We start from the raw sequence: 72,089 nt of genomic DNA, 5'->3' as shown, positions 1-72,089 counted from the left end.
TCTGTCTAGATGTTGGTCATTTATAGACCTATGCAGGTGACCACAGCTGCTGTGAGCTCAAGATTGCAGCAGCCATGTCATGTCCTGAAGGAAGCAAACCACAGCCCTTCTCCCCACCCTCTGATTCTTACACTCTTCCTACCTCCTTGTCCAAGATGTTTCCCGAGTCCCAGGTGTTAAAAGATACTGAGTGCTCATCCATAAATGGGGCATCTTTATTGCTTCCCACGCTAAACTGCTCTCTTAAGAAACTTTATTTTAGGGCTGGAGAGATGGCTCAGTGGTTAAGAGCACTGACTGTTCTTCCAGAGGGCCTGAGTTCAATTCCCAGCAACCACATGGTGGCTCACAACCATCTGTAATGTGATCTGATGCCCTCTTTTGGTGGTGTGTCTGAAGACAGTGACAGTGTTCTCACATACATGGAATAAATAAATAAAACTTTAAAAAAAAGAACTTTATTTTAAATTTTTACTGGAACAAGAAACTTTTTCTTTTTTTAACCTTTATAGCATTTACACACACACACACACACACACACACAGAGAGAGAGAGAGAGAGAGAGAGAGAGAGAGAGAGAGAGAGAGAGATCTAAAGGACTAATATATACTCCTAAGTCAAAGATAAAGGCCAGACACTTGTCAACAGGATGGTGGAGAGTTAAGTGTGGAATGACCAAAGAGCCTCCAGAAGGCAGGGACAGAGAGAGTGGCTCTACCAGGTAGGATGTCTACTGTTTTTCAATGCCTTCATGACCAGGATTGGTGAACTGCAGTCTAGCCATGTGGGTGTTAGCCTGCAAAGTGCACTTTGTATGGAGACTGAAGTGTGCTGCCCATGTTGCCTTGGTTCCCTCTCACTTCTATGATTACTAGGGGAGTAGGAAATGTTTCACCAGGTTCAGTGGTATTATACAAACTGCAGTCATGGGTCACTTTCTATGCTCTTAACTGTCTGTGGAGTTTGTTTCCAAAATTCTTCAATAGCCTTGAAAGGGTTTCTGTTTAACTCATTCTAGGCTGATCTGTCTTTGTTTTCCATAAAGGTTCTGTGAGATAGATAGTGATCTTCTCCTAGGAGTAAACCAATGTCTTGAGCTTCAGAATCTTCTGAATGGAGTCCTTGGCTGAAGTTTGTTAGAACGTCAACCTCCTCCCAACAGATATCTGTACCTAGAAATATATCCTTTATGTAGGTCTATTCTTCTGGTGTGTGTGTGTGTGTGTTTGTGTGTGTGTGTGTGTGTGTGTGTTTGTGTGTGTGTTTTTGTGTGTGTGTGTGTGTGTGTGTGTGTGTACATTATGGTATTGCAGAGAAGGCTGTTGAATCTGCTATTTAGTCATTTATTTATTTTTTTTACTGTGTGTGCTTTCCTATTTAAAATTGTTCTTAAGTTTTATAAGAGTTTCCATACAAGGTTCATTTTTAGTGAGAGGATCTTCCAAATGCTTCTTCCTCTGGTCTCAAGAGATGAGAATGAATCATTAGCAATGAGGGCTGAATGGGAGCTGCTGGTTGGTTCCCAGTGATGCTGTGGGCCCTAACTTTGTAAGCTTAGCTCTGTGCACAAGCCAGAGCCTCTGTATTCTTTGAGTCCCTCCTTTGGAGGTGAAGTATGCATTGTTTGTACTGTTTGCCCTAGCACTAAACCTCTTTTGAAATAGTTTTCCCTGCCTCCCTCGACACAGTGCATTGTGAAGTCTTTCCAAGTGGGAAACTGCTGGGCACATTGAACAGGGGAGAAGGGAGATTCACAGTAAAATACAAATGAAGAAAGCAGGAGGTGACAGCTATGTATGTGATACCCCCACAGCTAAGGGGGTGCGGAAACATGCACGTGGCTGTAGAACTTACAAAATTTGGTTGGCACTCATTTCTACACAAAGCTCACATAATTTAGCACCAAATATTCGGGTCCTTTGATAGCTATCTTTCTGTAAATCTTCAAATGGGCTCTGTGTGTCTTTGTGCATATCTCTGCATGTGTGTGTCTGTGTGTATATCTCTATGTCTGTCTGTCTTTCTGTGTCTGTCTCTGTCTCTCTCTCCCCCTTCCCCTCCCCACCCCTTGTCTCTTCCCCTCCCCTTCTCTCTCTCTCTCTCTCTCTCTCTCTCTCTCTGTGTGTGTGTGTGTGTGTGTGTGTGTGTGTGTGTGTGGACGTTCAGAGATTGTCCACAGGGACAAGTGGCAATTTTGCTACCAGCCTTTGTTAATTTACTGTTATAAACTCTGAAAACGAGGATGATCTTCCGAGCCATTCCCTGTTGCTGGCCTTTCTTGTACAAGGCTTTTGAATTCTCCTTTCTTGGTTTTACAGATTTCCTCTAGTTCGTTTTACAACACCCCACCTCCATGCTTTTCTTATTTTGCTGTCATGTAGAGGGAATCTCAGAAGTTTCAAACTCAACTTCTTGTGCGGCGTTTTTCCGTCTGAGAAACCACATAATCTGGAAACTTGTGCTAAAACTGGATACTTAAGAGTTACTAGTTATTAGAAAATGTGTTTAAATTTAAAAATCATTTCCTCATTTGTGTGGGCTCACCCGAGACCTGTTGGCAGTGCTTACTGATTGATCATGGCGCCGTACACTTCCGACCTCACACAGACCCTGACAAGGATTACTTCCGGTGCTGTGTGACTTATTTTTTCTCCTTCCAATAAAGGTGCAGACTTGAGCCATTTCCGGTGTCAGCATTTAAATGACCTAGTTCGGGTTCTCACAGGCTTCCATCATCTAGGATTAGTCCTTGACATGGGACATCCGCGGCACGACACAGCGTTCCGTTGGGTTGAGCAAGAGGGATCTCTGGTTTGGATTATTTCTCTGCCCAAAGTACATGGGATTAAATTCGCAGACCCCATGAGTCTATAGTGGCTTCTGTGAACTCTGTGTTGTTATTATATTTTCAAATCCTCTTAGTTCTTGGCCGAGTCGCTGACAGCTGCCTCGCTCTGTGAACTGGCTGCCGTCCTTCTATTACAGCGATTTGATCGATATGTCACCTTCATTTTTAGCTCTCCGAGCTCCATTTTCTGAGAAAGGCTACTTCCCTTTGTGGGCATGGCCTAAGTTGTTGGACGCTACCTCTTAGGAGGTCTCAGGCCCTTCCTTTGAGGCCCTGCATTCCTGCAGACAAGGAGCTAATTTCTTTGAAACAAAATTCAGTAACCCCACGGTGGCTTTTCATGCCTTTTGAGAAATCCAACGACAAGTCTTTTCACTGGCAGCTATTCACACATGTTAAACTCTTAAGTTGAGAAATCCAACTTGTGTTTTAATCCTAATACCAACAAACACATGAATTACCAGTAGATTTAGTGAAAGTATCAAGTATGAGTTTGGACACTCCTTTGTCTCTCTCTGGAACACAATTTTTCCCCTTTGAAAGCTAAAATTTCTAATTTTATTCAAGTCCATTAAAAATCCACATTATTCTTAATTTTTTGTAGGGAATGACTTTAGTTGTCTGCAGACTGACCTGCTCAACACCCCTCTTTCCATGACTAAAAGGAAGGCTATTTTAAAAACAGTTCTGCCTAATGAAAACCTAGTTTTTCTCTTGTCAAATATTATTTCTTGACTTCAGGAATTTTTTTTAATACCAATAAGATATCAACTGTTCTCTAGATGTCTCCCCTGCCCCCATATTACATTATTCTTTGGTAAACATGGGGTGAGTCCCTCTATGCTCATTATAAAATGGTTCTGATTCGATTTGTGGACCAAAGCAACCTACCGTCTGTCTTTTTCTAGTTGTATTCCTTTTAAGGGAAAGAGAAATAGCTAAGCCTGCCTGAGAATTAGGATTTTTCAAAAGTCTCATCTAAGTGTGGATTCCAATTTCCAAAGTTGACCTTCATTAAGCAGAACGGATATGAACTTCCGATCACGGTTTGGATATGTATTATTATTTCTTGTTATATTTATTTTCCCTTTGTGACTTGAGATTTAAGCTACCCACAGAGAAAAAGAGCTATCTAACCAAGTTCCCATCTTCCCCTCTCTGTAAGTTGAGATTTCTAAGGCTGAAGAGGAGAATAAAGCAAAATTAATCGAGTCTGCAGATGTTGTCCACATACTTCCTAGAACAAGAAACAGAGAGACACATGTTCCATGAACACGTGTATCAGATGGACCAATGAAACTTTCAGGACCCTGGCTAGATCTAAAATCTCTTTAAATTGTGTGTGTGTGTGTGTGTGTGTTTGTGTGTTAACATATATATATATATATATATATATATATATATATATATATATGTGTGTGTGTGTGTGTGTGTGTGTGTGTGTGTGTGTGTGTGTGTGTGTGTGTGTATACATGTATATATGTATGTATTTCTTAGGGTTTTATTGCTATGAAAAGAAACCATGAGCAATGCAATTCTTACAAGGACATTTAGTTGGGGTTGGCTTATAGGTTCATAGGTTCAGTCTATTATCATCAAGGCAGGAGCATGGTAGCATCTAGGCAGGCATGGTGCAGGAGGAGCTGAGCGTTCTACATCTTCCTCTGAAGGCTGCTACAAGACTGGCTTCCAGATAGCTAGGGTTAGGGTCTTAAAGCCCATGACAACAGTGACACACCTAATCCAACAAGGCCACAGCCACTCGAAAAAGGCCAAACCTCCTAGTAGTGCCACTCCTATTTGGCATTATTTGTCTTTAAACTTGAAAATTATTCATAAAACTGTTCAATGGACAACAGGTAACTTTAATGAAATAAAAACAGAAGTATTAGTAAAATGAACAGGAAGATGTGTGCCTTAGTTACTGTTTTTCTGCTGTGTAGAGACACCATGACCAAACCAATTTATGAAAGGAAACATTGAAATTCAATCTTAAAATTTCAGAGGGTGACTCCATGGACCATCGAGGTAGACATCATGGCAGCAGGCTGGCAGGCAGGCATGGCTGGAGTAGTTCCTGAGAGGTCACATCCTGCTCCCTAGATGAGAGAGAGAGAGAGAGAGAGAGAGAGAGAGAGAGAGAGGGATGGAGGGAGGGAGAGAGAGAGCGAGAGAGAGAGAGGGACGGAGGGAGGGAGAGAGAGAGCGAGAGAAAGAGAGAGAGAGAGAGAGAGAGAGAGAGAGAGAGAGAGAGAGGGAAGGAGAGAGGGAGGGAGTGAGGAAGAGGGGTTGGGGGGGGAGAGGGAGAGGGAGTGATGGAGAGAGAGAGAAGCCTGGTGGTCTTTTGAAATCTCAAGGCCCCCACCTCCCATTGACACATCTCTTTAAAAAAAAACACACCTCCCAATCCTTTCAAAACAATCCACCAACTGCAAACCAAACACATTCAAATATTTGAAATTCTGAGGATCACACTTATTCAAAATCTTAAAGAATGTTTTTTTTTCTTTCTTTTAAAAGAAATCAAGTAGTAAGTGTCCATCCCATTTGGTAGTATATTTTATAGTTATATTTCATTTCTCAGAGGTTAGGGTTATTTGCATAACATGTATCCAGTCCATCACTGTCACATAAGCCAAAGGCATCATACCTACCCCCTTTCTACTTGATTAACCACATTGGCGTTACTTATCTGTACAGAAACATATCCCTTCATCCTGATTTAGTTCAAAGCATGGGGAGCTATTGATGTGCAATTAATTGCTATTCATAATGGGATAAAACAGAAGCCAACATGATTAAGTCTATTGTTGCTGGGAGCTGAAGATTTCCCTTCCATTTAATAAAATGTGATAAATATGATTTTAACGCAAGCCTAGAAACCCCAACAAAGCCTTTAGTTTATATTTTTTCAGTATTTCCAGATCATTCTCTGTGATACAGAGGAACCTAGAGGAGGAGAACTGTGTGGAGTCATTGACACACTCAACAAAGGATTCATTTGCACAATAAGGAGATAAATTCTGTCCTCTGAGTGTTAGCCCAGGACTACCAATGATCTAAAAGTCCATAGGTTCTTGGCTAAAAGGACACTGCATTTGCATATAACCTATGCAAGCCTCTTGTATACTCTAGTCATATTTATATGTGTGTGTCTGTACCTTTGTGCATACAGACATGTAAGTTCAGAGGCTGGGGGACTGTAGAGCGTGTTCTGCTCCTTCACTACCTACTTTATTCCCTTGTGACAGGGTCCCCTGCTGAATCTGAGGTGAGGCTCACTGTCAGGAAGGCCCGGTCATCCTCCTGTTCCCATAACAAGCACTGGTGTTTGCATATGTGAACACACTCTTGGCTTTACCCCTCTGCCAGCACCCCAGATCCTCCTACATTTTAAATAATCTCTGCATTACTTTTCTACTTAACGAAATGAAATCATGAGGGACTGTTATTTTTGAGATGACAAGAAAAATGGTTTGTATGTGTTCAGTACAGATATGGTATTTAGATAAACCACTTTTATTAGTTCCTTGATAACTTCGTGCATTATATATTGATAGAATTTAATCTCACTTCACTTCCTAACTCCTCCCAGATCCATCCCCACCTAATCCCTTCTCCCAACTTCAAGCTCTCTTTCTGCCCTCTGTAATAACCCACTCAAGTCAATTATGCTGCCCATAAATTCAAGGGCATTGAGCAAGCCACTGGAGCCTGGCCACCTAATCACCAGCTATATCTTTGTAGAAAACTGACTCTCCCTTTCCTATCAGCTAGGGCTGAGGGATAGTGGTCCTGTCGTGTATAGAAGACACTGCTTTGTTCTACTTCTCGCTGACATCTGTATCTTATATTTCCACTCCCTCTTGATGAAAATAGACTGAACTTCTGAACTTGTAAGCCAGCCCTAATTAAATGTTGTCCCTAATAAGTTGCCTTGGTCATGGTGTCTTTTCGCAGCAATGAAACTGTCAGAAAACCAACCAGTATAAAAAAACCTCAAATAGGGGTTGGGGATTTAGCTCAGTGGTAGAGCGCTTGCCTAACAAGCGCAAGGCCCTGGGTTCAGTCCCCAGCTCCAAAAAAGAAAAAAAATACCCAAATAGCAGAATTAATCAACGATAGAAAGTATTTTCAAATCCTGCACTGAGAAAATTATTCTTGAGAGAAGAAACAGCAATGAATGAGTCCATAATAAGGTTGCCCCCAAAGACACTTTTGGAGTGTAGATGTGGCTCAGGGAGACCCCACGGAGTACAAGGGGCTCTCAGGAGGAGATAGCTACATGGTCAGGAACCGCAAAGCATTTTAAAGTCACGGCCACTGGTATAGGAAAGATCTCAGCATCTCTGCATTGGAAGCACGCTCAAGAGTTTTCTGAGGATAAACTTACATGTGAGTAAAAGACAGGAACTTTCTGAGGCTAGATAGGGTAAAAGGGCCCACAGGTGTGTAGGAAGCCATCCAGTCGAAGGACAGCCAGGCAAGACAAGTAAGTGAAGCAGCACTTTGTGGTCATCTAGGGGCATTGAGCAGAGACCTCAAAAAATATTACAGGATGGAAGAGAGTCTAACAGTGCTCAGGGAATCTAAACAGAGGATCTACGTAACACCAGACAGAAGCTCACGGCATCCTCATCTTCTGTTTTAAATTACTTTTTACTGATCATACAAAATAATGGGCTTCATGATACTTTCAGGAATCGATAGATATAAACGTAGTTGGGCATTCACTACTCTTGAGTTATCCTTGTCAAAATGCCCTCCAGGGAAGCCTCCACCTCACAATCACCTTCTGTAGTGATTGCTTGGCTGTTCCTTAAGGACCCAAAGAGACCAATATGGATGCAGCCCAAGTTTAACTAATTCTAGACCCTTTCTCTTTTCCTGGGTCTCCTGCTTCACTTTTTGAGAACTCCATCTTGGATTTCCTTTGTCCCTCAGTGTCCTCTACTCCCTCATGTGTTCTTTAGTCTTTCTTCCACATCACCATCAATTTAATCTTTCTTAGCCTCATCCTGGTCTGTTCTCTGCATGTGAAGGTTGGATTTATTTAAGACGATGACTTTAGGGGCCTAGAGAGATGACCCTTGGATCAAAAGCTCATCTGCTTTGAAAGAGGACCTTGATTTGGTTTTTGTAGCTCATATCCAATGGCTCCCAACCACCTTTAATTCCAGCTCAAGGGGACCTTACTATTCCTGTCTCTGTGGTCTCCTGTATTCATGCCCTGCCCCTACCCACATAATTAAAAATAATACATCTACAGATGAGAAACAGGTTTCATTAGGTTTCGTTAGTCAAACAAACCCTGATCTTCTCTGATTCTGAGTCTGCTTGGATCAGTTTATTGGGTTTCCCCTTGAGTTCCAAGACCACCTCCCTGTTACCTGCCACTCTTTCCCCAACTGTCTGTTTTTCCCTCAAACTTCACCTCAGAGTGTCTTTCTATCTCTGGTCCCTCTCCATTGCGGCCTAAACATCCATCTTTTTTTTTCCTGTGCCATCCCTGCTCCTCTAAGCCTCATCTCCAGTACTTTTCTCTTCCTAAAGACCAGACCAGCTCAGTCCTATTTGTTTTAGCCTATGTGACATTATCTTACTGTTCTCAGCATTGAACTTTCCAGCTTCCTCTCAATGTTCCATCCACCACTGCCCATCTCCTCCACCAAAGTGTTCACACACAACATGTCACATCGCACATTTTAATTTTTAGAGCAAAAACAAATTCCACTGGAAAAGATACTGGTGTTGTCAAAGGCCCTTGGGTATCTAAAACACAGATAAAAAAAAACATTTTACCCCCAATCCTATAAATTACACTTCTACGTCCCCCGCACTTTGTGAATTTCACCTTAACGGATCTTTTGCACCAGATTATAGACATAGATGTGGACGTCACCATCAAACTTGCTGAAGTACAAGAAAGGCTTGGCTAGAACTTGGTAAATGACCTTGCCCATCTTTTTGGACCCATCACCTCTAGTGTACTGCACACATTGACCTATTAAGATGTCACTGTCATCTTCTGACTTCACCTCTGCTGGAGGAGTCTCTGGAATGATACGGAGGTTACCTTCTGTGTAATCGTCCAGGAGCTGGTAGATGTATAGTACTGGACCTTTCTCGTAGGTGATGTAAAACCAGGCCTTCATGATTGGCACCTGGGCTAGGACCACCCCCCTCCAGTTGTCCTTAAGGCCATGTTTGCCCTCAAATTTATGCTCCACAGCTCGGCCAACCATGGAACTTGCGAGATGGGCGTGTTTCACTTGAGGAAACACTATTTTGTGAGGCAAGACCTTAATCTTTAAAATCCTCTCATTGCTGTGACGTTTCAGTCTGTAGACACAGACAATTCTGTCATACTTGACCAGATGGAGAGAGGGATTTGTTGGCAGTTGATTTAGAATGATGGCCTTCCATTGGGTGATGGGCTTATCCTATCCGTGAGAAATTCTGCAGCCCACAATATTCCCCAGGGACTGGGTAGAAGGCCTCCTCCTCCTCTGTTTCTGGAAGGATGGTGTGCTCATCCTCCTCAGAGGCATCCTCTTCTTCATGGCTGTAGATCTAGTGTCGTAGGCCACGGCACAATTGGCCCACTGTCTTGAGGCTATCGTTCTGTGTTCAGGCTTCATACTTGCCCATGCCCTGGGTTTGCAGCGTTCACCTGCTTAAACCAGACAGAATGCTGGTGCTCTGTCATATGATTCCCAGAAAGTACTATGGTCGAGGGGTGGGGGAAGGCACTGCACCAAGGCTCTTATCTAAGAGAACTTTGGAGCAGGTAAGGAAGGCGATGGTAAACATCTAATTTGAATCTAATTCTGTCATAATCAGAAGTTCATAGAGGGGTGGGCAATGATGGAGCACACCTTTAATTCCAGCACTCAAGAGGCAGAGGGAGGCAGACCTCTGTGAGATCAAGGCCAGCCTGGTCTACATAGTTAGTTCCAGGATAGCCAAAGCTACCCACAGAAAAACCCTGTCTCAAAAATCAAAATCTAAAGTTCAAAGGGAACTGAGCAAATGCTTCTCTACTGCTCAGAATAACATATTCAGACACATTTATTTAGCCTGAGGCACTTTGCCTCTTCTGAGTAACCTCTCCTTGAATGGCTAGGTCAGTGTGGGTTTAAGTATCTCTGTCCCCCACTTTAAGCAAGCAGAACAGAGAAAGGATAGGAAAGGAGCCAGAAGGGCAGCCACATCCCTCTTCTACCGTCTAAATATGAGCTATGTGGCAACATCCACAAGTATCTGCCCAGAGACAAAGTACACCAGTCCACTGTCTTTCTGTATTGTGCATCCTGATCCAGCTCCAGGTTTATTCCACGAACCTGATGCACCTTCGACTGCAACAAGAGTCTTTTGTCAAGGAAACAACAACCATTTAGAAAGAATATCTCCTGGGGTTGGGATTTAGCTCAGTGTTAGAGCACTTGCCTAACAAGCCCAAGGCCCTGCGCTCGGTCCTCAAATCCGAGAAAACAACAACAACAACAACAAAAAAAAAAAAAAAAAACCCAAAACAACAAAACAGAACAACAAGAACAAAAAAAAAAGGAAAACCAACAACAAAAAAGACATATCTCCTAAAATGCACAGGCACAGAGAGGAGCTTTGTCATTTTAGTATAATTATGAATTAGATATTGTTAGTAAAGCATAATAAACTTCGGAGACTGACTAGCCTAGACTATCTGCCCAGTTCTCAAAGGTGGAAGACATTAGAACATACGGTTACGATGGAAAACTTTTAGCATTCTGGGCTAACGGATCCTAGTTATCTTCATAAACGTATTTAGCGAAAGAAAATGTCCTAGTCGTCCAGATTCTGTCTTCTCAAACCGGTCAGGCACCAAAATCCTGTTGAACAATTGTAGGGTTCAGGAGCTGAACTGGCTTTCACACACCGCTGGGAAGATAGTCAACCCAACTTCAAGGAGTCAAGCGCCCCCAAGTGGAAGAGATGTGTACACTCCACCCAGTGTTCTGTGACATCATCCAGGCCCTGCTTATGTCATAGAAGCCCTCTCAGGCCAGTTCCTTCCCTAGTTAGGCTTAGAAACTTACAGCATCTAGGATTTAGCTTCTCATGTAGCCTCCTGGAGACCCAAAGTAAAGTCCCCACCCAAATATTCTGATGACTCGAGTCATAATCTGCCCAAGTAGCTCTTTTCATGCATTTTTTTTTTCTGAAAAAGTCTTTGGTTTCTTAGTCACCAACATCCTTGGTGGTTATTTTCCCAGCTCCTATCTTTCCTTTGGTTATCTTTAAGCCATACTCCGTATCATTAATATTGCTAGCCTCTCTCTCCGAGGCAGCCCACTGGATAGCACACCAAAATTAGCTTTATCAAAACGCACAATTAGAGGAGGGCCATTTTTATTCAAACAAAGCTGGAATTTGACAGGATTAAATACCTTGTATTGAAGTCAATGGCAATCATGAATTACATGAATTATGGATTCTTTGCAAAGAGCGAATAAAAATTAGCTGCTGGACCTGCTTCCAAAGTCGGGATAAACATGACAAACCCAATATCGACTAGTCATATTTTAAAAGTCTTTAAAATTTACCAGCACTTCTGGTTACACGAAATTTATTAGATCAAATGCAGTAAAAGAGGATGAAATACATGAGGTAATTTTATTTTTGAAATATGGGTAGACAGAATCCTGGATGAAGGTAATTATGGAATTTACCTCTAAATTACAGGGCACTTTAATTGTTTGTGTCACATAGTTCTTCAGATCTTCAAAAGGATTTTTTTCAAAACCTTCCCCTGTATCCACTACACTCTGAACATCCCTTCCCTCTTCCCAATAATTCCCTTTCACTTTAACATTATATTTTTTTAAATGTACAAAGAGCTTAACAAGTTATGGCTGCTTTTTAAAAATCTGTCCACTTCTCTAAATGCACCGTCTTCTTTTTCTCACTTCTATCTTAGTTTTAAGCACATTTTCCTTCACACTTTGAGTTTCACTCTCTCTCTGGTCTTATGAGTCCTCTGCCATTATTTGGCTCTTGGTCCACTATGTGGGGATAACTAAAATGACATGATTTTTCCCCCTTTTCTCCCCTTCATCTTCCTTCTCTAGGCACCTGCTGAGATTTACAGCCTTGGGGATATTTTTAAGCCTGGAAACCACACACACAAACACACACACACACACACACACACACACACATACACGCATACAAACACACACACACATACACACATACACACAGAAACATTCATACATACAAAAACACACAAACACACACATACATACACACACAAACACACACACATGCACACAAAAACAAACACACAAACATACACATATACACAAGCAAACCCACAAATACAGAGAGGGATTCAGAGACAGAGAGACAGAGACAGAGAGAGATATGGAGAGAGACATCGAGCCCATTAGAAAATTTGTAATATCATCTTTCTAAGAACAATAAACAGAGACAAATTTCAAAAAAGTGAAAAACAAGCAGGCAACAAGAAGAATAATCTCATAATAACCATCAACTTGAGGAGGAAAGAGTTTGTCTCACTCTAGGCTTTTAGGTACCAGTCTGTTACTGAGCGAAGTTGGGGCGGAAACTCATGCAGGACTCTAGAGGCAGGGAAGGAATCAGAGACAATTTAGAAATGCTGAGTACTAGATTGCTATCCATGACCTTCTCAGCTTTCTCTCCTTCTCATACAACCCAGGGCCACCTTCATCGGGGATTACACTGTGCATAGTGGGCTCGACCCTTTGACATCAACCATCAAAAAAAAAAAAAAATTCCTTACAGATGTGGCCAAAGGCCAATCTGATGGAGTCAATTCTTCAGCTGAGGATCCATCTTCACAGGTTGAGTCAAACTGAGAATAAATACTAACCAGGACCCCTGCACACACTTTCTGATTGCCACACTGTGTGCAACAGAGAAGCCATTGGAATAACCTTAGCTGTTGATCACTGGATGAATGGCCTAAAAAATGTGATATACTTTGATGTTATTCTCATCTATGTGTAAGAGCAAAGGGTTTTGTTCTCAGAAAAATGGATGGAAGTGTAAAATACAATATGTTAACTGAAACAAGCCAGACTCAAACAGACGATTGCAAAATTTAGATTTTAATAAGGGATATTAAGTGAAAGGGGGCATTTAGGAAGAGGAAGGGGGGCAGCAGGGTGTGTGTGTGTGTTTGTGTGTGTGTGTGTGTGTGTGTGTGTGTGTGTGTGTGTGCAGGTAGAAATGGAGGTGACTTGTGAGAATGAAGATGGCTAATGTACAGTATAAACCTATACATGCAATCACAAGCAAGACCATTGACTTGTACATTTAAACCACATCAATATAAGAGAACTGAGTCTAAAACAATGTTTTGATTAAATTGTGGGTTTATAGTTTAGAGATACCATAAAGTTTATTCATATTTTCTGTCCCACAGGTGGCTCTTGCTTTTTCAAGCTTGATACGGGTGACAGGATATGGCAATGAGCTATGGTGTCTGTACCTCATCAATCACCCGGAAATCACATCAGTGAGGCTACCGTAGAGAAGGAGGTAGTTAGAGATCTTAAGGGTACACGACATGGGAAGAATATTGCCCACCCCCACTACAGATATCCAAATATTCACCCTCATCTCTGTTATGAATGTGTTCTCCAAAAAGTAATTTTCTGAAGATTAATCCCTGGTAGGAATGTAGTTGTGAAGAATTGATTAGGTCAAGAGGGATGTGACCTATAAATAAAGATGAATTAATGATGCTATTGAGGAAAAAGGTTAAATTATAAAAGGGAGTTTGGCTCCTTCTCTTGTCTTCCGAGACCATTGGATTCCTTCTGTGATGACAAGATCCCACAAGAACTCCTTCCTCTACTGACGGTCTCTTAATCTTGGATTTACAAGCTTCTGAAGCAGAATCATACAGAATCTGCGTCATTATAGACTAGGCAATCGGTGCCATCTGTTTGTCCATACAAGTGAGAACATGCCTCAGAAAGTGAAGCTGGCAGAGAGGACAAGGTTGTTAGTGCTGACAGAAGACAAGATGAGTTCAGGGTTAGCATGTGTGCTCTTCCAGAAGGAAACAGAACAGAGAAAGAGTGTAGATTGGAAAGGTGCAGCTTGGGAGGCTCTCAGACATCTACTGATGGCCTTGTGGGGACAAGGAGCCATTAGGTAAAGGGAAAGATCGCTAGGGATAATTTCAGCCACTGCTTTTGGCTAGCAGACCCTTTTTAGAATCCTCATCTTCGAGGATGTAAAAGAAAACTGTCTGGAGTCAGTTGATACATCAGTAACCATCAAGAGTTTCTCCACTATTATAGAGGGACCCAGGAAAAAGCCTGATCTTGGAAGATCCTTTGCCTTCAAGAGATGGAGACTTCTCTCTAGCAACACGGGGCAACACATTTATGTCGGTAAGGGCATTCCACTGAGTCCAGATCAGGGCTGCTTAACCCTTAGATTGAGATGCCTTTGGTAGCTTAAATGGCCCTTGCAGAGGAGTCACATATCATATATCAGACATTTACATTACAATTCATAACTATAGCAAAATTATAATTATGAAGTAGCAATGAAATAATTTTGTAGTTGGTGGAGCTGTATTGAAAGGTTACGTTAGGAAGGTTGAGAACCACTCTACCTGACCCCTCTAAAATATGCCTGTGGGTATGGACTGGAGGTATAATCCCTTTTATTCAATCAGGCACATCCAGAAAAAACAAAACACCACCAAAAGTTTATAAAGGATAAACAGCCACTGTACCCACAGTGTCAGGACTGCTGAAATCTTAGACAATTGATGTCAAATGGAAATCACGTCACACAATGACCATTAAACTAAATGAAAAGCAGTGGAGAAAAACCACTTCCCTGGTGATGGCACCAAGTGAAAACCATTATCAGAATTATAAGTAAGGATTTTAAAGCAATGATTCAAGCGTCGTCAATGAGAAACTTGCAAAACAAAAGTATACACTTAATCTTGTTGAGGAAATAGAAGAAACAAGAGAAAATTGAATAGGAACTCACTGAATTAAAACAAACACTAAGAATAGGAATTAAACACATGTCTGGGCAAGATGAACAATGAAGTGGAGTTTAGAGCAGGCAGAAGGGGCTGGGAGATGGCTCACTGCTTAGGAACACTGGTTACTCTTGCAGAGGATCAGGGATCAGAGGATCTGATGGACTCTTTGGTCAAAACACACACACACACAAACACACACACACACACACACACACACACACACACACACACACACACACCATAGAGATAAATTCAAAAAAAGATTAAAAAAAAGAAGGAGCCAGGTATGCCCCTTTAATCCCAGCACTCAGAAGCAAGCTAATTGCTCTGACTTCAAGGCCTACATGGTTTATACAGTTATACAGTGAGTTTCAGGCCAGCACTACCTACATAATGAAACCCAGTGTCAAAATAAAACAGAAAAATGTGTTATATTTATTTCTGATAATGTAGGCAACAGAGAAACTATTTCTACAGAGAAAGAACTTATTGTTGAGAGAATCAATGGACTGGAAGGAGACCCCAATTCTTTGTGTCACTACTCCATAACAGCCTCAGCAGGAAGGAAGAATAGGTACAGCTAATAAGGAAGCAGGGCAATTATGAGTAAAGCTGTGGACACGGATCAGCCAATAAGCAACAGAAGCAGGCAGAAAACCAGGTCGGATGAGATGGCTTCACCACCCAATGTCTCTGACTGACAGTCCCTAGTAGCACCAGGATGTTCTTTTCCTTCAAGTACCCCTGGACTTTTCAGATACTCAAAAAACACAGAACAAAGTTTGGCAAATGCCTAAGAAAAGATGTCTTGTGGGGCATATTTGTTTTTACAGGTTTCATGTAGCCCAGGCTGTCCTCAAACACACTATGCACCCAAGGATGATATTGGACACCTAGTTCTCCTCCTAGTAATGGGACTATGGGCATGTACCACCACACCAGGCTTATGAGGTACTGTAGGTGGAGCCCAGAGCTGTGTGAGAGCCCAGTGAGCACTCTGTCCACTATGCTGCATCTCCAGCCCCTCGGGATGTGTTCTGCTAATACATCAAAACTAAAATAGAAGTCTTCAATGAGAGACAACAGGAGTCTCCCAGTCCACAAACATTAAATTACACATTCACAAGTAATACATAAATTATGAAACAATGTAATAATAAGAAAAAAAGAAGAAGATAGAAAACATATTATCAAAATGTGTGAGACATAACTATGAAAGTGCTAAGAGGAAACTTAATTTACAACACTAATTCTTAGATTAGAAACAAAGACCAGCAACCTAAATTTTTATCTACACTAGAAAATAAGAAAATAATTAATTCAATGAAAAAATAATTGTTAAAATTAACCCCAAAACACTAAAAATAAGAAATTAACAAAAAAAAAGCCAATGAAAAACAATTAGTTTTCTTTTTTAAAGCAAAGAATGGTATTTTGTCGTCTCGATTAAACCTAGATAGGAAAATATAAGGTCCATTCTGTTTGGCGATTTAAAAAAAAGAAATTGCCGTGTTTTAGAGTTTATGCATAACACTGAACCTGGTACCACAGTCAAAAATTAAAAAAAAAATTATTCATCGTTTAAACACTTTTCAAAGACACTGTTTATACACAACTTGTCTCTCCTATAATCTGTTTAATATCAAACAAGATTTCCAGGGTTGCCATATGGAGATTATGCAGTGTTGAAATGGAAGCACAGCATTGTATTCCCAACACACACTCTGGTTGAGAACACCATTGTTTTTATTATGAGGAAACTAACACAAGATCCAAGCCCAGTCTCCCGAGGCATTGTCCCATCTTAGAGACATTTCTTCAGACAGCACTTCAGCTGTGTCATATTTTTCTGCAACAATCAAAACAGACTTGTTTGCTGCACTGTTTGGTTAGCCTTACTGCTGGGGAGAGCCTGGACCATCAGACGGGATGGAAGTTCTCCTCCACGCGCCCAAACTATAGCACTGGTATCAGTGTAGAGGAAATATGAGAGACAGAAACCAAAAAGGAAAAAAAAAGGTTGTTTTTTGGAGAAGAGTCATGTAAGTAGGCCAAGCTGACCTTGGACTTTCTACGTAGCTCAGCTTGGCCTTGGACTTACTATGTAGCCCAGGCTGTCTTTGGACTTATTATGTAGCCCAGGCTAGATTTGAACATGAGATCTTCGTGAGTTTTGAGAATATATGTATGCACTACCACACTCAGCATTTTATCTGTTATTATAAGTGACTCAGCTATGGCCCCTCATTTGCCAGCCTCCCTCAACATCAACAACAGCATCCGCAATCACCCACTAGGATAATACCATCCTTTAACTCATCTGTTAAGATAAGACTTAACAGGACAGAGAGTCATCAGGGTCCTCCTCCTTAGTAGAACACATTTGTCTAGAGTGATTTGAGTGATTGTTTGAGTGAGCTAGTCATTCCTTAACCTAGATCTGTTATTATTACCAAGACGAGAAAAAAAAATAAGAAAACAAAAGTAAAGGAGATGGGACCAACACCTGGTCTTGAACATTAGCAGTTGAGGAGATGGCTCACAGCTCTCAGGTAAATGATGGGTAGGCTTTGTGGCACACATAGAATCCAAGATCAGGGAGGTAGGGATAGAGAAGAACCCCAGAGCAAGATAGCTGTCAAGACTAGTCATATTGGTGAACTCTGTGTTTTACTGAGAAATGCTTCTTCAATGAATAAGATAGAAGAGAAAATGGATTAGTGCCTACATTATACACTGTATGTGCATTTATGTACACACACACACACACACACACACCAACACACACACACACACACACACACACACACACAGGCACAAAATAAAAACCTTGGACTTAAGGCATTGCCTCCACTGTAGTCGATCTGAAGTTGAGGTGGAAGCATCCTCTATAATGGCTAGCCTTCATGGTTCAAGAAAGTGCTATGTAGGTTTCCAGGGGAGAAAATCATCTACAACATTACTCGGGGGTGAACCGTTCAAGCTACAATGTCAGGCAAGATGTGCCCCTAATGTATTAGTGGCATCAGAGTCATGGTAGTAACCAGCAGCATTCCAATTGTATACAAGGCTTATTCCAAATGAGGGAATACACACCAGGTTCTTTAAACTGGTTAAGAAACTATGGTTAGGGTGATGTAGGCCCTATGAAAGAACCTAGGGCTAAATACATTGTCAAACTTCCTTCCAAACACCCATATTTGTATCTACAGATCATGATTTCACTCAGCTCTCATCAGAGAAGAATCCTCTGACTACCAAGGGCAGAGATGTACAGCTGGACAAAGTGCTGGGAATCAGTGGTGTTGAACTGTTCGGATAGAAATAGGACAGTTTAGTCTTCCCCTCACAGCTCAGAGAAGATCATGAAAGAGTGGGTAGAAAGAATATAAGAACCAGAAGATGGGGAAGTGGACAGCAAAAGGATATCTTTTAGATAGGACCTAGTCATTGAACTCTTAAACTGATTGCGGCTATTGTCATGGGCACAAGACTGGGCCCCTCAACACTTCATTACAGATGGGAGAGGCCATAAAGACCTTCCACTCCCTTGGCAACCAACATTTATTTGAGGACGGGTTCTATCCTGCAAGCATAGATTTTTCAAGACCTACTTTATTAAGAATTTTTAAACCCTTTAACCTTCCTCTAGCCCACTACCCAGCATAGGTAGTGGAATGGAAAGGATAATAGGAAAAACAAAGGATGATGTGGACCTGCTTAGAAATAGTTCTCTGGGGCGATTTCAATCTTCATCATCAGGCTATCAGTTCAGTTGAAGTGAATCAGCAGAGGTAGGTCGATCTACTTACAAACACAATTCATGAATCACCAAGGACAGTTCAAGCCAGAAGAAATTCCTGAGCTATTCCAATTGGCCCAGGTTGGAGGAGGCAGCAAGAAGCCACCGCAATGACACCACAAGAAGTTCTCTGATGCTTTTTTCTCTACAAAGTCATGACAAACAATGGTCAGTGAAGAAGCAAAGGTGAACCAATGCCACAGCATGGTCAATGAAGACCAGTGTCATCAAATTCCATTGAGCATCAGCGAAAAGTGGCAAGGGAAGCCAATGCCATGGTGTTGCCCACTGTTTTCCAGGGTTATAATCAGACCCTTTGCAAACATCACATTCCCTTTTCCCAGGCAGCTACCAGAAACACCATGTGTTTTTTCTCAGCAAAATATCCTCTCCTAAGACAGTTTCCAGAACAATATCCTTGACACAGTTGAGACTACAAAGTAACCAGAAATTTCTGCTTCACTACCTTCTTCATTCCTGTATCCATAGATAAGTTGTTCTGCCGAATTCCTCTGTACTCATGTAATTAATTAAACTTAGGGATTACATGCAGAAAGAAGACATGAAATAGGAGGGGGGACTTATTCAGAATATCGGTGTCAATTGGAGAGGGAATGGCGTGAGAGAAGGCATTGACCAAGGGAATGATGGTGCAAGCAAGGGAGAACTGAAAAGGGGATGAGAGATTGAGGGAGGGGGATGAGGGAGGGGAATTGGGAAGGGAAATACAGAAAGGAAATGACTATAACTCATTATATATGTATATAAAACTGTTAAAGAAAAACATCAAAATTGTCTTTAAAAAAATTAATGTTTCTTTTTATAGAGGGTCAATCATTACAACTTAAGACTTATTTTGTTGGGTCAATTTTGTCTTTAAGGCTTTTTTTTTTCTTCGAGCAAATTGTCAGATGTGAAGTTTTAGTTCAAGTCAGTTATGTCCAGGTTTCTGTATAACTGAAAAATTAAGTCATTAAACAATTTGTATTTCTCCTCAAAATCCCAGTGAGTTCTCTCCAGTAATTTCCCTTTTATCACACTCCACCCACAGCCCTTCTCAAAATTCAGGCTGAATTTAGAACCTGCCACTGAATTGGACACAAGTTCAAACCAGTGGAAGTGGGAAAAAGCAATTAAAAGCAAACAAAGTAACAAAGAGCAAAATTTCTTCTCTATGCATCTGGGATTCCATTTTATGGTTTTGGAGAGTCTACTACACTGAACAAAATGAAAAAGTAGAGTCTGAGGTGGTGTTTAACTTAGTGAAGAAAGGCAGGCATAGATGCAAATGAGGGTGGGGGGAGGCAGGAGTAGGCTGTCAGGGCAGTTCCTCCCTTGAAGATGTATGTAAACACTAAAGCTTAGAATGAAGAGAACCTCCTAGGGAAAATGGCTATGCCAAAATTTATGAATACAGGAGCGTTTGTTTCACAGTAACTGAACATTCACAAAAATAAATCACTCCTCAAGTCTAGTATGCGTGTTTACACACATAAAGTGGTGCTGTGTTTGGGGGGTTGTATAAACAATGATTGTATGTGACTGGAGATGTGCCTTGGTAGTTAAGAACCGTTACTACTCTTGAAGAGGACCTGAGTTCAGACCCTGGCACCAACATGGTGGCTCACATGCTTTGATTACTCTTGTTCTGTTCTGTGTCCTAGTGCTGTCTTTTGTCTTGATGAATACACATGTATGCAGTTGCCTGGCCAGAAGTCCTGGGATGCTTTCAATACTGGTAAGTTCATTGAACAGAAACTGTTTGCATTAAAAGCTTTGCTTGTTAATAATTCTTTTGGTGAACCCCAATTAGATTGTACAAATGCCTCCTGCCATTTACAGACATAAGTACAATCAACTTTGCTTGGAGAAAGGAGTTAAGTGTTATGCCTTCTTTGAATGAAGAGGAAGATCTAAGGCTACACTCCTCAGAGAAACAAGATATCAGGTACTATAGGAAGAAATATGCATCTAGGCAACAACAATAAATGTTCCAAGCTAACCTGTGCAGTAAAGTAAAGTATGGAAAATACCACTCCTTTATTAGTAGTATTAGCCACTGTTTTTGTTTATATTTCAAATATTACCCCCTTTCCATAAACCTCACCTCCACATATTCCTCCTCTTTGTCTCTAAGAGGATGACTCCGCAAGCCCAATTCATTCTTTCCTAACCTCTATAGAATCACTCTTCTCTGGGACATCAAGCATCCAAACGGCCAAGTGCTTCCCCTTCCACTGATGTGAGATGAGGCAGTCCTCTGCTACATATGTAGAGTACCAGACCATGTATAATCTATGGTTGGCATTTAGGTCCATAGGAGCCCTGAGGGGTCTGGTTAATTGATATTGTTGTTAATTACAGTATCCTTCAGCTCCATCGTCCTTTCACCTACCTCTTCCATTGGGATCTGTAGGCTCATTTCAATGGTTGGCTCTGAATATCTGCATCTGTATCACTCTGGTGCTCGCATGGCCTCTCAGAGGACAGCCATACTAGACTCCTGCTTGCAAGCACATCTCAGCATCAGCAAAGTGTCCATTTTGATGTCTGCAGATCTCTGGATGGAATTTCTTACAGCCTTTGCACCATATTTACCCCTGGGTCCTTCCTCCGTATGTCTCCCATGATAATTTTCTTCCCCCTTCTAATTGGGATTGAAGTAGTCCCTCTTTGTCCTTTCTTGTTAAGCTTCAGAGTTTATATGAGTTTATTGTAGATATTCTGAGCTCTTGCGCTAATTTCCACTTACAAGTGAGTGCATTCTATGTGTGTTTATTTGTGTTTGTGTTACTTCACTCAGGATGATATTTTCTTGTTTCATCCATTTGCCTATGGTCTCCTTATGGTCTCCTGTAATTCTTTAAGGGATTTTTGTGTTTCCTCAATAAGGACTTCTATCTCTTTACATCTGTTGTACTGTATTCCTTAGATGGAATTATTTATGTCCTCTTAAAATCCTTTAACATCATCATGTTAAGTGATTTGAAGTACAAACATTACTTTTTCTTTTCTGTTGTCTTGAGGGTATCCTAGCCTTGTGTTGGTGTGAGAACTGGGTTCTCATGATGTCATGTACCTTGGTTTATATTGCTTAGGCTATTATACTTCCCTCACACCATCTCGTTATCTCTGTTGTTACCTGGTTTTACTGTCTCTGATAGTGGATTGATCCTCCTGTAAGCCTATGTGTCAGGACTTTAGGGACACTAGCTCTATCTTGAAGGATCTTGTGTATCAAGAGCTGTGGATCTGGTTCACTGACAAGGAATAGATAGAAACCAGAAGTATCCTGTAACAGACTGCCCCTCTGTTTCTGGGTTCTAAGGGATTCAGGCAGTTCCCCCTGAAAAGTGGGAGTCTCTCCTGTGATCTTGAGTGTGTAAGCACTCCTGGAAATCCAGCCATTTCCTGGTAGGATATGGGGAGAGAGAGATGAGGTACAGATTCAGCTCTGTAAACACAGCTTTGAGTCCTCTTGGTTCTTAATCTTTCACTGCAACAGCTCACAAATGAAATTTGAATCCGTGACCAGTAAACCCCTAGGAATGAGCTTCTCTTTGTATTTTCAGAGATGAGACCACAAATGATTGGCACTTGGCATTTTTACAGGGGTGCTATCAATTAAAATTAGGTATCTTTTTCTTTCATTTCAAATGTATTCCTAGCTGAGATAATTGCTCAGTCAACAAAGCATCGCTGTTGAATATGAAATAGACTATCGTTGACAAATAAAAATATTTCGGCAATGTCATCTAGGTCATTGAATTGTATTATATTGAAGAACTCTCATAAATACTTCATGATGGTTTAAGCAATGCATGGAATGCATATACATTAAAGTGAAGAATAGTATAAAGTTAATATTTACAACTCACTGGATCATGTAATAAATAATAAGTCTCCATTAATGTACCAGGCTCCATAATAGTGGTATACATTAGGAATGAATAAAAAGTATTATGAACTTTCTCTTATAAAAATTGCATTACGATATAAGAAAAAAGAAAGATGAATTTATAAATCAGTGTGTTGGAGTTGATTTTATGCAAATAATTGAAGAATCTCTCTTAGAAATTAGGTCGTGGAGATTATCCTAAAGAAGTGACAGCTAAATTAAATTAGATGAAAAATAATTGAACTACATTTCGGGCAATATTACTATAAATATAAGGTCAAAAAAAGGAAAAGAGATTGCATATACAAAAAGTATATAAGAAAGTAGTTTGTATAGATTAAGTGATGGAAGAGAGGACCAAATATATCTGAAGCTTAGATATCACATATGGGTTTACAGAAACAATATGAGAGATGTAAATGGTTATTTATGGAAAATGTCTAAGCAATCATTGAATAGTTTTAAATAACTTTGTTTAACTCTCTATGTACATACTAAGGGACTCTGCTTACTTATGAATTATTAAATGATACAAAGAATGATTTAAAGGATGTTTTTGAAGTCAATCTGGAAATAGTGTCAGTGATAAAGAAAAAGATTCATATCAGACAGCTATTTTGGAAATTTATGTGTTTCGTAGTAGACTGATTATGGGGAGGGCCGGACGAAAGAAAGACAATGTCTTGTTTTGAGCAAATGAAAATATGTTGGAGTTATTTACTGTGATGTGGAATATTTCATGATAAGTGTATTTAGGAGAATTTTAAAAGAATATATTTTAGATCGATTTACTTGAAGATGCTTGAGAGAACTTCTAACTCACTAGAAATTCCTATTTACTGTTCAAGGTTTGGTGATTTAAGCCATTACTCAGACCATGAATTAATAGCTGCTATATAACAAAAAAAAATTTACTTTAATAGATGTATTTTTTCACATTATATCTGGTAGTTCTTATTTCATGAAGAGAAAACCTATGCTTAAATTAGATGATTGTTTAGTACATGTGGACAAATAATGTGCCCATTTACTTACTGCAAATATTTTGGATTGCAATTAGCATTTAATCCAACTTCATGGGAGCTGACACAGGAGTTTCATTAGAATGTAATAGCTCATGAATGTGATTTTCACAGAAAGAAGCGATTTGCTCATATTTTGTAAAGTTACAAACTCTAGAAGAGTAAAACTATTTAATATATATCTAGCATTTCTAGGTTTTCACTTTAGTATTTTAGCGTGTTATGTTATTCATGCAAAATTATTTATCCAGATGATTTTTAACTATAATATCCAGTACTATTAAATATATTCACAGCATTTTATAACTATGAATGATATATGCTTTCAGAAAAATTTCATCAAATGAGCCAGAAATTCTTCATGACTTCAACACAACATGGCCATTGAGAAAAGAATAAACCACAAATAAGTTAGTGCAGAAAGTGATTAACACACACAAAATTCTTGGTTTTAAATTTAATAATCATCCTAGTTATGGGATAGAACTTTGAAAATAGAGTCAATGACAGGAAGGAGAACACTGAAGAAGAGTATTTAAATTGAATTTTTACTAAATAAAAGAAAACAGTGGATCTGAAGGTAAGCTACATTTCACAAAATGACCCTGTTCTTCTGCCACTATTTATTCAATGCTTTGTTTTTTGTTCCTATATTATGTTCCAGAAACATCTCAATTATTCTGGTTATTCTTAAATAAATGATCGTGCTGTTCAGATGATCTAATATTCCAATGTTCTTCTTTATCTTTAGATATTAAAATTGTAGAGAATTTTTTGACTAGAATAAAATTTTATTGTTTCTTTATCATATGAGAGAAGCAATTATTTACAGAGAATGGATACCTGATATTTTCTAAATAATCTCAATAGAGGTTTAAACCATATATATTAGATCAATCATTCATACCTTCTCCAAATGAAACTCATTACATGTTACCACACATATAGTATGTAAAGGGAGAGATATATAGAAATAAAAACATCGCCTATGCAGCTACAATCATCTATTATCCCCATGATGAAAGCCAATACTAGAAAGAGAAGATGGTAGAGACATATTGCAGGATAGATCAGCATCATTCAAAATGAAGACTGAGCTGGAAAGTGATTTGAACTAAGTATAGTTAAGAATAATATAAATAACTTTAATGTTATGAGAACTAGTTTACCAGTTATGGTTGTCTTAACCCTTATTAACTTGGGCAGTCACTATTTCTGCCCTGTGGAATGAGACAGTCTCCACCTTCTCTGCCCTCACATATTTCAGTTTGTCACTTAGTCCACATGACAAACACATACCTGGCGATGAATTTTTCTTCTTGGAAATTTGAAATGTTCATATTTCCTGACTTCGGAGGGAAGGTTAAATGCAAATGGGAAGTGAGTGACATACCATAACTCTTCTGTATTATTATCAAAATGGTTTTTTTTATGGGATGGGATACTTGAGGTGAGAAGAAAGAAAAGGTGCTGCTTTATTTGAAATATGTTCTTACCCAATTCTGTGCCCCTGTAAAGGGCCCAGCCTTATCTGTCAGGCCTGGCCATACTCCTGTCACTACTCCACTGCCTTTCTCATCCAGTTCTTAATTCTAGATCCTGCTTGCCACTCTAGGTTTCATCTTGACCAGATTCATCTCATTTCCCTGTGATCCTGCTCTGAAACATACGCAAGGCTTTTTTTCTTTTGTCTCATTTTCAAACTTTTAAATGTTTATGTTAATTTTTGTTTAACCTGTTTCATGGAAGCCTTAGAGGAGAATTATTCATGGATGTCTGTTTTGATTGGAATGAGAAAATAATGAAAAAAAATGAAAATAATGAAAATAAAAAAAACTCTTTTTAATTTTACAAGACATTTTCATTTCTAAGTATTTCTCTTACATAAACCGAGCATGCTAGTTTATCTCCCTGTCTTGTCCTGAGTTCTTTCTTCCAATTGCTACTTGAATACTGCCTCTAAGGACTTAGTGCAGAACCGTAAATACTGGCATACACAAGGAAGGAGTTGATTCTTCTACACTTTTCTAACCCTTTTTTTAATGTATCTTCTTATTCTCTTGAGCTATTTGAATTAATTTGGATCACTGTATTCAATAGTATAGTGCTATAGTGCTTGGGCCTTAAAATATCTGTCATTATTCCCTTATCATACTTTTACAGACCAGGGTTGGGCCTAGTTACATTTTGGAACTTTAGTCCAAGAAGTTTGTGAAGTTGGAAAAAACCTAGACAGCAGCTATCAGTACTTTCAAATGGTATTTTAATACATGAGGGCTAAAAATCCTTTCAAAAATCATGGAAAAGCAATCTGAGATTCCTGTTTCTGTAATGTACTTTAAAAACATGAAAGGGAGAAAGACCATGGCCCACTCACTTTTGACTTCACATAGGGTGCTCAAATGTGACTTTAGTTTTGGTGCCTTTTCTGGTTAGAATGTGAAGTTGTTCATGGTAATTTGCATTACTGATTTGGTTCTATTAATATACCCTTTTGTTATTGTTTTTGTTTTTTGTCTTCATCATTCCCAATAGGGCCACGGTTCCCTCACTCTGTATAGATAAAAGGTGGGTTCAGTCCAGCTATTATTGTCCTGGGGAACAACCCACAATTTTGGTAAAAAATGATCACAATTATATAGTTGACCATGGTTTGAAATTCTTCCTTGCCACCACGTTTTTGTAGCAACATAAATTTTTACTTTAGCTTCAATTAATTGTATTGACCACCTTGTAATCCCATTATGTATATGTGTGTAAGGGGAAAGGGATTCTTTAAATTTTCTGTGGTATGTGGTTTTATTCTTCCATAAATTATTTCCCACGACCACATGAGCACAGTACACTACTTGGCATTATTGTATTCTGGGATCATTGGGGAAGGGTAGTGTGAAATCAGTCACTGTTCTTTGTTTTGGAGATTCTTATTTTTAATAAGTAATCCATCCTATTGAAATAGCTAATTAACTCTTGTATTTTCCTTCATATATGGCTGCTGCTGTGAATAAATTGCATTTTTCCACTGATAAACAATAAGAAAATCCCATAAAGGCACGAACATACATAAAGAGGGAAAAGTATTCACAGAGAAAAAATGCATTTAAAATGGAGAAAAAAATATAAGCAAAATGAGATTAAAAGTTAGAGTCAGAAAATATGAAATTAAAAATTTCATTATAAAATTACAAATTTGTAAGGTTAGATAATACAAATATATATTCAAACAAAGGGAAAACATTAAATGCAATGTATGCACAAAGAGTTAACTCAAAATGTAGTATATAAACCTAGATTGGAATGGAGAATTCACTCTTTCTACTGTAGAGGCAAAAATGGAAGAACTACCACTATGTTTAACCCAGTCTTTATTGCATAGTGACAAACTATCAAGAAAGATGATGTTTCAAAAACACCACATAAATAAATCATCGATAATTTAAACAAATACAAAAAATAATAAAATATAGTAGAGCACCCCAAGTTCATGGTGATCTGATAGGATGCATAGGCTTACTTCAGTATTCTGGTATCAATTGAGGCCTGTTATGTGAATGATTATATGTTCAAATTGGGAGAAGTTACAATGAGGTGCATAGTAAAAGGTATATTCTTCTGATTTAGGATGAAATGTTATCTAAATATCTGTTAAATCCATTTGGATTTTTTAAGTTATTAAAATAACTTCTGTTATTTTAACCATATCTGTTTTGTTTCAGTTTCTATAAATTATCCGTTGATGAGAGTGCAGAATTGAAGTCTCCAACAATTTATTTTGTGTGGTGCAATATTTGCTTTGAGCTATAGTTATGTTTCTTTAATGAATTTAAGTGTCCTTGATTTGAAACATAATTGTTCAGAATTGAAAGTTCATCTTTGTATTATTTTTTCTTGGTTCTATTCCTTATCAATTTTGATAACTTTTTGTTGAAACTCAATGTTGTTCAATATTAGAAAGGCTACTCCAGCTTGTCTGTTGCGAACATTTGCTTAGAATTTTTCTCCATTCTTTTACCCTGAGAAACTCTGTCTTTGTCTCTCAGGTGTATTTCCTGTATGCAGCAAAATTTGGATCCTCTTTATATTTTCAGTCTCTTAGTTAATATCTTTTTATTTGGGGAATTGTGTCCATTGATGATAAGAGATATTAAATGAAATGGACTGTTGCTTCCTGTTATTTTTGTTCTTAGAAATTTAATTACAATTATGTGGCTGTCATCTCTTGGGTTTGTTGAAGATTAATTCCCTACTTTTTGCTAACGTGTAGTTTCCCTCTTTGTGTTGGAAGTTTCCATCTACTACCATTTGTAGGGTTGGATTTGTGGAAAGATATTGTGTACATTTGGCTTTGTCATGGAATGTCTTGGTTTCTCCATCCATGGTAATTGAAATTTTCACCAGATATCCTAGCCTGAAGATCCAGAAATCAATGCACACACATATGGTCACTTTGTCTTTGACAAAGGTGCTAAAAACATGAAATGGAAAAAAGACAGAATTTTCAAGAAATTATGGTTCAATTGGATGTCAGCATATCGAAGAATCAATTATGTAAATAAACTCTCGAAAGGGGGGAAATGATCATCTTTTTAGATGCTGATCAATAATTTAAAAAAATCAATATTTCTTCTAGATGTCATGGAAAATATTAGCAATTCAACGCCCATACTTACATAGTAAAAGCAATATTACAAAAAAAAAAGTTGCCAACATCAATCTTACTGGAGAGAAACTTGAAGCAATACCACAAAAAACACAAACTACAAATGGTTGCCTAATCTCTACTTATCCCATCAATACAGTTCTGGAAGTCTTATCCACAAAAATTAGAAAAAAAACACGAGGGAAAACAAAAAAGTTTAGAAAGCAAGAAGTTAAAATATCACAATTTTAGATGATGTAATTGTACATTTTAGTGATCCCAAAAATTCACCAGGGTACTTCTTCAGCTGATAAACAACTTCAGCAGAGTGGGTGGATGTAACCTTAACGCAAACAAATCAGTAGCATTCTACTTCAAGGATAAACAGTTTGAGGAGAAATTAAGGAAATGACAGCCTCCAAAATAGTCACAAATAATAAAAAGTACATCAAGTTGACTCTAAAAAAGCAAGTGACAGGAATTTCAAGTCTCTGAAGAAAAATATTGAAGAAGATCTCAGAAGATGGAATAATTTCCTATGCTCATGCAAGAGCAGGGTTAATATTGTAAAAATGGCCAACTTGACAAAAGCAATCAACAGATTCAAGGCAATCACCATCTAAATTCCAACTCAATTCTTCACAGTGTTAGAAAGAGCAATTTGAAAATTCAGTTTTAATAACAAGAATCCCATGATAGAGAAAACATTCATCAACAATATAAGAATGTCTAGGGCAATCATTATCGTTGACTTCAAGCTGTATTACAGAACAATAATAATGAAAATAGAATGGGAATGTTAAAGAGACATTCAGGTAGATCAATGTAATAAAATTGAAGGCCCAGAAATGAAGGCACACACCTATGGCAACTTGGTATTTGAAAATGACCGAAACCATCCAATGGAACATTTTCCCAAAACTGTTCTCATTCGACTGTAGGTTAGGATGTGAAGAATGGAAATCAACCAATTCTTATCACTCTGTACAAAGCTCAAGTCGAAGTGGATCAAGTATCTTCACAAGAAACATAAAATCTTAAACTAATAGAAGAAAAAGTAGGGAAAATTGCTGAACAGAACACCAATGGTTTTGCTCCAAGATCATGAATTGACAAATTGGACTTCATAAAGCTTTTGTAAGGGATAAGTCACTGGCATTTGGAAAAAGGTAAAATCAATAGGTTAAGAAATATCTTTACCAATCTTCCGTCTGATAGAGGACTAAAATCAATCTATACAAAGACTCAAGTAGTTAGACTCCAGAATATCAAATAGTCCATTCAAAAATGGTGAATAGCACTAAACAAAGAATTCTCTACTGAGGAATATCAACATCCTTAGCCATCAGGAAATGCAAGTCATCAAATTCTTAGGTTACACAGCACACCACTCAGAATAGCTTAGATAAGAAATTCACAACAGATTCTGGCAAGGAGGTGGAGGAAGAGGAACTCTCCTCCATTGTTGGTCAGATTGCAAGCTGGTATAACCATTCTGGAAATCAGTCTGGAATTTTCTCCCAAAGTTGGATATAGTACTACCTGAGGATACCACAATCCCATTTCTTTGATATATACCCAAAAGATGCTCCAACATATAAGAAGGACACATGGTGCTACAAGTTGAGAGCAACCTTTCTTTTTTATAATAGCCAAAAGCTGAAAAGGAACCAGATGTCCCTCAACATAGTAATGGATAAAAAAATATAGTACATTTACACACCTGTGTTCTTCTAACCTATCAAAACCAATGTTTGCATAAAATTCATAGGATAGACTAGAAATTATCATTCTGTGTGAGGTAACCCAGTCACAAAAGAACTCAAATGATATACATTTATAGGAAGTGTGTATCAGTCCAAAAGTGTGGAATATATAAGAAAGAATTCACAGGTCATGTTAAGCCCAAGCAGGAAGAATATCAAAATGCAGATGTTACATTCCTTCTTAGAAGGAATAATAAATATTCATGGGAGAAAATTCAATGATAAAGAGTTAAGCAGGGACTGAAGAAAGGGTCAACCAGAGACTGTCCCATGTGGGGATCTGTCCCATATGCAGTCACACAAACCAGTCTCTATTGCTGATGTCACCAAGTCCTTGTTAACAGGAGTCAGATATGGATGTCTCTTGAGAGACTCTGACAGAACCCTTCTGACACTGGTGAGGATGATTGTAGCTAAACATTGGATTGAACAAGGGTGATTCAATGAAGTTGTTAAAGAGTATACTTAATGAGATGAAGGGGTTTGCAAAATCCCAGGAAGAACAACAATATCAACCAACCAGACCCACCAGAAATTCGAGGGATTAAACCAACCACTAGTGAGTACAGATTGAGGGACCCACGACTTCAGCCACATGTGTGTCAGAGAATTGTTCTGTCTAACATTATTGGAAGGAAAAGCCCTTAATCCCGTGAAGGCTTGTATTCTCGATGAAGGGTAATGCCAGAGCATTGAGGTTGAAGTTGATTGGTGGGAATTGGAACATCCTCACAGAAGACAGGCTGTGATGTTATGGGAGAAAAAGGAAAGGAAATAACATTTGAAATGTAAATACATAAAATATTCAGGAAAAATTATTAAATAAAAATGATATCTTGTCTCATTAAATTAATAATACAGTAATTATCATTTTCCATTTCTGATATTGACACAAATGTTAGAGTTTGGTACTCATTTCCTTTGGTCTCTTTTGCTGTCTATATAATATTTCCCTTTTTGTTATGACTTATTTAAATAAAAATGTATTTTACAATTTAAAGAAATGTAGAATGAAAAAATTATTGACATAATTGGTGACATCCCTTTATTAAAAGATGGACAACTTGAAGAAACTTTAATGGATAATATCAAAGTAAGTTTATAGAATTTGAATATCAAAATTTTTTGTTAATAGACGCAGACAGGAAATGCTTCTTATATTTATGGTATTTGATTTCGGGAAAAATTCAGTGATCTTATATTTTATAATAATGTACATAAGTCATTTATTCTTAAAATTTTTTCACAGAACGAAGTTATCAACGAGTACATATATACAATGTAGCAAACATTTCTAATATAAATAGAGCAAATTAAATATATAAATATATTTTATGGACCAAAGATTAACAATCATGTTTAAAAGGAAGATATAACATTGAGTGTACCGACATTTGAAGTTGAGTTGATTCATGCTTCCATGTATTTCTTTATAGACACCTAATTAGATAAATTAGTGTTGGAAAAAGGTAAAAATACGATTAGAAAGCTTAATCTTGTATTCATGTCTAAACAGTGCTTTGAAAAAATATACAGAACATATTTTCATATATATAAATTATATATACATTATATATTATATATGTTTTTATACTATATATAAAGTTTATATATAAAGTATATACAAAAATTCTCAGTGCCCATAAATTATCATTATCACTAAAGCAATATCCTGGTCATTTTAGAGTTGAATTATCAAACACACATACACACACATACACACACAAGGTACCTAAAATTTAAACATATTAGCAAATAAAATTCCTTCAGATAAAACTAATGAAAACAGATGAATTAAATTTACAAAATAAAGTTTCCCAAAAGCATGCTTTGTAGCATATAAAATATTGCATTATTATATTTGGTAAAAGGAAGTACTACTCATCTGTCAAAAATAATGACGTTATGTAATTCATAGGCAAATGGAGGGAACTGGAAAATATCATCCTGTGTGAGGTAACACAATCACAGAAAAACACACATGGTATGCTCTCATTGATAAGTGGCTATTTGCCCAAATGATTGAATTACCCTAGATGCATAGAACACATGAAACTCAAGACCGATGCTTCACTCGTTCTTTAAAAGGGGAACAAGAATACCCTTTGCAGGGAATTGGGAGGCAAAGATTAATACCGAGGCAGAAGGAACACCCATTCAGAGCCTGCCCCACATGTGGCCCATACATATACAGCGACTCAATTAGAAAAGATGAATGAAGCAAGAAATGCAGGCTGACAGGAACCGGATGTAGATCTCTCCGGAGAGACACAGCCAGAATACAGAAAATATATAAGCGAATGCCAGCAGCAAACCACTGAACTGAGAAAAGGACGCCCGTTGAAGGAATCAGAGAAAGAACTGGAAGAGCTTGAAGGGCCTCGAGACCCCATATGAACAACAATGCCAACCAACCAGAGCTTCCAGGGCCTAAGCCACTACCCAAAGACTATGCATGGATTGACCCTGAGCTCCAACTTCATAGGTAGCAATGAATAGCCTAGTAAGAGGACCAGTGGAAAGGGAAGCCCTTGGTCCTGCTAATACTGAATCCCCAGTGAACGTGATTATTGGGGGAAGGGCAGTAATGGGGGTAGTATGGGGATGGGAACACCCCCTCCAAAAAAAAGAAAGAAAAACAAATATATTTAAATGAAAATTCTATACTTACAATTAAACAGAAAATCTTCTAGATTTGTATAAAAAACTAATGAACGATAAATATACTTACCAAAAAAAAAAAAAAAAAGAAATATGGGCAATTGCATTTTAAACACAAGTACGCAATTGTATCTAAAACAAATGTACTATTTGGATGCAGGAGAAATAAACCTGTTTTCTTAAACAAACTGAGAGCCTGCATATTATTGGTGTGGGACAGTTAATGTTTTGCGTTATTTTTCTTTCTTTCTTTCTTTCTTTCTTTCTTTCTTTCTTTCTCTTTCTTTCTTCCTTCCTTCCTTCCTTTCTTCCTTCCTTTCTTTCTTTCTTTCTTTCTTTCTTTCTTTCTTTCTTTCTTTCTTTCTTTCTCTTTCTTTCTTTCTTTCTTTCTTTTTTTTGGAGCTGGGGACCAACCCAGGGCCTTGCAACTGCTAGAAAAGCGCTCTACCATTGAGCTAAATCCCCAACCCCTATGATTACCGTTATTAATGAGGAGTATTTATGGGTCTTTTTTATTTTGTTGTTGCCACCTACTTTTTCCCTCTTTCAATGAATGACTTCAGGGTTATTTACCATTTCTGTTCTCTTGAGAATATCCCTTATTTTTAGAATCCGGTTTCCCATTTTTAGACTAAAATTGCTGAAGAGACATGGCTTCCTAGTGATTAGGCTATGTAAAGTTTCTCCTCTTGTGTTGATGTGAATGATACATTTTGCTCAGTAATAAATTCTAGGCTAGTATCTGGATTCTTTGAAAACGTGTTGAAAGGTGATCCAAGCCCATTTATATTTTAGAATATCCATTGAAAATTCAGGTCTTAGTCTCATGTGATCAGCTTTACGTGTGACTTAGTCTTTTTCCTTCACAGTTTTTGTATTTTTATTTCTCTGTTCAATTAGGATTTGACGATGATGATGAGTATGATGATGATGATTAAGATTACTTTTTTATTATTATTTATTATTATAATTATTATATTTCTTGTTATAATCACTTTTATTATAATACTATATTATATTAATATTAATATTTATTATTATTATTATGTGTCTACTGATATTTTCAATGACTCTAGTACTTTAACAGGTATCTCTTTCTGGTTTGGTAAATATTGTACCCAGAAAAATCACATACAAATAGTTATTTTAGCTGATTTTATCCTCATGCTTCTCATAGTGTCCTGAACTTATGAATCAGGGACCCTGCCTCAATTGGTTCTGATTGGAAAATAGAGATAATGATAGACAGTGTCCACGCAGGGCAGACAGAGCGGGAGTTTCAGGATGCTTGGACAAAGGTCCAGAGAGGAAGAAGGCATGGAAATTCTCCAGGACAGACTTTCAGGACAGAGAAGCAGCTGACATAGAAGAGCATGAGAATAAGCAGACCCAGGAGAGCTGCCCAATGGTGTCCAGGGCAAGAAGGTTGGGATAAAGATTTTAGCAAATAATAACGTGGGAATATCAGTGGGGATAGTTTAGCCACTCGGAGGTTAGGAAGTGGCCTTGCCATTGAGCTGTTAAAGGCATACAAAAATATAAAGGCTGTATGTGTGTGACCTCAATCCGTAAGCCCCCTATCCCTTTCCTCTTCTGCTGCCCTGTCTTTTTCAAAGGTGTTTCCCCCTCTGCAAAAACATCCCCTTGCTGCCTCCCCAGCATGACATTCTATTTACTGGAAGTTCCAGCTTTGGCATGACCAAGAGCTTCTCCCATTGGTATAGAACATAGTCATGCTTTGCTACATATGCAGCTAGAGACACTAGTCTTTCCATGTGCAGTCTTAAGGAAGTATTTTAGTCCCGCGGAACTCTGGTTTGTGACCACTGTTGTCCTTTCTGGGTTACAAGGCACTTTCTCTCCCTTAATACTTTCTCTATCTTCTCCAAAGTAGACCCTGTACTCAGTTCAATGGTGGGCTGAAGCATCAACCTCGGTATTTGTCATGATCTGGAAGAGCCTCACAGGGACAGATATATCAGGCTCCTGTATGCATGTACTTGTTGGCATCAGAAATATTGTTTAGGTTTGGGGGCTGTATGGATGTGGGCTAGATCCCCAGGTGGTATAGGCCCAGAATGGCTATTCCTTCAATCTCTGCTCTAAACTTAATCTCCATATCATGCCCTATCAATATCTTTGTTTCCACCTTTAAGACAGACCATCCTCACTTGGTTCATCATTCTTCTTGTACTTAAAGCAGTATGTGAATTGTGTGTTGGGTAATTCAAGGTTTTGGGTTTTTTTTTTTTTTTGTGTGTGTGTGTGTGTGTGTGTGTGTGTGTGTGTGTGTGTGTGTGGATGTGTGTATGTATGTGGATGTGTGTGTGTGTTTGTGCGTGCATGTGTGTGTGTGTGTGTGTGTTTTATTTTTGTTTCTTTGTGTGTGTGTGTGATTTGGTTTCCTCATTCAGGATGGTATTTCATACTTTCATTCATTTCCTTATAAATTTCATGATGACATTGTATTTGATTACTGAGTTGCACTCAATTATGTAGATGAACCACATTTTCTGTATCCATTCATGTGGTCAAATCATCTGGGTTCTTCCTAGCTTCTGGCTATCATGAATACAGCTGCTATAAACATAGTACCACATTTGTCCTAGTTATCTGTTGGGGCATCATTTGGGAATATGCCCAGGAATGGCATAGTTAAGTCCTCAGCATATACTTGTCCAATTTTCTGAGGAAAGCCCAGAGTAATTTCAAGAATAATGTACCTCATTTCAATCCAACAAATAATGGAGGAGTCTAGCTCTTTCTCCACATTGTGACCAGCATCTGGTGTTAACTGAATTTTTGATCTTAGCCATTCTGCCTGGTGTATTTTTTGATTTGCATTACCCTGATGAATAATGATGTTGTACATTTCTTTATAATTTTCTCAGCCATTCAAAATTCTTCTGCTGAAAATTATTTGTTTACACCTGTACACCATTTATAATAGGGTTCTTTGACATTCTGGAGTATAACTTCTTCAGTTCTTCGTACATATTGAATATTAGTTCTCTTTCAGATATCGGATTGCAAAGATCTTCTTTCAAGATATTAGTTGCCATTTTCTCATAATGACAGTGTTCCTTGCCTAACAGACCCTTTGGATTTTTACAAGGTCCAATCTGTCAACTCTTCATCGTAAAGAATTAGCCACTGGTTTGTTGTTCTGTTCAAGAAATTTTCCATTGTTATATGTTTTCAAGCTTTTCCCCACTTTTCTTCTATTTGATTATGTATATCTCTTTTTTCTGGATGCCCTTAATCCACTTGGATTTCAGCTATGTAAATCGTGATAAGAATGGATGGATTTACATTAATTTACATGCTGACATCTAGATGAACCAACACAGGTGTCCTACTTGCCAGTCTCTGTACTAATACCATATAATTTTTATCACTGTTGCTGGGTATTCAACTTGAGGTTAGGGATGTTGATTTCCACAGAATTTCTTTTATTTAGAGAATAGTTTCCACTTCCTTGCTTTTTTTCTTATTCTAAATGAACTTGCATATTTCTCTTTCTAACTGTATGAAGAATTTTTTGAAATTTTTTTGGGGATTGCATTGAATCTGTAGATTGCTTTAGGCAAAGGGCCATTTTTCTATATCAGTACTGCCAATCCATGAACATGAAAAGTCTTTCCATCTTCTGAGATTTTCTTCTTTTAGAGAAATTAAGTTCTTTTCATATGGAACTTTCCCTTGCCTGGGTTGAATTATACGGAGGTATTTTTTGTTATTTGTGATTATTGTGAAGAGTGTCATTTCCCTAATTTCTTTCTTGGTCTGTTTATTCATGGAACGTTACTGATATGTTTGAGTTAATTCTATATCCGGATTTGCTGAAGTTGTTTGTCACTGTAGCAGTTCTCTGGTGGAAATTATGGAGTCACTTATGTACACTATCATATCACCTGCAAATAGTGAAATATTGACCACTTCCTTTAATACTTGTATTCACCTGTCCTCCTTTTGTTGTCTAATTGGTCAGGCTAGCATATTGAGTACTATATTGAATAAGTAGGGAGAGAATGAATAGCCTTGTGTCGTCCCTGATTTTAGAGGGAGGGGTTCAAGTTTCTCTTCATTTAGTTTTACTTTTGGCTACTAGTGTGCTGTACCCTACCTTACTCTTGTTGAGGAGTCTTGAATTCCTATCATTGTAAGACTTTGGCTATGAAGGGGTGTTTTGTTTTGTCAAATGCTTTCGCAGCATCTCGTGAGATGAAAATGTATTTTTTTTCTTTCAGTTGTTTATCTAGTGGATTATGTTAATGGAATTCCATATTGAACTATCCTTGCATTCCTGTTATGAAGGCTCCTTGATAGTGATGGATGATCATTTTGATGTGTTCATGGATTTGATTTCCAATGATTTGATCGACTATTTTTTGTCAATATTCATAAGGGAAATTGGTATGAAGTTTACTTTCTTTATTGGGACTTTGTGTGCTTTAGGTATAAGTATAACTGTAGCTTCGTCGATGGAATTGGGTAGTATTCCTCTGTATTTTGCAGAATATTTTGGACAATAGTGGTATTTGGTTCTAGGAAGTGCTGATAGAATTTTCCACTGAAATCATCTTGTCCTGGGATCTTTTAACGAATGGGAGCCTTGTAATAATTGTTTCTAGTTTTTTAGGATTCATGGTACAGTTTAGATATTTTGTCTGACCCTGACTTAACTTTGGTAGCTGCTCCCTGTATAAAAAATTGATCATTTGATCCAGATTTTCTACTTTTCTTGACTATAAATTTCAGTAATACGGTATGATGATGTTTTGAATTTCTGCAGTTTCTGTTGTTTTGTTTCCCTCTCATTTCTGATTTTGTTATTTGGATACTTTCTCTGTGCCCTTTTGTCATTCTAGCTCAGGTTTATCTATCAAGTTGATTTACCCTTGGATCCAGCTCCTGGTTTTCTTGATTCTTTGTAAAGTTCTTTTTGTTTCTCCTTAGTTGATTTCAGACCTGTGTTTGATTATTTCCTGACTTCTGCTCCTCTTTGATGTATCTGCTTCTTTTTGTTTTTGAGGTTTTTATTTGTTGTCAAGCTGCTAATGTATGCTCTCTCCATGTTCACTCTGGCTACTCTCAGAACTTTAAGTTTTCCTCTTAGCTATACTATCATTGTGTCCCATAAATATGAGTTTGTTGTGCCTTACTTTTCCTTAAATTCTAAAACATTTCTATTTTTTTCTTTAATATATCCTCTACCAAGTTATCACTGAGTAAAATATTGTTCAACGTCCATGTGTATTTGTGTTTTCTGCCATTTTTGTTCTTATTGAAGTCCAGCCTTAGGTCATGGTAGTGTGAGAATATGCATGGGATTATTTCACTCTTTTGTATCTGGTGATGCCTTTTTTAAGACTAACTGTATGATCAGATTTGGAGAATATGCCATGAGTTCCTGAGAATAAGGTATATTCTTTTGTTCAAGGATGAAATATTGTATAGATATTTCTTAAATCCATTTGGTTCAAAATCTGTTAATATCTCTGTGTCTCCGGTTATCCATGATCTGGCCATTGCTGAGTGTATATTGTTAAAGTCTCCCACTACTATTTCGTTAGCCTGAGCTTTAGTGCAGTTTCCATTATAAATTTAGGTCCCCTTGGGTGTAGCATATAGATATTCAGGATAGAGAATTGACCCAGGTGGAATTTTTTTCTTGAATGATAATGAAGTGTCCGCCCTTATCTTTTTTTTCTTATAACATTTGGTTGATTTAGATACTGGAATGTATGCGCCAGGATGTTTCTGCAGACCATTTTCTTGGAAAAATTTTTTTCCAGCCTTTTATTCTGAGATACTCTCTGTCTTTGTCACTGAGCTCTCTTTCCTTTATGCAATAAAATTCTAGTTCTTCTTTATGTAGGCAGTCTGTTAGTCTATGTCTTTTTTACTGGAGAATTGAGCATTGATGCTAAGAGATATTAAGGAATAGTTATTGTGGTTTTCTGCTATTATTTTTTGGTAGAGATGGAATTATATTTGTGTGACTCTCATCCATTGGGTTAGTTGAAAGAGGATTACTTTCTTGCTTTTTATAGGGTGTACTTTCCCTCCTTGTGTTGGAGTTTCCCATCTATTATCTTTCATAAGGCAGGATTTGTGAAAATATACCGTATAAATTTAGTTTATTATAAAATAAATTGGTTTCTCCAGCTGCGTTGATTGAAAGTTTTGCAGGGGATAGTAGACTGGGCTGGCATTTATTTTCTCTTAGAGTTTTATAAAATCCACTCTGGATCTGACTTTCATAGTCTCTGGTGAGAAGTCTGGTTTAATACTTATAGGTATGCCTATATATGTTACCTGACTTTTTTGCTTACTGCCTTTAATATTGTTTTTTAGTTTTGTGCATTTGGTGTTTTGACTATTATGTAAAGGGAGAAATTTCTTTTCTGTCCAATCTATTTGGAGAAATGTATGATTCTTTTATTATTATAGGCATTGCTCCCTTTAGTTTAGGGATGTTTTCTTCTATAATTTTTGATGATATATACTGGCCCTTTTTTTTAATGGTTGCTCAAATCTAATTTTATTTATGATTAATTTTGTAATATTTATTGCATATTTAATTATTTAAATTATAATGTTATTCACTAGTTTCCTGTCTATTACCCCCTATCTACTTCCCCTCCCCTTCTTTTATATGGATGTTCCCCTCCCTATCCACTGCATTTACAGCCCTCCCAACACAAATTGCTCCACTGGGGGTGACATACCTTGGCAGGGAAGTTTTCTCCTATAATTTTTGATGATATTTACTTGCCCTTTTATATGGGAATCTTCGCTCTCTTTTATACCCATTTTCCTTTGTTTTGATCTTCTCAGTGTGTCCTGGATTTCCTGGTTGTTTTCCATTAGGAGCTTTTTGAGATTTACATTTTCTTTGATGGTTGTGTAAATGTTCTCTAAAGTACCTTCTGCCCCTGAGATTTTTATCTTTTATCTCTTGAATTCTCTTTCTGATGCTTCTGTATATGACTTCTGATTTCCCTAGGTTTTCCACCTCCAGGGTTGTCTCTCTTTGTGATTTCTTTATTGCTTCTATTTCCACTTATTGATCCTAGATTTGTTAAATTCCTTCATCTGTTTGACTGTGTTTTCATGTGATTCTGAAGGATTTTGTGTTTCCCCTTTAAGGGCTTCTAATTTTTTACCCGAGTTGTCCTGTATTTCTTGAAGAGTTTTATTTGTTCCCTACTCAATGTCCTCTATCATCATCATGAAAAATGATTTTGAATCCACATCTTGCTTTTTCAGTTTGTTGGGATATCCAATTTTTGCTTTCTTGGGATAAGGGAGCTCTGAAGATGCCAATTAGTTTTGGTTTCTGTTGCTTAGGTTCCTGTGCTTGACTCTTGTCATCAGGTTTTCTCTGGTGTTTCGTGGTCTTGCTGTCTCTGACAGTGGCATGACCATCCTGTAAAACTCTTTGTCACTGTTCCTATAGACTTTTTTTCTCCCACCAAGATGTGGGTGCACATATATGTAGGACCAGATCAGCAATGGGTGCAGGCAGAAACAAGAAGTGTCCTGTCACAGACTGCTCTTGTTTTCTGTATCCTGAGGCCTCCAGCCTGTTTGCTTGGAGCAGAAGGGTTGGTCTAGTCTATGTTCTCAGTTGTGTTACTTTTCCTGGCCACTGGGTTTCATCTCTGGACACAGGTAGATACTGGAAGGATCCCCTCCCTTACCCTTCCTAGGTTCCTGTATCCATAGGGCTCTAAGCAGCTTCCTCTCAGCACAGGAATGTGAGCAGAGGAAATGGTTTCCCCTAAGTTCCCAGAATTGTCCGTGACTCTGGGAATCCAGCTTTCTCCCACCGAATTTGGGTACAGTGATCTATTGTACTATGTCCTCTCTGGGCGAAGCCAGAAACAGTAAGGTTGTATCTTCATGATAGTATCTTCCTAATAAATGGAAATATCAGGATAGGCAATTCCTGTATATGGAATATATATTGAGGGAGTTGTCCTGGGCAGGTGGATACAAATATATACCAAATACACTTGAATAAGTGTGGTGTATTATGATATATCCTGACTGGAATCTGTGGAGAAGAATGACAGAGTCTGTATTATAAAGTGGATCATGAAATTGAGTGGAAAGATTCTCCTAATAAACATAAAATAATTTTAAATTGAATCTTCTTCATCATTTATTTATATAACACATCTTCACTAGGCATCTAGAATTTCATCGGTTATGGTACATTAAGGATGCAAATAAGAAAAACCTCATCTTCCATAAACAGGCATTCTAGATTTTTTTTTGTGTCATCTTAACCAGAACCATGGATAATTCTGAGAACTTGTGGGAAACCATTACATCTGATCCCTTAAGGTAAAGTGAGAGAAAGGACTTAGCGTGTTGTCAAGCATGTGCTCACAGGTACTTACTCATATAATGGGTCCATGGTCTTTATTTTCAGTGAGCTGTGTGTTTTGTGGTGGTAATCTGAGTTTGAATTTTGGGATTTATTTCTGTGTTTTATAACTTATTTTATTATATCATTTATCTTTCATAAAGATTTATGTTTTATTCAGTGACTTTATTTAATTTATATTTCATTTCAAAATTTCTGCTGAGATTAGATCTCTCCAAAGTAAATGAACTAAAGAAACCGATTTTGATATTTTACTAATATACCAGATTACCGCAGATGATGTGGCTATTTGATTATAGGAGAGCACTAACTATGGTTCCTTTGGTATAGAATATGAAGATGAAACCAAAAAAAAAAAAACATGTTAAATAATTCCAATAAGGTATTAGCTCTAATGGTGAATTTTGTAATTGGAAGGATTCACTATCATTATAATAACACCTGATATGATGTAGAGAATTACAAAGAGCTAATCTGTGACTATTTCAATAAAAACACCTATTATTCGGTGACTAATTTGTTTCATTGACATTTTGGTGGGGTCACAAGCCTTTAATAGCTGAGGTATTTTTGTAGCCTCTTATGTAGAGTTCTCATGCACACTCAATGTATTTACTCTATAGTATGCAGGAGAGTTCAGAAAGCACATGGCTAAAGTATTACATCTAGGTATTATAACCATACAAAAACTACTGTATAAAACAATTTTAATTAATTTGCTAATTAATTTTTTACATAAGTAAAAATAAATACTAGGATGAGAGGCTTCTTTGTATCTTTATGAAAATAAGTGATAGATAAAAAAATACAGGTAGTCAATTTTTTAAACACTGTTCGACTTTTACTTTACTAGAGATTAATTTCCGCTGCACCATAAATAGTATAGTCAAATCAACAGACAAAAAAAAAACACTATAAATGTAAATATGTGAATGTTCGGTAAGTGTTTGTGTCCTCAATGAAATAATACCAGGGAAATCACTATCATCCAAAGAGCCAAACAAAAGGATCTCCATGATGTGCATCATAAATATAAATTAAAGAGAAATCAGTATGCCAAAACAGTGAGCATAAAATGATATACAGACATAGCCATCAACATAAGAAAGCTATATAATATTATCAGCAGAGGTTGTGCTTGTTGGCTAAGCAGGGTTTTTTAAAACACATATACAAATGTAATGAGTAGTGCATATAATAGAAGAATGGGTATCATTATAACACTGTGGCTATAATGTACAAAATTAATTCCAACATAATCACTTTCCACTAAAATAATACAGGTACTAATTCTGAAGTCATAGAAATGCTCTCAGATATTATTAGGAAATATTAATTTTGGCGATTGCATAAAGGTTTGCTGGCTAAGGGTGGTTTTTTGCCAAGCTGAGCAAGAACTGCTGAGATCAATCCCTGTGAACCACATGGCAGAAGCTAATAAATCACTTCAGAAAATTGTCCTCTCAACTAACTAGAACACTGTAGCATTTGAGCACACAAGTAATGAATAAGGAAATGTAAAGGGAGAAGAAAAATAATGTGTAAATACTATCACTGTGGGGAAAGGAGAAGAGGGACGTGGGAGCAGTCACAGAGAGCATGGCAAATCTCATTGTTTCAGCTTCATCAATACATGATACTTCTTACAGAAATATTTTCACAACATACATTTTTCTTATGCCTGCTTTTCTCTATAAATTGTTTATTTTAATCGTTCCAGAAAAACTAAAAAATGAAAAGATAAGGATACCATATTATTCTAGAAGTTATGATCTCTGCAAATTTCATAAATACCAAAAACTAGAATCTATACTCTTAGACATTAAAACCTAATACCTCTATAGAACAGCTCATACACGAAAATCAGTGATGAGCAATACCCAGGCTCCATCCAGGTGGAAGAGGCATGGATCTACAGAAGACTTAAAGGAAGAAAAGTAAAAATAAGGAGAGAAAAGTATGCAGTCATAACAATGAAGGAATTGTAGAATGAGAACAATATAATACTCAAACAAACAAATGTCAGGCATGATCAATAAAAAGAAATCTGAACCCAGGGGATCAAACTGAACCCAGCAAACAGCAGAAACACAGTTCCTAGAAGCATCCAGAAAAGAAACAGAAATTTCCCACGAAGGAGGGATAGCAATTGACATAAATGCCAGAATAGTCTTCAAAAACATCCTCCAAAAATGAAACAATGTAGCTATCTAATGAAAACTCCATGAATTATGGAAACTATCTTGCAAGATTGTGTTTAAGGAACATATATGGCTTCACATTGGTGTAGGATGTCGACACTATTGTAATCTTAGTCTTAGCCACAGCTCAGCAACAGCTCCATATGTCACCTGAGAGAGAAATGATAAATTGTGTAACAAAACCAGTGAAGTTCTGACCCAAAGGTTCTCAGTCTGTATCCCCTAATATTCCAAGGAGGTAATTGTAAATCCCAGGAACACTATCATGCTATAAAAAATGCCATTTAAAATGAAAATATGCAACATATAAGGCCAGTTATTTTGAATGTTCCTATGCTTTTTCTGGTTTAGAAAGTCAGAGATAAATGTTAGAATTTAGGAGATTTACATTGGAAAACAAAACAAATTTTAAAAATTAATTACAATTTGGTTATTTGAAAATCATTCAATAGAGAAGTACCTGAAATTTGAATGAAAAAATTCAGTTGTGAAGATAAAAGCCAAAACCTACTATTTGCCAGGCAGGCCCTGATTTATATTTCAAGCTCTTAGGATTTTGATAAAAGTTCTCACGTTTTTCATGTTAGCCTTCTACGAACAGCTCTGAAGCTCTCACATGTGCAGCTCTGGCCTCCTACTTGTCAGCCCGTTCTCAGATTTTATGGTATAATTAAAGGCATGAGTCATTACTAGTAAATGAAAGCAAACAAAGAAAAAAAAAAACAAATCCACTTTTGAAAGTTATTTCATTTTGTAGTGTGTGTGATTTCATGTATGAATATTTGTGCATCTGTATGTTTATTTGCATATATGTCTGCACAAGTATATGTCACACTTCTCAGGTGAATAACTAAAGTCCAACTTTCAAGCATCGAGTCATGGACCCAATGATGTCATTAAACTTGCACAGCTGTTACTCTTATCCTAAATCTATTTTGAACTCCCTTCCAAAATTTCTTTTAAAAGCAAATTAATTTACCACTAAAGAAATGATGTGAAGTTTAAATGTATCAGTATATTTTTCCAGGATGTCTACAAAGTTTATATTAAAATAAGATAATATGGAAACGCCTCATATAGTAACTTGTGGTTTTGCTTGACTCGCAGGACTGTTTGTTAGGTCTGTGGGAAGGAACTACAAGACAGCTAACAAAGTACAAAACTGATGTGCAATTTTGGTTTTGTTTCTAGAAGCACTGGCATTTCCTTCATAAAGATTAGGATTCTGAGTGTTAGGAATGGACATGAAAGACTCTACAGAGATGTTGGGTGTCACAAGGGAAACCTACCTTAAAATGGTTTTTAAAGCTAATTGAAGAAGGGTCCCTAAATTAAAGTAAATTGAAGAAATCCACAAATCTTCTGGCTAAGAACTTAGAAGTTGCCAATGACTGTTGGAAAAGACAGATAAAAGAGGGCTAAAAAGCACAACTGGATGCCCTTGAGAAAGGGCTATTTTCAGAGTGCCTGGATGGACAGCAAAGAAATCAAACCAACCACTTAAATAAAAATTTATTGACAATAAATAATTTTATACATTAAAAAAGAACCCTTAACACACAAAAAAATAAGATAATAATTTGAGACACTAATTTCACTTTTTTTCATGTCCCTACATGAAAAACCTAGCAATGATGTCTATAAATCAGACCTACACATGAGAAAGGATGATGATGAATCTTTGTTCTGAGAGATAATCAAGCTTAGTTTGCCTTTCACAGTAAGCTAAGTTCTTGTCCTAACTTCATATTTATAAGAGACTTAATTTCCAATCTACATACAGACACAATAATTTTACCTATATTTTATTTTATTCCTCATGAAAATGTAGAATATTCAGGTTTATGTATCACGAAGAAGTTATTTTATTTACTTGGAGTTAAAGAATAATATATTCTTTTTCTGATTCCTCATAATCAGAAATTAAAACATGGCATGAAATATTGAGAAATAAATAAAAATAAATATTTGATATAAAAATTGTGTTGATCATTTCAGGACATATCACAGCTAAGTTGCATGGTTAGAAATAGTAATGTCCCGTTTTTCCTTATGTATATTTTTAAGTTTGTTTTTTTTTTTAATTACCAAATGGTAACATCCCCTGCCCTTCTGATTCTTTGCTATAAAGGTTATATTTTAAAATGCTGAAATGTTCAAGATGACTTTAGTAAATATGTGGCCTATTATAAATTTTGATTTGAAAAATAGAACAGAATGTTTGATAGTGAGAAACACAAAGAGAGGGGATGGGGATTCTTTTGTATTTGGAAATGCAACATTGTGAGTTGCTACAGACCTGGACTATTGTGAACCTTCTGTCCAGGTGTTATGCAGTAGGGGACACTGAGGCAACACAATAACAGTGCAATTCATGTCTGTATCAGTTAGATGGAACAGAAATTCTCCTTACGAATGATCAAAATAATAAAAGGCTCATTGGATTCCTTAACCCAATGTATGTTTTAGGGGTAGATTTGGAAGTTTCTGATGTTATAGTTGACATAAAAGACTTTCTGAGACCTAGACTGAAACATTCCTTATAAACCTAAAATCTTGTCCCGAATCTAATGACAGAATAAAGAAAGTCCTGAAATGTAGTTACAGTGCTGGCCATTTGTAAAAAAAAAAAAAAAATAATAAATTCCACACTTGGAAGTGCATTGGAAGACCCAAGGTGTCATGCTAGATGAGGAATGGTTTACTGTAGCAGAAGGTGATTGCTTGTCAACCCAAGTCAGAGTGACACTCTTTAGAAATGGCTCACTGCAAATCACACGTCAGAGGAGGTGCTATGTCTAAATATCATAGGGCAACTGCCTTCCTAAAATGAAGAAAAATAAGTGAGAGAGGTTCCCATTGCACAGGACATACTCTGGCAAGAGACAGAAGAACAGTATGTCACAGATCAAAAAAATTTCCTCCAATTATCACTTTCCCTAGTCTATGTCACAGATGAAAAATATCCTCAATTATCAGTGTACATAGTCTATGTCACAGATGAGAAAATGTCCTCAGTAATCAGAGTGCATAGTCATGTCACGGATGAGAAAATATCCTCAAGTTTCAGTGCACCTGTTCTTTGTCACAGATGAGAAAATGTACTCAGTTATCAATGTCCATAGTGTATGTCACAGATGGGAAAATGTCCTCAATTATCAGTGTACATAGTCTATGTCACAGATCAGAAAATGTCCTCCAATTATCAGTGCACCTAGCATATGTCACAGATCAGAAAGGGTCCTCAATTATCAGTGTACCTAGTCTATGTCACAGATGAGATAAAATCCACAATTATCAGTGTACCTCGTCTATGTCACAGATGAGAAAATTTCCTCAATTAACAGTGTACCTAGTATAATCAAGCCCACATTTGAAGAGTCATAGAAACACAGTAACTATGTCTGAATGCATAATGGAACACATGCAAACGAACCTCATCTTAGCCTAGGCCTGAATCTCAGTGATTCTCCTTTGTTGGGAAATGAAGCCTTCTCAAAACCCATTCCATAAATATTTCTTTGTATGAAGAAAGGATGCAAATCATCATTGTTCAGTTTGGGGAAAGATTCTAGATGATCTCCAACTTTTTGATTTTAAAATTTCTTTAACTACATTAAGACTATTTTGGGTGTGATCTATTTCTCCATCTTCAATCTATACTTGAGATGAATTATTTCCATAACTTTGGTACGTTGATTTATTAAAGTGTCTTCTTCAATAACCGATCTCCATTTCATTGTTCTGCCAATGTAATTTCAAAAACCAGCTGACAGCTGACAAAGTCTATTCTCTCCATTTTTTTTTTTGAGTTCCCATCACTTTCCATTATCCTCTAACTGTATCCCTTTGGCTCAGTGCTGAAGATAGACCCTCTCTATTACTGTCAAGCTCTGTCATAATCTCTCTTAACAGACTACTAATTTATTTTAATTTAAATAAGGGGTCTTCCTGGTTGCTACCGCCGCAAAAAGCCCTTGGGCAGCACCCCGCGAGCGAAATTGAGCCTTGGGACCACAGGTAAGACCAACTTTTCTGCTGCAAGAAAGCTGCCTGGTGAACTGAAGACACAGGCCCACAGGAACAGCTGAAGACCTGTAGAGAGGAAAAACTACACGCCTGAAAGCAGAACACTCTGTCCCCATAACTGACTGAAAGAGAGGATAACAGGTCTACAGCACTCCTGACACACAGACTTATAGGACAGTCTAGCCACTGTCAGAAATAGCAGAACAAAGTAACACTAGAGATAATCTGATGGCGAGAGGCAAGCGCAGGAACACAAGCAACAGAAACCAAGACTACATGGCATCATCGGAGCCCAATTCTCCCACCAAAACAAACTTGGAATATCCAAACACACCAGAAAAGCAAGATCTAGTTTCAAAATCATATTTGATCATGATGCTGGAGGTATGTCAAAGGCTTTTCTTTTAACACACTTGGAGACACATTCATCAGAAAGAAAACATCCCATAACCACATCCCACTGAAATTATCTAACCCTCGAGTGCAGAATGAATGATATGCATAATTCTGTTAGAATTTTTTTTCCTTTTTCCTTTATTAACTTGATTATTTCTCATTTCATTTTGTTATTCCCTCTCCCTGTTTCCTGGCCAACATGCCCCTAGCCCCCCCCTTCTATATGGGTGTTTCCCTCACCATCCTCCCCCAATTAATGCCCCCCTCTCAACAATGTTCAGTCTTACCAGGATCAAGGGGTTCCCCTTCCACTGGTGATCTTGCTAGAATATTCATTGCTACCTATGAGGTCAGAGTCCAGGGTCAGTCCATGTATAGTCTTTAGGTAGTGTCTTGGTCCCAGGAAGTTCAAGTTGTTTGGCATTGTTGTTCAAAAGGGGTCTAAAGCCACTTCAAGCTCTTCCACTTCTTTCTTTGATTCCTTTAACGGGTATCCTATTCTCAGTTCAGTGGTTTGCTGCTGGCATTCGCCTCTGTATTTGCTGTATTCTGGTTGTGTCTCTCAGGAGCGATCTACATCCGGTTATGTGTCCTCAACATTTATGTTTGCATGACAGAACAGGATTCAATGTGCAATTGTCTTAACAGTCTTCCAGGCAAGCCACACATCCAGGGAGGGGCTGATGTGAGCGGATCCACACTGAGTTGTAGTAACATAAATCTGAGCTGTTCTCCCCATTCTAAATGTGGTAACCTTTCATCCTCTGTGTCTAAGACCTTGTATGAACAACCCTAAGAAACCTAGGCTCTACTGTTCTTTCTTCAACACATTGAATCTCTCAGAAACGACGTTAGGAATCCCAGTGTGTTCCGTTACCATAGCCTTTCTCTGCCTTGAGGTATCTCATCTGTAAAAACCCCAATTGTTTAACAAACACTTAATGTTGCTAGACCCGGGAGCTATCCTATGTGCTGAACACAGAGTACAGCCAGACACAGACTTCAGTGCTCATGAGAGTTAAAAGCTGAGTTGGGAGAGATACATAATGAATACGAGCATATATTTATATAATAAAGAACTTGCTACTGGGAAAGCTTGAAAGAAAAAAAAATAAAACAACGAAAAGAACAGGGAATCAAAACAGAAGGTACAGTTGTGGTTAGACGCCCACTGCAAAACAGGCAGGAAGGCACAAGTTCACTTACGAAATAAATAACTCTAAAGTTCCAATTCTATGCTCAGAAGAAAAAAAGTGCCTATTAAAGATAAAACTTTTTCCCAGACGAAATCTAATGGAATTGATAACCAACTGGACTAATTGAAGAAATATTAAAAGGGTGCCACTGAGACGACATAGTAATTAAAATGCAAACACCTTTTACAGAAGATCTGAATTAGGATTCTGGCTCCCGGGTCCTATGACACACAACCACTTGTTTTTTCAGCTCCAGGGTATCTACCTCCCCCTACTGGCTTTTTTGGACATCGTACTCTTATATGTATGCACACACACACACACACACACACACACACACACACACACACACACAAACACACAGCCTCATCAGTGTCTCTGACGCTGAAATTATAACCTTTTCTTTTTCTTTTTCCTACTTCATTTTTATTATATCAGTGACTATTCATTATCCACAGTGCTGGTTTGCATCAAGACAACTTCCTTTAACCATGTCCTGTGCTTTACCCTATCCGACCTTTCTGCTCACCCCCATCCCCCACCCCCGTGCCTAGTCTCCTTCCTTCTCCAAGCCTTTGTTGCCTTCGTGACATATGGACATAGTTGGGTTTTGTTTTTGTTTTTTGTTTTTCTGTTTGTTTTTTTTTATTGTTTTTTGCTTTTGTTTTTGGTTTTGTTTTTTTTTTTTTTCTTTTGGATCTGTTAAGAACCCATAAAGATTCTGTAAATAATTACAGGACTCACAAACGAGACAAAAATTTCAGTATTTGCTTCTCGGTGTTTGGCTGATTTTGCTAAATGCGGTGGTCTACAGTTTTCCTACCAACGACTTAATTCTATCCCTTTTGTGGCTGGATAAAATTCTATTGTGTATGTGTACCAGGACTTATTCAATGGTCTAATGATGGATGCTCAGGCTGATTCCACATCTTGGATACTGAGAATGGTGCCACAGTATGCATGGTGTGCACGTGTCCTCTAATGTGTTGCCTCTGAGTCCTATGGGCACGGTGTCCAAATGCTCAGGCTGACTGGCACTCACCAACAGGCTCTGAGCCTAATCTGTGTGCTATCTCTTTGGATGGAGGCTTTGTATGAGATGACTCTGTGTGTGTGTGTGTGTGTGTGTGTGTGTGTCTGTGTGTGTGTGTGTGTGTATGTGTGTGTGTGTGTGTGTTCAGGTGTTGGGTAATAGCAAGAAACAGGGTGGATAGCTGGATTTCAAGATTGTCTGAAATTCGAGTATTTTCCTGAGCTCCTGGGTATATATAGCTGTGTGGGTCTGTTTGGTACCTGATCTTATAGATACAGAAATGCTTACATTGGGAGGACCCATCCCAAGCAAAATGGATAAATTCCACATGGTTTCCCTCATTTTGGGGGCCCTAAAATTCAATAAAGATTCATTGTGCTCATAGGACATGGGAGAAGGAGGTATGGGGGAGGAATTGGGTTGAGCATAGACTTTGGTGGATGCAGAGAAATAGGTGCTGCTCCTCTGTTACCCAGCAGACTGGCCAGGACAGCATCAAGTGAACAGGCAAACCATGTTGTCATAACTTGGGGGAACCATGGTGAATTAGGATGAAAAGCATCTCTCCTGTCCCAAGCCAGATTCCCCAGGGCCTCAGGGCCATCTCAGACACTGACTAACAAATGCATCAATATCAGAGCTGAGAGATCCACATCTGAAACTAGTCACATTCCTCAGTTTGCTCTCTGGATGAAACAGAGCAATTACAGTCAGGACCAGGTTAGGCACAGCCTAGGTTCCAGCTGCCTTTTCCAGTGACACCACTAGCCTTTTTAGTGAAGGTGATCTGGCACTGATGAGTGGGCTGCATTCTTGGGTTATGGTTATTCTATTACAACCACTGTAGGAGACATCTGTTGCTGGACATAGCACCGTAGGCATGTCCATGCCTGGTAGGTTTCTATTAATATCATTCATGAATCACAGGCTTAATTGGATGGAGGGGTGAAAAGGGTTTGTGGCTGTGGGACCACTTCCCTACTGGGGACTTGGCAGGACTTGGTCTACCCTGGACTTTCTCCAGTAACCTCTGGTTATGTCCTTTCCAATTAAGGTGTTAAATCAGAGAGAGAATGGGTCCAGGTGGTATCCTGGAGACCGTGGCTCTGACATCACGGAAACATCATGTGATCAGGCTGAATTAGCACACATTTGATGTCCTCATGGTCTTCTTCAAACCACTGGCCTCTGCACTGAGCCCTATGATTATTGATTACTGAGTGAATGTAAGACTGAAAGGGGGTGGGGCTGAACTATTGCCCTGTACAGGGCAGCCACATGTCTTCCTGTTGGCAGAGCCCACATCAGAATGACTGTGGCTCCAGATAGAGTGCCCAGGGCTGAGAATTTAAATTCTGATCCTTGAATCCCTAAGGTAATGAACCATCTCCCAGGCCCTGGTGTTTTGTCTGATGAATCTGCAAGTTACATATTTAATATGTAAGGAATGGGAATCATGAGTAATGGGATAAAGAGAGTGTTTGCCTCCTCTGCTCACCCTCTCTGTTCCCAGGGAGGTTGTGGCAATGGCAGGGTGCCCTCATGTTCTCAGTGCACTGGACATCGTGGATGTTCTCAGGACCTTAGAGATGGCCAGAGAGGCTTCTTTGTTCTGCAGGATGTTTTTGACTCTTGAAGGTTCTGGATGAATTCCAGGAGAAAGGAAACCTTTACCTCAATGAGAGGGAAATCAAGAGGCTCGATTATTGCACCAGCATCTGGAGTCTGTGGGACCCATGGAGAGGACTCTGTCCTTTGTCAGCAGTGGTGGGGACACTGGATATTGCAGTCAGAGCCTGAGCAGTTCCTGTTCCACTCAGGGAACTCCATTCAGGTAAAGCTGGATCCCCTACTACACCACAGGCGGAAAATCAGTGAGTTTATTACACAGAGAAGGTGACTGTCACTGTTTCTGATTTGAACATGGACATTTATAGAGAGCTTTATACACAATTCTGTGGCTTTTCAGGCACCATTCTACAAAAGATACAATTCACAGCAAGGTTGAAGGATAAAGTGAAGTTTGAAAATTAGATAAAATATACTGATTGAATATACTTGTTCTTATTTAATTTTTTTAGATTTATTTTGTTATTTTATATGTAGCTGCACCTATGTGTGTGTGCTATATGCATATGGCACCGTTAGAGATCAGAAGAGGGTGTCTGATCCATTCAAACTTGACTTATGGATGGTTGTGAGCTGCCACGTGGGTGCTGGGAATGTAACTCAGGTCCTCTGCAAGAGCAGATATTGCTCTTTCGGACTGACCCATCTCTCACTTTTTTCTCTTAGGTGATTTTCTTTTTGTAAATAAAGTTACAAGATGGTTTTATGAGTTACATCGTTTGGGTCTAGGGATGAGAGTGGATGAGTAACAGCGTGAAACCAGAGTCCATATACTTCCAGACCCTCAGTAAGGACAGTTTCAATTGTGTGTGTGTGTGTGCACTCGCATGTGCGCGCATGCGTATTGTTTGTAGATTCCCTTGGAGGCCAGAAGAGGACCTCAGGTTCCCGGGAGCTGATTTACAGGCCGCTGTGAGCTGGTTAAGTTGATCCTAAGAACAGAATTTGGGTTCCCTGCAAGTTTGGAACATGCTCTTAACTGATGGGCTATCTCTTCAGGCCCATGTGTTTCTCGGCCTTGACTCAGATATTTTTAGGAAAATGTGCACTATCTCTGTAGGCAGCCTTGGCTGGGTCAGTTTGTTTGAGGATTTTGATGCTCAGCCATCAGGAGACAAAGGCTAGACCCCAGAAGATAGCTTCTCTCCATTTTAGCATCACCCTTAACTCTCCAGTTCCTCTATCCTGTCTTGTTCGAACCACAGGCACAATGCTGTTTCCTCCAGGATTGTGGAGGTGTGTTCTTCTCGGTTGAGCAAGGACTTGAGGTTATGAATAATGGTCAGCGTGACTCAGTGCCATTTGCTGTACAATTTATGAAATGTTTTGGCTGGAATTAGGGCCGGGGCTGGTTCAGGTGTGTAAATTAGAGACAGCCTCAAAGTCTCTTGACTTGATCTCTTTTATAAACTTAGAGGCTCTCTGGGGAGCATGTCACCAACCAATCTTTACCCCTGAAAGGATGGCTGAACACAGACATTGGGGCCGAGATACTTCTGCAAGCTTTGAGACTTTGGAGTCAAACTGCTGTCGGGTCCTCAGCTTCCCAGCTTCTGCCACATGCAGCTCTTCAGCTTGACGTCACAACCTGGAGGGCAAGAGAGCTGGGAGCTCATTACCATGGGTGTCTTGGAAAGTTTGGGGGCAACTTCTGAATAATGAGCACATGCTATTTATTTTCTTGTAGACTTGGTCTAAGGGAAGCAGAGAGGCTTCTCCTACAGGAAGACTGGTGGCCCGTCAGCCTGCCGACCATCACTTGGGGGATGGTGAGGGAGGCAAGAGTGCTATTTTAAACTCTCTGTTATTGAAGGAAACACTCATAACTGGAACATTGTGTGTCGGTTTTTCACCTGTTTCTGTGAGAATAGACCTGGGGTCAGCCAATGTCTTCACCAGTCCTTTCAATGCTGCTTTCTGCCGTGCATAGGAAATGGTCTAATATCTGTCCATCTCACCTCCCAAATCATGTGTTCTACTTCATCTGTTATGAGGCTGAGCAGAATGGTGGTGAACTTGGGATCATGTGGCCACCTAGTGTTCATGAGGGGGACTCCACAGAAAGAGAGGTGTTCTCACACCAAACACCCAGATCTGCCTGATCTTTCCCTGGGTGCTTAAAAAGGAAAGGCATCTCTGCACCAAAAAGCAATGATTCCTCTGTACATATGGATATTTAAATATGAACAGGGCTCATGATCTAGTCTAAGTAAAACAAGCATCCTATGATTTTTTTTTCTTTTTTGCAATTGGCTACTCAGAGTGACTTCATCTCTCATGTGTACAGGAAGAAACAAGCCAGATTCCTTCAGCTCTGTAATTAAATCACATACTTTCATGCCTTTGGCTGCACCAACAATCTTACTTCCCGGAACTACTTGCCCATCCAACTAGGCCAGAGTTCCGAGCCATAAACAAAAGTACAGGAGGCACAAGCCTCATTCTGTTGAGTGTGCGGCTCAAGAACTCACACATGCCGGCACTTACAAGCTGCACACTGGAGCTTCACACACTTAACATTATGATATTGCAAAGGATGGAAGGGGTTGTACACAAATGCCAATTTCATACTTCAGGGATATAGAGGACTTCATGTTCTTAGGGTTTTGGAGCCACCCAGACCCAAAGAATGTTCTTCACGGAAACATCATGTGTCTTTAACCAAGACTTTAAAACATTATAATTATCATATATGTGAAGAGACCCTGTGGTGGTTTGAATATGCACTGGCCAGGAAATGGCACTATTAGGAGGTTGGCCTTCTTGGAGGAGGTGTGTCCCTGTGGGGGTGAGTTCTTGAAATCCTTCTGCCAGCCATGTGGGAGACAGTCTGCTCCTGGCTTCTTTTAGATGAAGATGTAGAACTCTCAGTGCCTCCTCCAGCACCTTGTCTGTTTGCACACTGTCATGCCCTCTGCCTTGATGATAATGGACTGACCCTCTAAACCTGTAAGCCAGCCCCGATTACATGTTGTCCTTGGTCATGGTGTCTCTTCTCAACAGTGGAAACCTAACTAAGAACCCAGACAGGATAGTTCATGGGATTGCTCAAATGTCCTTGGCACCATCACTCTTTTATCTTCTGCAATGGCTCAACCCAATCTCTGTCCAGTCCAGGGTGCTCCTCCAGTAATGGTTCTCACAGGAATCCCCTATACAAGGCCCTTTCCCTCAGAGTCTCCTAGTGTGTACAATACCACCAACCATGGCTTCCTCTTCATTGATAGGGGAAGTCTATTCTCGAGGAAGGGCACCAAGTCTCCCATGTTGTTTTGTAGAGTAGCAAAGCATCTCCGGGGACAGGGCACAGATTCTGGGGCTTAGACATATGGCTCAGCCACGAAGAACACTTGTTACTCTTGCATAGGACCCAGGTTCTATTCCCAGTCTCCATATGATGGCTCACAGTTGAACTGTTAGACAGTTTCAGGAGATCCAATGCCCTCTCTTTGCCCCTTTAGACATCAGGCAGGCACGTGGTGCACACAGTTCCGTGTAACCAGAACATTAACACATATGATAATATATACACATCTGATTTTTAAAAGGTTTGAGCTTTGAATTATGAGCAGGGGTAATGCTGAGCGTGAATAGCAACAGCTCTCTTTTAAGGGGAGGAGGGACACCAGGAGTTTGGAACCTGTTGGCTGTAGGTGAGGGAGCACCGTATGGTCATGTCAGTATAATGCCTCCTGGTTTGGAAGTGCTCATCTCACGGCTTTGATTGTGCCCATGAGGGAGAGGTCTCAGGACTGAGCTTGAGGACAGTCAGCACTAAGGGAAGGTGGCAGGTGAATGACTATGTCTTTCTTCAATTACAATAAAAGAGGTTCTTTTCCCCGTGTTTTCTGTCATCATAGAGTTCTAAAAACCCCCTTGGTCCAGATGAACTTAATTTGTAAGTCATTACAATGGAGATGGGGGGTGTGAGCTGACAGTTCATTAAGGAAATATTTGATGAGTCAAGAAAAATGCCAAAGTTAACATTATAAACATGATTAATGAGCAGGGTGGATGCAAAAATTCATAAAAGAAAATAACAACACAACCCACAGGAGCTCATCTCTGGTGGACCGACAGGCTGCTGACAGTGTGTCCTGATTTGTCTGCATTAAATGGTTGAGGGTCTAGGCTTGCCCACATACCCCATGTCTCTCATCTGAACTTGACAGGAATACCTTTATGTTTTTGTGTACACACATTCCTAATGCCTTAATTACTTTATCTGATGTGGGCTTGGGGTTTTGCCAACCAGTCAGGGATGAAGAGGTTTAATGTGTTTCTTCTTTAACAACAACAACAACAACAGCAGCAGCAGCAGCAGCAGCAGCAACAACAACACCTCAAAACAAACAAACAAAAAACCAACAATTTTGCATTTTTTTTAAAACTACAGCAACTTCATATTTACCGGAAAAGTAAACTGGAATTTATGTTGTCTGGTTGGTACTTGTTCCTCTCTCTAGAGCGCTATTGTATTAGGGTTTCCAGAGAAACAGAAATGGCAGAATAAGTACACTTTATCTTAGTTAGATTTCCATTGCTGTGAACAGACACCATAACTAAGGTAACTCTTTTTTATCTTAAGGCTTGTTTTATTTTAATGACTGATCATGTCAGGTCACAGTGAGGTCACTATGCACAGATGTGAAAGAAGCTTTATTTCTTGGTCTCTTCCTCCTTGGACAGAGTCATGATGATCTCCTCCTTCTTGGCCTGGAAGCTCTCCTCCAAGGCGTTTTTGTGCTTTCTTGGTCTTAGATCTGCAAGCCTCAGCCTGGTCAGCCAGTAGCTTCCTGCAGGCCTCTTCTGCCTTTGGTTTGTGGATCTGCTCCATAAGAATTTATTGGTTTTTTAATATGTTCCTTTTGTCCTTCAGGTACAGGCTGTGATACATATGGTGGTCAATCTTCTTAGATTCCCAGTATCTCCTGAGAAGCCGTTGCAGGATCCTCATCCTTCTCATTCAGGTCACCCTCTCAGGAACCCAAGTGTTGGCAGTACCCTTTCTCTTCCCTATGACCATATGCCTGCCCTTCAAGGTGTTTTTTGGCAGCGAGCCTGAGAATGGACAATTACAGGCGTACAGATGATCAGGCCATCTTCAATAAGCTTCCTGATCAGCTGAACGGGAGTTGGCATTGGTGATTTTATTGGTCTCGTTGGGGTCCAACTGGACCTTCTGTTTACCACAGTGGAGAACATTAGAGGCAAGCCTCTTCTGTAGACTGACCATGCTCATGGCTCCAGATGCAGCAGCCAAGGTAACTCTTATAAAGGACAAGATTCCATTGCAGCTGGCTTACAGTTTCAGAGGTTCAGTCCATTATCATCATGGCCGGAATCATGAGAGCATCCAGGCAGACTTGATGCTGGAGGAGACAAAGTTCTTGATGGACAGACAGCAGAAAGGGATTGTCTGTACCACTGAGCACAATTTGAGTATATACATATCTCAAAGCAAAGCCACCACAGTGGCACACTTCCTCCAATAAAGTCACACCTACTCCAACAAGGCCACACCTACTCCAATAAGGCCAAAACCACTCCAACAATGCCACACCTACACCACCAAGGCCACACCTACTCCAACAAGGCCACAGCCACTCCAACAAGGCCACACCCACTCCAAAAATGCCACATCTACTCCAACAAGGCCAAACACAGTCCAACAATTCCACACCTACTCCAACAAGGCCACACCCACTCCAACAAGTCCACACCCACTCTAACAAGGTCAAAACTATTCCAACAAGGCCATGTCTCCTAATAGCATCCCTCTTGTGACTACATTATAGCCAATGTGCTGAGGGCAGTAAGATGAGAAAGATGGATGAGCCAAGAGTCCTATGGGATGGCTGGCATGTTGAACTGATGCTTTGTGTACTTTGGTGTTTCTTCCCAATTAAATCACACCCTTGTGATTAAGGGATACTGGTTGGTTTTATATTACTGTGACCAAACATATTCCCAGCAGATATATTTATTATGTTTGCCCTTGTAGGACCAGAATTATTGCCAGCCTCATTTGATCTCATCTTCTGTCCTATCAGAACCCCACTTTGCCACCCCCTCTCCACCCCCACCTTAGCAATTAGCAAGCACACACCCAAATAAGGGCCAATGTCCCAGCAGGTGGATATGATACAACAATTAAAACACACACACCAGGAAGGACAATGGGATATTGTTTAAAATGTTTCTGCCCAAAGAAGAGTGAAGTCAATATAATTTTAAAGTTATATTCTTTTATCTCCCCCTCTCCCCGTTAAATGTTTGATAATTACCTGCTAAATATCTGATCTTTCTCAGGACCACACAACACAGATGATATCCACCCCACCTTCTTCATGTTTACTGTGGGTGTTAAGTTATACTTCATGGACTAAAGGTATATCCTTTTTTTTGTGGAGCATAAGGCAGATAAGTTTTCTTCCAGAAACTTCACATTTTACAAATATATAATGCCGCCCTATTGAGAAACAAAGCAAAATACTTCATAGCTCAATGTGTGTGTCTTCTGATTAGAAATTTAACCCACATGGCATTGTCATGGAAGGAATGTGCACCTTAAAGAGAGACTGTGGTCTGACAGAGGAATGGCTTTCAAAGATTCTGAGGTGGGGTTCTTGGGGTAAGGAGCTGGCTTAGCCAGTAAAGTGTTTGCCATGAAAGTATGAGGGTCTGAATTCGGTTCCTAGAACCCATGTTAAAAAATAAAAGTCAGACATGGTTACCTGGAATCCTGGTACCAGAGAGTTGGACAGATGCATCCCTGATGTTCTCTGGTCCAACAGTTGACTAGTATGTTTGGGGTGTAAGTGTGAGTCTTTGTTGCAAGAAAAAATAGCAAGGCAGGGTGGACCTGTTTCAGTTACTTCTCTTTGCTCTGATGAAATACTGTGTGAACTATCTCAGGCAGGAAAGGGTTGACTGCAGCTTGATCAGTGCCCATCACAGAAGAAAGTCAGGGCAGGAACTCAAGGCAGAGACTTGAAGGTAGCAAATGAAGCAGAGACCATGGAGGAACAACTGCTTACTGGCTTGTTGCTCATTGCTTGGTCAATGTGCTTTCTTCTGTTACCAGGACCGCCCACCCAGAGGTGGCGCCATCCACAGCGGGCCTCCACACACGAATCATTACTCCAAAAGATGTCTCACAGATCTGTCCACAGGCAAATGCAATGGAGGCAAATCCTCAGCTGAGGTCCACTGTAGTTAAAAAAAAAAATAAATAAAAATAATAATAATAATAATAATAATAATAATAATAATAATAATAAAAATAAATCCCGACTCAGGTTACTCACCTCAAAGGTTTCTGTTCCCGAATGAAAGAACACGCCCAGCCTCTATATCTAAAGCAGCCCATAGCTGGGCAGCTGCCTACCCTCCATGCTGTAGAATCCACCTCCCAGCAATTATTCCGTTACTATTTACTATTTTGTATGCTTCATCTAGGCTGTTCTTGACTCCAAGGAGCAGCCCTCTGGGCCATGATCTCCAAGCCCTTTTATTAGGCAGCTCTGCCCTTCTCCATGTTATTTCCCTTCCATGGCAGCCTCTGTCTCCCCTCATCCACACTACCCTAAGGCATGGTGACCTCTCTGTATCAAGCCCGGGAACCCTAAATCTCCTCTCTCTCTCTCTCTCTCTCTCTCTCTCTCTCTCTCTCTCTCTCTCTCTCTCTCTCTGCTCTCTCTCTACTTCCCAGCTATTTCAGCTAGCATCTTTATTCACCAAACAGAATTAACTGCGGTCAGGTTCCCAGAAGCTAGGTGCAGACTTTCTCCTGCAAACTAATTTGGGGAACCCAATTAGTATTAGAAAACAAGCAGCTACAGTCTCCTCTTCCCAGGAATGTCAACTTTACCACTGAAGGGAGTTGAGCTGTGGAAGACAGCTAAGGTTGACCTCTGACCTCCCATGCTTATGCAACCACACACTCGTATGTATTCATTTATTTAATTCCAGAGCAGGATATTGGCATACAAGGCAGGGAGAGTGGATCTGGTGACAAGTAACTAAAAGAGAAACAGATATTTGTAATCACCCAGAGAGCTCCCTTCTTTCTTCTCAGAACAAAGGAGACTACAGCCAGAGTGTCCTCTGCCTTACCCTGTAGGGGCTTCTCAAGGACAAACTCCAAACCTGCAGTTCCCCCCCCCCCCAAGTCTTTGTTCCATGATGCGGAAGTGTGCATTAAGTTGAAAACAAAAACAAAAACAAAACAACAAAAAAAACCCAAATAGATCTAAAAGTACCAACAAAGATTAAAACCATCTTGCTTAACAAGAGACACCTGTTTATTCCTGTTTAATAAAACGGATGTTTCTCCAGTAGTTAGGATTTTTTAAAATTATTATAAAACAAAATAGAAATAGAGTAGAAAAGACGAGAACGAGACAAGAAGCAGTTTCTGGTCCTCTGCAGAAACGCTAGGTAGAATCAGGCATATTTTAATTCTGGGAAAGGTCAGGTTTGACAATGTGGGCTGTGTTATTTCATGGTTTCTCGTGAACTCATCTGAACTTTGGTTTTGAATATGTCCACTGAGGCACCCTTCTGTCTTGGACCTGTGTGGTGTTTGCATGCCCAGGGTGCCCTTCATTCCTCAGACAGATACACTCAGGATTCTGTCAGGTGCTAAGCACAAGTTGATGATAGTCCCACATGGTTCTCTCTTTGGTGAGTCTGAGAGAGAACGGTCAGGTGTCAGCTGATAATGCAGACCCTTTCAAGCAAGTGACAGCTTTATAATATTTTATTTATGAAGAAATGGTAATTTACTTTAATTAATTAGTTAGTTAATTAATTAGTTAATTAATTAATTAGAGTGTGTGTATGTATGAGCTTCTACTGCACATGTGTGGACCTCAGGTCCTCAGGCCTGGCAGCAAGGGCCTTGACCTGTTGAGCATCTCACCAGCCTGAAGCAAATACTGACAAATGGAGGCAGTGGGCCTTGAATAAAGTGTTTTCTTTTTTTTTTATTTTTTTTTCAGAGCAGGGGATCGAACCCAGGACCTTGCGCTTGCTAGACAAGCACTCTAACACTGAGCCAAATCCCCAACCCCAGGTGTTTTCTTTTCAGCCTCTTTTATTATTGTTTGAGAATTTATATACATGCATGTAAGGCATATTTGTTCAAATCCAGCCCTTCATTCCCTCTCTTCCAATTCCCTCGTTGCAAAGTCTGTGTTACAGGAAGTGTCTAGAGATGTGTGGATATTTGGAAGCCCTGGGTCAGGTCTGAGCTGCTCACATTGGCCCTTCAGGAAGACCTGGTGATTTGTGGGACCATTAGCCACTTAGTGGGTGGGAAATGTCCCATTATTTTCATTTTAAATGTCTAACTAGGCCCGGTGGAGGCAGATTCTTTTCACTTCAGAAAAGACTTCAGTCCCCTTGATACCTGTCCCCAGCCCAGTGCCAAACCTAGAGGGCTCTTGTGTTTGGTGATGATTAACCTGGTGTGCTCTGGCATTTCTACATTTGCTTGAGGACTCTGGGTGTTGGTGTGACCCAGACAGCATGGGGTTTCTGCTTTCTCTGGATTTCCATGAGAGAACTCCAGTCCTTCTGCAGACTTGTTGGACAGAGTGTTGGTACTGCTATTGGCATTCCCATTAGGGGCTAATTACTACTCTGGCTCATTACCCTCTCCCTGGAGTCTGGCCTCCAAGGTTTGCCCTTCAGACTCTTTGTCTTTACTTCAGGGAGGGAGCATAGAGCAGATATTAGCAGAAAAGATGCTGTGCTTCTGAGTCGAGGCAGAGTTTGAATTTGGGACAGCTGCAGCTTTGTCTGACGTTTGATGTCTGGATTTGGCTTCCCTGAGATTTCAACCTCCTCATCCCTGCTACTTCCTTTTTTTGCCATCCCTTCCTGTCCTCCATCCTTCCCCTCTTCTTTTCCATGGTGAAGACCATTGCTTCATAATATCTTATTATTAGACATAACAGAGGCAAAGACATTGGACCTTGTAATCACATGACTTCACACAGGAGACAAAGATACTCAACATTCCAGGCTGTAGAGGTTGGTCTCTGCTTCCCTCTGGAGCACCCCCTCTCTTTCTTGGATAGTTTGAATGTGAAATGCTCCTCAGAGACTGTAAACACGGAAACACAACTCTCACCTTAAGGGACTAAGGATGATTTACTCTGGAGCCATGTAGAGTGATCATGGTCCAGGAACACAAATTTAGGTCACCCCTTATTCCAGTGTGGACACAGTTTCACGAAGTTTCATAGTTTTACAGAACAAAGAAAGGGATAATGCAAGTCAAATACAAAATACATTGATGGGAACACAAGTAAGGCAGTTAACGCAAATATCGTGGATCTTTTCTATGGCCCCACTATGCTATCTGATGTCATTCTTAGCTTTTAGATTGGTGATACCTAGTGGTTTACTAAGTTAATAGATTCCAATAAGTTTTTTTTTAATCTATGACATAGATTAGTTTTGACAAAGAGGTAGCCAAACAAGTCTGGGGGCTAAAACTATAATGTAAGTATCCTCTGGATCAACAACATTCCAACATCTCCTCACCACTGCAGTTCTAACAAGCCAGTCAGCTTTCGCAGACAGCTTCTTCCTAGAAATTTTCGTTTAAAAGGCACACATGTTTAAACAGTTGGACCTCAGTTGCTGGCACCATTTTGCGAAGGGATTGTTGAACATCTTGGACAGGGGGACAAGCTGGCAGCCATTGAGCCTCAGAACCAGACTGCCAGGTTGATGGCCTGCCTGTCCTTGACTCCAGCTTGGTTGTCTATATGATGGTAGCTCGGTGTACAGTGGCAGCCACTTTTTTCTTCTGTCAGGTACTTTGTTATGACAGTAAGGGAACTGATTAGCACAGTTAATAGCAGTTCAACTAAATAGAAGCAGTCTTGAGAGATAAGGGTACTGTTCTGGCTTTGCACTGGGTTAAGAGATGGTGAAGATCCTCTTGTCTCCTTTCAGAATGATGAGTTGACATCTTTACATGCAAATGTCTGTGTGTGTCATTGATTGGAAGGCAGGGCCTTACCCATTGTAGCCAAGTGAAGCTTATCCCATAAGGATTGGAGTTGGCTCCCGCTCCATTGCTGTTGACTTCTGAGCCCATGAGAAGAATGAGAAGCAGAGGAGATCACTATGTGAAAAAAGAGGCAGGGATGGACGATGTGTCCAAAAGCCAAAAGGTGGTGACCTCCTGCAGAAATAAGAGTAGTGGTAGGTAGCACTCTCTCTCTCTCTCTCTCTCTCTCTCTCTCTCTCTCTCTCTCTCTCTCTCTCTGTGTGTGTGTGTGTGTGCGTGTGCGCGGACGTGCTTGTGCACGCACAGCCCTACTGACATTTAGGCTTTAGACACTCACCTTCCAGAATGCTGAGAGAATGAGCATCTGTTGTGAAATCCCCCATGAATGGGCATATGTTGTAGCCACTTTAGGGCACTCACACTGAATCCCTTGCTGCTCCCAACTTGGCACAAGCTCAGTGGGGATGAAATTTTCACACAGAAAGGGAGATGCTTGCCCTGAGATAACTCCTGTAGATCATGTCATAGTTCTGAGTTCTCTAGGTTGAGTGGTTGTATATCCCAGGGCCATTTTGTAGTCAGGACCTTGTTCTTAAGTAAGTGCTCTTCTTGATAGGATGAGCAGCCAACTCTTTTTTTTTTCCGGTTCTTTTTTTTTGGAGCTGGGGACCGAACCCAGGGTCTTGGGCTTCCTAGGTAAGCACTCTACCACTGAGCTAAATCCGCAGCCCGAGCAGCCAACTCTTAGTGGGATGTCTGCTGCTGGAGCCACTGCTGTAGCTTCTCCTGTGACAGTGGCACTGAATGTATGGGACTATTTCTGTCTTCGTGCTAGACACAAGGTAAATCCGCACAGCCCCAGGACTGCTCAGTGTTTGTCTCATTCCTCCCCTTCTGTTTATCACCATCTGAGAATTGAGGATGGGACTTTATGTACAGAGCTGTGAGTACTGCTCTCTTCCAGGCGAGCCTCTCTTCTCTCCACTTCCCCAAAGCTTCATGCTTCATTCATGTCAGCATAGAGGAGACATGGCTGATGGTGTAAGAAGTCCATCTTAACTCTCCTGGGAGTTTTTCAGAGCTGCTTAGAGGGGCAGAACTTGTGGATTTCTACCTGCAAAGGCAGGCCCACTATGTGGAGAAGGGAGGGGCAACAGCCTGAGGGGCATAACTTAGCCCAGCCTGCTCCTCGCTCCCTTGTGTTTCCGGTGCATCTTCCTCACACATTTTGTTTGCACAACTCAGTTTCCCGTAGCATCACTCTGGGCCCCCTTTGCTTGTCGTTTGAAATGTTGAGCTAATGCTAAAGTAAACTCTGGAAAGGGGTGGAGCTGGGAGATGTAGTTTCTTCTGTTCAAGTAAATCACAACTTTGTAAGCAGCGGACGAGGTTGTTGCAAGTTTAGCTATTTTCCTCTCTGGGTTTCTTTTATCTTCTTCTTTGAGGCCAGGGAGTTGAGCAGGGATCTTGGCTGTTTCACACTGCACACCTTAAATCTTAGGATGTGCTGCTGGGGAAACAACAGCCATTCTCTACTGCACTCCCTCCCTTAGCACGGGACCTTGGGAAACATTTGGTATCCAAAGGACAGCACTCAGGAAGAACGTTCTTTCCTCTTTATTTAGTTACATTTACTGTATAAATGCTGAATTACATTGATTGAATGAATGTTGTTTCAGGACCTCTGGACATCATTTTTTCATGGGTTGTGTTGGGAATCCATTGGAATTAAAGCATTCCCTTCAGGTGGGAAGAAGGAAGCTCAGAGGATTCAGGAAGCTTAAGAAACGTATAAGGCTTAGGATTCTCAAAGGTTAAGACACTCAGGTCCTGTTATAAAGAGCAATACGATTGGGAGAATTGCCCCGGGGGTCCGGGGCAGCTGTGATGAAGGGGGCTTCTTGTGTGGAGCTGCCTGCTAGTTGGGCTGAAAGCTACAGGATGTAGCTATTTGGAGTGTCACCCATGCTGGAATGGTTTTTCCACCGATAGAGTTGTCTGAGCCACTCTTCTGCTCCTTAATATCTTTGATAAGGTAAAACTGGCTGGAATCATTTGTAGTTGGAGGCCTATGTGTGGTGAACACACATTGTTCAGGTCTACCCAGGATAGGTCACGTAACATTAGCTGCTAGACATTCATGTAGGTTAAAAAGTAGCAGAAGTCACCCCATGTTAAAATAACCAGAACTAGGTAGCTGATGGAGCAAAGCTAATGCTGGGTATTGGGCCCAGGTTCTAGAGGACCCAGGGGAGAAAGGATGTTCATCATCCTCGCCCCTTATCCCTGCACCTCTGTGAAAGTCCGTATACCACCAGTCAGGAAGACATCCTACAATTCACATCTACACTGGTTTACTGGCCAGATTCAATACTTCAGGAACCTACAGCACTACAATGACCTCACTGGCTGCAGGGAGGACACAGCCAGTACAGAAGTTGCTTAAAGTAAAAGGAGAACTATCTCTTGTGTAGGGAGAAGACCTTTTCACACTCCAGGAGCCTTGTGTGAGAGCTCGTGCCTCCTGGGATCCATAGTTCTTACTTCAGGGCTCAGCAAAGCTCGGGTCAAATGTACTCATTGGTTGGAGCTGCCTTCCTTCTAACTGAAAGGCAGTTCTTTTATTTTCTGCCACAACAAAATTAACACGTAATTATGGTGGCATGTTTTTCATCTTGATACACAATGCTGACCCACAAAGGCACAGGGAAAACATAAACATCTGTTTCCACCTCTCTGCTGGAATAGGATGCTTGTTTCCTGTGGGGAAGCTGTGAGTTCCTCTGTAACACAGATTATGTTCTTAAAGGGAAGGAGGGGGGGGCTCCAATCTGTTCAGTAGTAGTTACATTCAAATAAAATGCTGTCTATTTATCTTATCTGTCTGTCTGCCTGGCTGTCTATCTTATCTATCTAATCTACCATTTGTCTATCATCTATCACCTATGTATCCTTCCATCCATCCAACTACTTACTATCCATCTATCTTCTATTATCTATCTGTCTATTATCTATCATTTGTTTATATGTCTATCTATAATTTGCCTATTTACTATCCATCTACCATTTGTTTATCTAATTTCTATCATCTATTTATCTAAGGCGTGTGCATGGGTGTGTGTAGATGCATATGTGTGCAGATGTGTGTATATGTCTCCACATTCAGGTAGAGTCAGAGAACAAACTCAGGCCTCATCCTCAGGCGTGGTCTGTATTTTCGAGAAAGGGTCTCTAATTGGCCAGGAGCTTACCAATCAGGCCAGCTGTGGTGGTCAGCAGATCTTGGGGATCCTGTCCTTGTTTCCCCAACTGGCATTAGAAGCTTTCTCCCCTCACACTTTGATGTGGCTTCAGGGAATCAAACCCAGGTCTTCATGCTTATGAGGTATCCTAGTTAGTTTTCACTGACATCTTGACATAACTTAGAAGAGACTTGACATTGAGTCACCTGGGAAGAGAGAACCTCAACTGAAGGGCTGCCTCCATCAGATTGCCTTGTGGTCTAATGTGTGAGAGACTGTCTCGACTGACAGATGATGAAGCTGTGCCCAGCCCACTGTGGGTGTCATCATTCCTAGGCCAGGGTGTCTGGGCTTCATGAGAACGCCAACTAAGCATGGGTAGTGAGTAAGGCTGTGAGCGGTATTCCTTTCTAATTCTCTCCTCGAGTTCCTCTCTGACTGCCCACAAAAGCTGGTAAGCCAAGTTGCAAGCCAAAGAAATGTTTTCCTTCTACAAGTTGTTTTTGGCTGGAGTGTTTTATCATAACTGTAGAGAGGCAGACTAACATGTGAGGCAGACACTTTACTCACCTAGTGACCTGCTTATTTGCAGACATGCATTTTAAAAGAATAAACTTTAGTAATGGGTACAAAATGGATGAATCTTTCTAGGGTGAATACACAAATCAGATACCACAAAATTATATATATATATATATATATATATATATATATATATATATATATGTAAGTATGTATATGTGTGTGTTGTATATATATATATATATATATGTGTGTGTGTGTATATGTATTGTGTGTATATATAGTATACTGTATATATACAGTATAAACCTATCACATGTGTGAAACTAAGTGCACACATGCTAATATGTATATGTGTATTTATAAAATTATCAGTGCGTTCCTTGTATGTATGCTTATGTGTGCATGCATGCATGTGTGCACATGTTCTTGGTGTGCATATCCATGTGGATATATGTGTCATGCATGTCTGTATGCATGTAATTGTATGTCTCTTTTGATGCTACTTAGTCTTGTCCTTCACACCGTAACCGGCCTGCTTCTCAGTGTCACTTTAGATGGAGCTGGGTGTCTTCTCTTTCTGGTAGGAAATGATGGATCAAAAGTGAATATGATCATAGACTGGAGACCACAGCAGAGTTCATACACACATGGTGGGAGGGGATCCGTTCTCAGTTAGAAGCAGGTACTCAGGTCTCGAACCTCTTGTCTATGAGCCAGAGAAGAACACCTTTCTTCTCTTCTCTCCTGCCCTGTTTTCCATGAAGTGTCCTCGTGCTGCTCCTCAGAATTGCTGGTAGGACGCTCCCTGCCTGTTGCCACAAGAGACAGACCTGCACCTGGAGAAGCCCAAGTTGGCACAGGGGGTATCTGCTGGTCCCGAAAACAAGTTTAACTCCAGCACTCCTGCTGATCACATGACAGAGCTGTGCTGTCAGTTGTGGGGGTATAATTGATCTTTCCCACCTGCCTTGTAAACCTTGGGCCATTATCTTTCTGGTCCAAACTTCAGATTACAGCGAGTTTTGCTACTACCTTGCCCTGGGAGAGAGCCAAAAAATTTTTACTAGATATATTAAAAGGCTTTTTATCCATGAACACATAATCAGCTGAAATGGGCTGAAAGTGCCATTGTGACTGAACGGAGGATGTGTGAGGGATCTTTATCTAATAACCACCATTTGCGATAATAAAGGTTACAAATCAAAGCCGATGAGTCAAGTTCTTTTCTTTAAATGTGCTTCTGCCAATAGCTCTACACATCCCTAACCCATTTTACTGCCGTCTCTTGTACTGAGAACGGAGGCCAAGGCTTTCTATTCTCCCCAATGTCCCAACAGACATAGTACTGATTCCTTTGGGCTATCCATGGAAGGCTACTTTTAAGCCTAAGCCCGAAGGCACCCTTTGGCGGCGGGGGGTGGGGGTTGTGTGGGGTTCAATGTCCCCATTTGTGTGTCCAGCTTGCTCTCAGTTCTCACATCACGTTCTCTTATCCGCGTGATCGCTCACCGCGAATCATTTCAGACAATGTTCTACCCGCTTTTTTGCCTTGGTGGGGCTTCTGTTCTCTTCTTGTTTCTTGGGCTTCACGGAAAGGGTCTCACCCACAAGTCCCCTGAAATAATTGACAAGGTAAAGCACATCGTTCGGTGACAAGCAGGGGTTTTCAGAGCTAACAGGCACAGCGGAAGGAATATTGGTAAGATTTATTAAGTCATGAAATAGTCCCAGGACTAATAATATATGAAATTAAAGAAAGGAACCCAGCTTAAATAACAATACACATGTGCACACACACAAACACACACTGTCCTACTACACAAGCATGCACATGCACTCAGGAGTTCACAGTACACAGACAGGTGTCTTCTTCTGTGTTCTGACTGTGTTCACAGCTGGCTGAACTTAACTGTGGTAAAGACGTACAAATATGTGATTATTAAACTGTGCAATTGCCTCCACGGCATCCAGCTCAGTGATATTGCCTGGCATCCGTGGACTGAGTGCCAATGGAATGGTCTGTGTATATGACTGGATTACTGGCAGCCTCCTTTCCAGCCCTTTGTGTCCTTTCTCGCCTCATTTCTTGTCTAGCTCTTTGGGTTATTAGGCTCAAAGTAGGGCAGAGCTATGGGGAAGTGGAAACCTGGGTCCCAGGAGACAATGTGGAGCCATGTTAAGAAGGTAACTGCTCCCAGAGAGGAGGTTTGGGCCCTGGGTTGGCAGCTGATATTTCAAAGGCTCTTGTCTGAGTAATTTATTGACTTCCTCAAGGATAACTATACTCGGAAAAGCAATCCTCTCTATACCCCACCAGCTGGAAAGGAGCTTTCTTTATTGAATTTCCACATTTCATTTTTCATTTTTGTAATGTACGCATCATGTGTACTCACGGTTGTGTGCACATGTTTGTGGAGGCTGAAAGACTGGAGTCAGTCTCGGGAACACCCCCCACATCATCTGAAACAAGGTCTCTAATTGTCCTGGATCTCACCAGTTAGGCTAGATAGGCTGGTCCGCCAAGCCCCAGGATCCACCTGTCTCTACACATCAGCACCGAATTAATAATATACAGTGTGCACACACACTCCCATCATTTCCTTCAAAGTAATAGTTTGAACTTTTGGACTACAAAGTTAAAATAATCAAGTGGTTGGACAGATAGCTCAGCGGTTAAGAGCACTGACTGCCCTTCCTAGACGTCCTGAGTTGAAATCCAAGCAACCAAATGGTAGCTCACAACCATCTGTATTGGGATCTGATGCCCTCTTCTGGTGTATCTGAAAATGGTTACAGTGTACTCATAAATAAAGTAAATAAATGAAAAAAAATTGAATGCAGTGTTTTTGTGGCTTTCATAGGGCTGCCTCCTTCTCTTCTCTTTCTTCTTCTTTTCCTTTTCCTCCTTGTCTTCTAAGGCATATATATATGCTTTATGTGTAGGGGTGTTTTATTTGCATGCATGTATATGTACCTTGGGCATGCCTGGAGCTCAGGGAAGCCAGCAGAAGTCTTCCTTGAAACCAGAGTTACAAATGTGTGGGTGCTGCCATTTGGGTGCAAGACATCAAACCTGAGTCCCCTGCAAGAGCAGCCAGTGCTTTTAGCTGCTGAGCCATCACTCCAGCCCACATTGGGGTCTGATCCTTAATGGCATAAGGGATCGTGGCTAGTCTTTCTGATCTGGTAGGAGGTGGATGCCAGAGTGATCATGAGAACTGCTTAATTAGAAAGGAAGGATGGGGTAGAATGCTCTTTTCCTACATCCTGCAAGGAAAAGGCATCTAAGTTTATAGTTACTGGAGAAATAGGGAAATCTCATGCATTCATCAGTCACCTATTACAGTAAATGTCGACTGGATTGTCCTCTTCTCTGCTTAACAACACTAAAGTAAATGGCTCATAAAGTAGAAAGAAGTCCCCTGACTCCTTTAAAAGAAAGAACTAAGTCGTGCAAATGTTTTGACAATTAAAGGGTAGGTAATGAGAGAAACTTGATGCCTGTTTTGACTGAAGGTTCACAAGGCTTCTGTAAGCATTTGAGTTGGGAGCTCCAGTGGATGTTTAGATTTGTTACCTGTGTTCTCTGTCTGGTGGCTTGCACTGCTTGAGAGCCAGGGGTCTTATGAAGATCTGAGTGTGTTTTGGTTAAGGTGAGATAACAGGAGCTTAAAAATTCGTTAATGACTAGAAATTGGAGAAGGGTGGAAGGTGGCCACTATCTGTTTAATGAGATCTGGAATTTTCCTTGAGTTCTTTTACAGTAAGATGCTGAGTTTTGTGCTGAAGGCTCAATGCTTCGCTGTAGGCTATACAGCCCTTCTGTCAGTGAGAAAACAAAAAAACGAAAAAACACCACATGAGCAGCAGACAAGCTCCAAGACTGCATCTTTTTATACAGCTCAGAACCCACCTGCCTAGGAAATGATACCACCCACAATGGGCTTGACCCTCCTAAGTCAGTGAAGAATCAGAGCAGTTCCTCATAGATATGTCCACAGTCTCACAAACTTCTGGGCAGTATAGCTGAGGCAGGGGCATTATTGAGATACTTGGGTTTCTTTCATCTTGTGGCTCTCTTCTTTCTTTCTTGACTTAGAACCTTCTTTTTGGTTACTAGGTGGGGGAAGCGAGCCCACACAGGAAATGTACTACAGAGTATAGGTTTACCTCTGCCTCTGGTCCTCTTGTTGGCCCTGTGGGATTCGTTAAGTTCCTCCTATTTTTCTGTTCCCACTGCTAAACGTTATAACCACTGGGTCATTACCACTCTTTCTTGTACATGGAATAAGGACAGAAGTGACTGTGTCATCCCCAAGGTAATGCAGACTGTCCATTCTTCTCTTGAGCCTGTCCAGGTCACTGTGGCTTACAGTGATAGAAGAACCAGAAGCTACAAGCACAGGCTCCTGAGAATCTGTGAGGCATCATTCCTCCCTCCTGCACCATGGAGTCTTTTCTAGTTTCCTTTCTGTGGCTATGATAAAATGCTTGGATGGAAAGTAGTGTAGGGGAGAAAAATGTTTTGACTTCAACTTTCAGGTCATGGAGGGAAGTCAGAGTAGGAACTACAACAAGGTCTTGAGGATGATGCCACCAAGGGACTCTGCTTGTTGGCTTGCTCCAGCTCAACTAGCTTTCTTATACATCTCAGAATGACCTGCCTAGGGAATGGTGCTCCCCACAGTGGGCTTGGCCTTCCTAAGTCAGTCAACAATCAAGGAAATTACTCATAGGCCTGTCCTCAGACAAACACAATAACACAATAAGACATTTGCTAAGCCACCACTCATGTGTGTGTGTGTGTGTGTGTGTGTGTGTGTGTGTGTGTGTGTGTGTTTGTGTTTCTTTCTGTCTGTCTGTCTTTCTCTCTCTTCAAGTGATGCTGAGTTGATGAGAGGTTATAGTTAATAAGTTTATGCTAGGTACAGCAGCATCTTGCTTTCTTAATTCTGTAGACTCAAAAATGGTGCAGAGATGTGCCCCATGGTGAATCATACCCGAGTCTCACCTGGAACTGATTTACATGAGACTTTTGATTCAGGAGTGAGTCAGTACTCTGAAGTACTTGACTATGAAAATGAAAAGTGTTTTGGATGCCAGAGGGTAGAATTGGATTGAGTTGTGTTCTCTTTAAAAAGATACGGTGACATTTGTTATGTAAATGGCAAGGTGGGTTCGATGGGAAGGATGAAGAGACAAATTAATCTTGAGAGAGAACTTTATGAGGAAAAGTTCAGCACCACAGACAGCCATTACAGCCATGATCAGGCCCTGAAGCAGCAGTGAAAATCCTCTGGCCCTGATGGGGAATTTCCTTAGGAGAGATGGTCGCTAAAGGGAGCTGTTTTGTCCTCACTCTTTTGGCTTCAGTGGCTCAGCATGGGCAGCAACAGCATTTGTTCTGGGAAAAGCAAGATCTGACAGAGTCCCTGAAATGTCCCTCCTGGATCTTACACCCTCTGGAAGAAGAGTGTTGCAGCTGGTCCTAGTTTGGCTGTGCTCCATGCTGGGGACAGAGTCTACTGAGTGAGCCCTGAGACATGTAATTTAATCCCCATCAATTTTTTTAGACGTGTTTTCTTTTTCTTTTGCATCACTTTAGAACAGACCTATTTATAAAGGACCACTGCTCCGTGTAATTCATCAGATAAGGAAAATGCTCAAATGGCTTTCTTTCAGACTAGCAGGATTTTAAAAGGCGGTTATTTAATTAGAGGCTACTC

The 72,089-nt window shown here is 39.8% G+C and overlaps 1 non-coding gene and 2 pseudogenes across 1 annotated transcript; 1 reads left to right on the top strand and 2 right to left on the bottom strand.

The window, feature by feature from the left end:
* On the bottom strand, window positions 8,695–9,361 carry LOC103694659 (Y-linked testis-specific protein 1-like; annotated as a pseudogene).
* LOC134484526 (small nucleolar RNA SNORA18) lies at window positions 44,306–44,429 on the top strand. Its single transcript, XR_010061977.1, has one exon. It is a non-coding gene; the product is annotated as a small nucleolar RNA SNORA18 (small nucleolar RNA).
* Window positions 56,225–56,807, bottom strand: LOC103694660 (60S ribosomal protein L19 pseudogene; annotated as a pseudogene).

This window comes from Rattus norvegicus, chromosome Y (genome assembly GCF_036323735.1).
Source record: "Rattus norvegicus strain BN/NHsdMcwi chromosome Y, GRCr8, whole genome shotgun sequence".
Lineage (NCBI taxonomy): Eukaryota > Metazoa > Chordata > Mammalia > Rodentia > Muridae > Rattus > Rattus norvegicus.
This window is presented reverse-complemented; position numbering and strand designations above follow the sequence as displayed.